This window comes from Triticum urartu, chromosome 6A, assembly GCF_056163025.1.
Source record: "Triticum urartu cultivar PI428250 chromosome 6A, HENAU_Tu73, whole genome shotgun sequence".
Classification (NCBI taxonomy): domain Eukaryota; kingdom Viridiplantae; phylum Streptophyta; class Magnoliopsida; order Poales; family Poaceae; genus Triticum; species Triticum urartu.
Genome location: NC_141878.1, coordinates 165,616,015 through 165,688,103, shown reverse-complemented (window position 1 = coordinate 165,688,103; position 72,089 = coordinate 165,616,015). Strand labels below are relative to the sequence as shown.

Below are 72,089 nucleotides of genomic sequence, written 5' to 3'. Positions count from 1 at the left end.
CAGCGACCGAGGTGGAGGCCCTCAAGAAGGCGCTGGCCGAGGCCCAGAACAAAGCGGAGAAGGAACAAGCCGCCCGCGAAAAATACTAGGCCAGGGTTGATGAGGTCTAGTAGGAGCTCCAGGACGCCGTAAAGAAGTGTGAGTCCTTGGAGCACAATTTTGCAGATCAAGAGTCCGAACTTGCCAAGGCCCGCCAAAGCGCACAAGATGCCTGGGCCGAAACCCAGGGTGCCCTCCAGGAGATCTAGGTGGCCAGGAAAATTGCGGCGGGTACGGTCTTTATTATGTAAAGCAAATATGTGAAGTAAAGGTACGTCTTACTAACCCGGATTTGGAGTACTTCAGGAGCGTTTGTGGATTGGGCGCGCAGTGTTGCTAATCCTGCGGAGTTCTTCCGAGCCGAAGAGGGTATCTCAATGGAGAAGCTGTTCTGGTCGCAATACCTTGCGCCAGAGCATCCGGTGCCCTTTAGTGATCAGCTGAAGCAGCTGACCGAACTGCACAGGGTGGCCGAACTAGCCATGAAGGATTTGATAATCTATCTGTGGCCTGCCAAAGCCATACCAAGCAGCTACTTTGGACTCGTCAAGCGACTGGTCAATGCCTGCCCTCGGCTTGACGCCATCAAGCGGTCGGTCTACATCAAACGTGCACGGATGGCCTATGCCCGTGTCAAGGTGCAGTGGGCGAAGATGAACGCCGGGACCACCCGCGGGCAAGGAGCACCGCACGCCCGAGCGGTATTTTGATGATGTCCTGGAGGAATCCCGCATTGTAGCGGAGCAATGTGCTAAAGACATAATCTCTGAATGAATACATTCATGTTATCCCGTCCTGTATTATGGAGCAAAGTTGATATGTAATACAATGCTCGTTGCTTGGTTTAAAAAATTTACCTCCTGTGCGTCCGTATTAGTAAATCTGAGAGTTGGCCAGTCGTCAGCTTCAGCCCCCACGTAGGTAGTACGAGGGTGTTCTGGATGGAATCTAAACACTCTTGACCCAATAATTTGGTCCTTGAAGGAGGTTTTTAGCGCAACGAATCAGGCAATCGGACTATATGACTTTATCACCCTCACTTAGCCCTAGGAGTTTGACAATAAAAATGTAGGCGGAGCCCCTAGTTTAGTATTTGTTAATCCGGACTAGGGTGCTGTAGACACCTGATCGGGTGAAGGCCGATCTGTCGCATAGTGCGGGAAAAAATCGCAAGAGATTTTAACCTCCGAACAACTGACAAGCTCTCACCGCATCATGACAGTCAGTTTTCGGCTTTCTCTATTGAGGTTCTTTCTCGGATAAACCAGAAACACAACCATAGTAGTTCTCCCTTTACCACCCTAGCCGATAAAGCGGAACGTAAGGTAGTAAGCACAAGAGCCGGGTAACCCAACTATTGACCAAAGACATGATTCAAAGCCAATGCATATAATGCTAAATTCATGGTGCCGAACTGTACTGTAAAAGTGTTCGGACTTTTTTGCCATAGTATGGAACGCAATGAAGGCCCTGGTGAATTAAAGCGTACCAGGGTGTACGGGTGCAATCGATAAGAATAGCGAAATAAAATGAAGTCGTAAACTAGTGCCACATAAGTTGGGCCACAAATTGTTTTCATTATAATTTGATTAATACGTCAAAGCGTATTTGTACAAATGGTGCAATAAGCAACCAGGCTATTTAACATGCCAAGATCAAGGGGGAGCTTGCGTGCGGGTCCTGAAAACAGGTAGAATGATCGTCGAGAAGAACATCTAGAGATTCCCCCACATGTCTGTGCTGCTTGCTGCCTTGGTGTATACATCCTTCGAAAGGACCGATGAGCAGGCCGCCGCGAGGGGCCTGTGGAAAAGAAACCTGAAAAGGATAAAATGAAAAGTGAAAGTATGTGTGTCCAGGGAAGGTCGAGCCGTATTATGGATCACAATCTAGTTATGCCTTCGTCTCTGCCCATGGTATTTTGACTGCCTAATTATGTACGCGTGGTACGTATGCCGCCACTTGATAGGGGCTGAGACAGAGGTCGAATTGCTAGTCTAACTCCTGACGAGCCGGACTGTCATGCTGCGGAGTAGTACAGACTCGTTTGACAGTGTCCAAGATCTTGGCCGCTGAATCGAAATTCTGCCTTAAAAGGCCGCTTCATACTTCCACTGCCAGAGCCGCGGTGTGCTCCTCGGTTTGGAGGGAGCGCTCCGTGCTTCCATTGATTGTTATGACACCGTGTGGTCCGGTCATCTTGAGCTTGAGATAAGGATAGTGTGGCACTACATTGAATCGAGCGAATGCGGTTTGTCCAAGCAGTGCGTGATAGCCACTTCGGAAGGGGACAATATCGAAGATATACTCTTCGCTTCAGAAGTTGTCCGGGGATCCGATGACGACCTCCAATGTGATTGAGCCCGTGCAACCGGCCTCTAAACATAGTATAACTCCTTTCAAGGTAGTTTTTGTGGGCTTGATCCTTGATGGATTGATGCCCATTTTGCGCATTATATCCTGATAGAGCAGGTTGAGGCTGCTGCCACCGTCCATGAGGACTCGCGTGAGGAGGAATCCGCCAATTATTGGGTCGAGGACCAGTGCGGCTAACCGCCATGACAGATATTGGTCGGATGGTCCCTGTGATCAAAGGTGATCGGGCAGGACGACCATGGGTTGAATTTTGGGGCGACTGGCTCTATCGCATAGATGTCCCTCAGCGTGCGTTTGCGCTCCCTCTTGGGGATATGGGTAGCGTATATCATGTTCACCGTTTTAACCTGAGGGGGATACTTCTTCTGTCCCCCTGTGTTCGGTGGACGGGGCTTCTCGTCATCGTCCTCAGTTTGCGACCCCTTCTCCTTGTTCTCGGCATTTAACATGATGGCCTGTTTAAAAACCCAACAGCTTCTATTGCTGTGATTGGCCGGTTTATCCGGGGTGCCGTGTATCTGGCATGGACGATCGAGTATGCGGTCCAAGCTGGATGAGCCCGGAATTTTCCTTTCAAATGGCTTCTTCTGCTGGCCGGACTTGGAGCCATTGAATGTGGCGTTGACTGTCGTGTCATCGGTATTATCGCCATTGCTTCGACGCTTGTGTCTGTTTTGTCGGGGCTTGCCGTTGCTATTTCTTGCTTCAGAGGTGCCAGGTTCGCTTGCATTATTATTCCTACGGGCTAGCCAGCTATCTTCGCCCGCGCAAAAGAGGGTCATGAGTGCCGTGTGGGCTGCCATGGACTTCGGCTTCTCCTGGCCGAGGTGTCGGGCGAGCCATTCGTCAGGGATGCTATGCTTAAAGGCCGCTAGGGCCTCAGCATCCAGACAGTCGATGATCTGCTTCTTTTTAGTTAAGAACCTAGTCCAAAATTTCCTGGCTGACTCTCCGGGCTATTGAACTATGTGACTCAAGTCATCTACATCCGGAGGTCGGACGTATGTACCTTTGAAGTTGTCGAGGAAGGCGTCTTCCAAGTCCTCCCAGCTGCCAATGGAGTTTTCAGGCAGGCTGTTCAACCAGTGCCGTGCTGGTCCCTTGAGTTTTAGCGGGAGGTATTTGATGTCATGAAGATCATCACCGCGGGCCATATAAATATGGAGAAGAAAATCCTCAATCCATACCGCGGGGTCTGTTGTCCCATCATATGATTCGATGTTCATGGGTTTAAACCCTTCTTGGAATTCGTGTTCCATTACTTCATCAGTGAAGCAGAGGGGGTGTGCGGCATCTCTATATTGGGCCAAGTCGCGACGTAGCTCGGAAGGAGTCCATCTGCGGTATTCGGCCCGAGCGCGGTTATGCTTGTCACGTCCAGCTGGATAGCCGTCGTCGCGCGACGAGGTACGCCCCCGCGATCCATAGATCAATCTGGTCTGGCCTGCTCTATTGTCTAGGTCCTGCCGCAGGTCGTATGTGTAACCCCGAGCTGTTATGTCTCTGCCTTTATGGTGAGGTAGTACGGGCTGGTGTTTGGCTTGAGTTGTCGCTTTGTCCCAACCATGTGGTGGTCGGTCAGCTGCATTACGCACTGATGGTACGGGCTCAAGTGCGTCGTCATTGAATTGAGGTAGCAATTTGCGCTTCGGGTAACTTTTGGTTGGGCGCTCGAGGCCGTATTCCTCGGCTGACAGGACATTAGTCCATCTATAATTGAGCAGATCTTGATCAGCTTGAAGCTGTTGCTGCTTCTTTTTCAAGCTCCTTGAAGTGGCGATTAGCCAACGCTTAAAGCGCTCCTACTCCAGAGGTTCCTCGGGTATGATGAAGTCTTCGTCACCGAGGCTCACCTCATCCTCGGAGAGTGGGAGATAATTACTGTCCTCCGAATCTTCGTTTATGGCTTGTTCATCAGGGCTGACCTATCCATCTTATCGATCGTCCTGTTTGGTAGCTGGCTCGTCGGGGTCTTCTCTGTCTTCGGCTTCATCCAGAGTGTTTTTGTCTCCTATGCTAGTATTTCTGTGTTTTCTAAGGCGTGATTTAGAGTGGCGCCGCTGACATCGGTGCTTTGGCTATATCTCAAGAGGTTTATCCTCGACTGGATCTTCTTTGTCATCGTCGTTATCCTCTTTGGGTGTGAGGGAGTCCTGGATTAGGGGGTATCCGGACAGCCGGACTATAACCTTTGGCCGGACTGTTGGACTATGAAGATACAAGATTGAAGACTTCGTCCTGTGTCCGGATGGGACTTTTCCTTGGCGTGGATGTCACGCCCACGATGCGACCCTATCCTAAAGGAACTCGAAGGTCCCACCAAGGGTAGAAGCCCATCTTGAAGATGCTTTTGCAAGGTGGATATTATTACATCAACATTACATAATAGTGGGGATACAACCAAGACATACAATGTCAAATGAATACAACAATACATCATACACAAGATCAACATCCGAGTACGGATGAAACATAAACAGCAACTCAAACAATATCCACCCTGCTAGCCCAAGCTACCAACCAGGACCTAACCCAAGATCGACGACGAAGAAGAAGAACTCCAACACGAATAAACATCGCTCTCGCGTCATGATCATCGCAAAACCTGTACCTGCAGCTGTTGGTGTAGTAATCTGTGAGCGACGAGGACTCAGCAATCCCATTACCATGGGTATCAAGACTAGCAAAGCTTAATGGGTAAGGAGAGGGGTAAAGTGGTGAGGTTGCAGCAGCGACTAAGCATGTATGGTGGCTAACTTACGCAAATCAGAGCGAGAAGAGAAGCAAAGCAAGCGGTCGTCAACTAGTAATGATCAAGAAGTGATCCTGAACTCCTACTTACGTCAAACATAACCCAGAAACCGTGTTCTCCTCTCGATCAACCCCGAAAAGAGACACTCATGGTTACGCACACAGTTGGTGTATTTTAGAAGAGTTTACTTCAAGTTTACTACAACCGGACATTAACAAATTCCCATCTGCCACATAATCGCGGGCATGGCTCTCGAAAGTTCAAACCCTGCAGGGGTGTCCCAACTTAGCCCATGATAAGCTCTCGCGATCAACGAAGGATATTCCTTCTCCCGGGAAGACCCGATCAGCCTTGCAATCCCGTTTACAAGACATTTCGGCAATGGTAAAACAAGTCCAGCAAGACCTCCCAGTGTGCCGACACCCTGATAGTAGCCGCGCGTATCTCGTCTCAGGCCACGACTGGATGAGCACTACGTACAACTAAAACCAAACCTCATGTTTCCCCGAGGGGGCGCTGCAAGTGGCTCTAGTTCGGACCAACACTTAGAGAAGCATTGGCCCGGGGGGGCTAAAATAAAGATGACCCTTGGGTTAATTACTCCCAAGGGAAAGGTATAGGTGGTAGGCAAATGGTAAAACCAATGTTGGGCCTTGCTGGAGGAGTTTTATTCAAAGCGAACTGTCAAGGGGGTCCCATAAATCACCCAACCGCGTTAGGGACGCAAAATCCGGGAACATAATACCGATATGACGGAAACTAGGGCGGCAAGAGTGGAACAAAACGCCAGACATAAGGCCGAGCCTTCCACCCTTTACCAAGTATATAGATGCATTAATAATATAAGAGATATTGTGATATTCCCAACATAAACATAATCCAACATGGTGCAATCTTCATCTTCACCTGCAACTAGCAACGCTATAAGAGGGGCTGAGCAAAAGCGGTAACATAGCCAAACAACGGTTTGCTATGAAGGGTGACAAAGGTTAGAGTTTCATGGCAATTGGGGAGGCTTGATAAGCAAGTGGTAGGTAACGCGGCAAAGCGATAGAACGAAGCAACTAGCATAGCAATGATAGTAATGAGATCCAAGGTGACGGTCATCTTGCCTGAAATCCCACAAGGAAGAAGAACGAGTCCATGAAGAAGATGAAGCCACGAAGACGAACCAAGCATAGACGAACGAATCCTCACGATCGCAACGAAACGGGAACTATCGAGAAGAAGCACACAACACGGTAAACACACCACACATGAACAAGGCATGATGCTCAACCAAGTATGATGCATGACAAGGCTACATGAAGCTACTCATGGCAAGAGATGATGCATACAAGAACAACACATCAAAGCAAGTTTAAATGAGGCAGGAAACAACATTTAACAAATCCGGTAAGTCCCCATATGCAAATTTCGAAATTGGTTCAGATATGAATAAACCTTATGTTCAAGTTGTTTAAACAGCAAGTTAAGATTCACCACGATGATCTACACAAAATTCTAGTCAAGTTACATATAAAGTTCATTAGATTCGGAGCTACGGCCTAGAAGATATGAGCTAAATAAGTTAAACATGGCATTGATGCAAAATGCATTCAAACATCAAACAAACACACTCAAAACATGGATGCAACAAGGTAACACGAAACTACATGAAAAACTAAGCAAATTTCATATAGAGGACACCCAAAACGGAGCAACGGTTCAACACATACACACCATATAAGTTTAAAGGACAAGCTATCCAAAACAGCATCTAGACAATTAGCAAGCATCAAAACAATATGCTAAAGCACCTTAAAATGAAAGCAAAAGGCATGGACATGATGTACAGGTAAAGCATTACAAAACATGAACACTGATCTATCTCTAGAAATCACTAGAACATACTCAAAAGGACATGGCAAGATTGCAAATAATAACAGGTTCACAGACTTAGCAGAATTCACAGGACATGGCAGAATTCACAGGAACTTATCGTGGCAACCGAAGGAATGGCATGAACCTGCTAATAGCATAGAACAAAAGTCCCTTACTGACCATGAGCCAAAAGGGATCAGAAAATACAATTGCAAGCATGTGAACATAGCAAAAACATAAACAGATTCAGACTTAGTGAAAAACTGGAGCATGGCAAAACAGATAACAAGTAGGCATGTTTACGAGCTCGATGCACTCACTACGAGGCATTGCATGACAAACTAAGCATACAACCAGCAACTAGACATGGCATAGAAGCTAGACATGGCAAGAACAACAACATAGTATGCACGGATCGACAACAACAAGCTAGGAAAAATTGCTAAACATGTTAACAATCTGCCAGGAACATTTAATAGCAAAAGTAGAGCTTGATTGACTCAAGCTAGGGTGCTCCAAAAATGCAAACAAAGACATGGATGGATAGAGAAAAACAACATCTACAAGACATCCTTACTGATCATGCTCAAAAGAGGCATGGATCACTCATTACCAACAAGAATACATGGCATAAAAATATAAACAGGGCACTGACTTAGAATATTTCTAAGTCTCTGAAATCAGCAACATTACGAGAGCTACTTAACATGCTTGTGCTAGTCACCACAAAGATCACAAAAATAAATGGCATACACCCCTGTAAAGATGGCATGGCATCCTTCAAAACACATGTAGAGCTCAGGATCATAGCATGCACACATTAATCATGGCAAAAATGACAAAAGTGCATTTGCTGAAACAGATCTGAAACTAACATCACATAGCCCTCTTCCAACAGCATTTCGGGCATCAATATGAGCTCAACTGAAAATGATGCAATGAGATGAAATGATGTACTCGTCGAGTCGCACAATTTGATATGCTACACGCCCAAAACGGAGCCGTATGCAGAGAGTTATGACATGATGAAATGGGGACCAAAATGCAAAAATATCGGGACTTAGGGAAATTTCGGGGGTCAACCTCTATGGTTCTGGATCTGGATCCTGATAGCACGTGAACCGAGGCGAGGCGCGGGCTCGTTGGAGATGGAGGAAGGGGTGGCCGGCGGGGCTCCTCCGGGCCGGATCTCGCCGGATCCGGCCGGCGGCGAGCCGGGGAGGCGACGGCGGGCGTTGAGGAGCGCGGTGGCGCGAGGCGCAGCGGGCAGAGGAGCGGCACGGCAGAGCTCGGGCGGCGCGGGGTCGCCGGAGTCGGGGCGCAAGCGGTGGAGTAGGGCGGCGGAGGCGCGCTGGCGGGTGGGGACGCGGCGGAGGGGCGCGCGGCGGTGCGGGCAAGCGGAGGGGCGCGGGCCGGGGAGGGCCCCGCGCGGGCCTTGCGGGCCGGCGGCGATGTGGGTGCGGGGGCGCCACGTGGCGGCCCCTGGTTCGCCCGGCGGCGGCGGCGGACGTGTCCGGCTGCGGCCGGACGTGTCCGGTGGCGGCGGGGAGGATTGGTCTAGGGTTAGGGTGGATTCATCCGCAAATTTCGGGGGAGAGGGAGTTTATATAGGTAGAGGGAGCTAGGAGTGCCCAAATGAGGAGTGGTTTTCGGCCACGCGATCGTGATCGAACGACCGAGATGATGGAGGGGGTTTAGCTGGGTTATTGGGCCACTTTGGAGGGGTGTTGGGCTGCACACAAAAGAGGCTTTTGCGGTTACCCGGTTAACCGTTGGAGCATCGAAAGACCTCCAAATGGCATGAAACTTGACAGGCGGTCTACCGGTGCTATACCAAGGCCGCTTGGCAAACCTCAGTCCATTCCGAGAAAGTTTAACACCAGCTCACGAAAATAGGTAAAAGGGGGTGCCGGAGGACATAGGAGTGTCGGATTGCAAAAAGGACAATAGGGAAAATGCACGGATGCATGAGACGACACGTATGCAATGCAAATGATGACATGGCAAAATGCAACACACAAGCAAATGACATGGCAACGACGGCGAATAACTGGGAGACACCTGGCGCATCGAATCCAGGGCGTTACAGTGGAAGGCAAGCTTGGCAATACGGATATGTAGATCTCCTCCCATCGTAAGTGACTTTGTGTAACCTTAGCCCCCTCCGTTATCTATATAAACCGGAGGGTTTAGTCCGTACAACAACAACAATCATACCATAGGCTAGCTTCTAGGGTTTAGCCTCTTTGATCTCGTGGTAGATCTACTCTTGTACTACCCATATCATCAATATTAATCAAGCAGGAGTAGGGTTTTACCTCCATCGAGAGGGCCCATACCTGGGTAAAAACATCGTGTCCCTTGTCTCCTGTTACCATCCGCCTAGACACACAGTATGGGACCCCCTACCCAAGATCCGCCGGTTTTCACACCGACATTGGTGCTTTCATTGAGAGTTCCTCTGTGTCGTCATCATCAGGCTTGATGGCTCCTTCGATGATCATTAGCGATGCAGTCCAAGGTGAGACTTTTCTCCCCGGACAGATTTTTGTATTCGGCGGCTTTGCACTGCGGGCCAATTCTCTTGGCCATCTAGAGAAGATTGAAAGCTGTGCCCCTGGCCATCAGGTCAGGTTTGGAAGCTTAAAATACATGACCGATATCTGCGGAGACTTGATCTTCGACGGATTCGAGCCCCTGCCGAGTGCGTCGCACTGTCACGATGGGCATGATTTAACTCTGCCGCCAAACAGTCTCTTGCAGGCCGCACTCGCATCCGCTCCGACCTTTAATTCGGAGCCAACTGCGCTGACCGAAGGCGGGTGGCTAGACCCCGCCGCGGAGGCTGCAGCCTCAACGGCGATCGAGCCGAACACCAACCTTATCCTTCGCGAGGCCTGTGACTCCACATTGCCGGACTCCCCTCCGAACTCTGAACCCTCCGCGCCCCTGCAAATCGAATCCTATTGGGCGCCGATCATGGAGTTCACTACATGGACATCTTTCAGCACTCGCCCTTCGGCGACATACTCAATTCACTAAGCTCTCTCTCTTTGTCAGGAGAGTCCTGGCCGGATTACAACCGGCAGGATTGGGATGCGGACGAAGAAGAAATTCAACGCCCACCCACCACCCACTTCATAGCCACACTGTCGATGACTTGACCGACACGCTCGACTTCGACTCCGAAGACATCGACGGTATGGACGACGATATAGGAGACGAACAGGAACCAACACCTACAGGGCACTGGACAGCCACCTCATCCTACGATGTATACATGGTGGACACACCCAAAGTAAACGACAACAAGGAACGGGAGGACGCAACGAAGGATCGTTCCTTCGAAAAGTAGTCAAAGCAGCGGCGTAAGCGCCACCCCAAACCCCGCCTCGACAGAGACAGTGGTCATACAGATCCAGCCACAGAGCAGGGCGAGCCGGCGGACGATGAACATGGCATCAAGCAACCGTCCGAACAAGGCAACTTGGATAACCAGACCGAACAACCCGTCCCCGGCGAAGACAATAGTCCGGATGACCTCACGCCGGACAAGTTCCAGGAGCAGAAGAACCTCCATAAAAGGCTCGTCGCCACTGCGCATAGCTTGAAAAAGCAGAAGCGGAAGCTCAAGACTACGGAAGATGCACTCAGAATCAGATGGAGCAAAGTACTCAACACCGCAGACAAATATGGCGGCAGTCGCCACAGAAAGAGCTACCCGAAGCGAAAGCTACGACCTGAATTTGATGAGGAGGCGTTAGAGCCCCCGCAATCAAAAAACAAAGCAGCCATCCGGTCGGATAGACGACCTCATGGCCAACATAGAGCGGCAAACGTCGCCGCACACAAGCCAGCACGCGATCCACCCGAGGATTTGCATCAAAAAGATGGCCCAACCAGATCTATCTACAGGCCAAGAAAGCAAGCTCTAGCAAGCAATGCAACACAACAAATATCCAAACACCACGGCACACCCAAATACAGGGGTGCCGCACACCCCCTATGTTTCACCAACGAGGTGCCGGACCATGAATTCCCAGCGGAATTCAAACCCGTAAACATAGAAGCATATGACGGAACTACAGACTCGGGGGTCTGGATTGAGGATTATATCCTCCACATCCACATGGCTTGAGGAGATTACCTCCACGCCATCAAATACTTACCCCTCAAGCTCAAAGGGCCAGCCCGGCATTGGCTTAAAGGCCTTCCCGAAAATACCATTGGAAGTTGGGAAGAGCTCGAGGACGCTTTTCGGGAAAATTTTCAAGGGACCTATGTCCGACCACTGGATGCAGACAATTTAAGTCATATAACTCAACAACCTGGAGAGTCAGCCCGGAAGCTCTGGAACAGATTTCTTACTAAAAAGACCAGATAGTCGACTGTCCGGACGTCGAAGCCTTAGCAGCTTTCAAACATAGCGTTCGAGACGAATGGCTCGCTAGACACCTCGGCCAAGAAAAGCCAAGAACAATGGCCGCATTAACAAGCCTCATGACCCGCTTTTGCGCGGGAGAGGACAGCTAGTTGGCAAGATGCAGCACCAGTGACCCAAGTACATCAGAAGTCAGGGATGGAAACGGGAAGCCACGATGCAGCAAAGTCCAGGGCCGGAATAAGGGAAATAGCCCGAAGAGCACGGCAGTTAACGCCGGATTCAAAAGCTCTCGGCAGGGTCAGCAAAAGCTGCCCCTCAAAGATAACAGGGACGAACTGTCTAACCTAAACAAAATCCTAGACAAGATATGTCAAATCCATAGCACCCCTGGGAAGCCTGCAAATCATACCCACAGAGAATGTTGGGTCTTCAAGCAATCCGGCAAACTCAACGCCGAACACAAGGGGCTGGATACACCAAGTGAAGACGATGATGAACCCCACAAACAAAGCACTGGGGAACAAAAGAAATTCCCACAAGAAGTCAAAATAGTAAACATACTACACGTGACAAAAGGGAGAAACGAAGTGGCGCCCACAGAGATACGTGCCATGAGGCCTATCACAAAGGAGTTTCGCCACTGGTTGTCAAAACCGATCACCTTCGACCATCGGGATTACTCCGGAAGTATCCGGCATGCAGGCTGGGCTGCCTTGGTGTTAGACCCCGATAATTGACGGATTCCACTTTTCACGAGTCCTGATGGACGGCGGCAGTAGTTTAAACCTGTTATATCAGGACACAGTCCGCAAAATGGCGATGGACCCAACAAAAATTAGCCATAGCAATACTTCCTTTAAAGGAGTAACGCCAGGCCCAAAAGCCCATTGCATGGGCTCCCTCCTACTAGAAGTTATGTTCGGCTCCCCCGATAACTTCCGTAGCGAAAAGCTAATTAACCTTCCACATCGCTCCGTTTCAAAGTGGTTATCAAGCACTACTGGGACGCGAAGCTTTCGCCCGCTTTAACACAATACCGCATTATGCGTCTCTCACGCTAAAGATGCCCGGCCCACGAGGCATCATGTCATTAAAGGGAAATATTGAGTGCTCCTCGCATGCGGAAGACTGTGCGGCTGCCTTGGCAGCATTTAACAGGCCGTCAAGACCACGGACACAGCTAGACGAGTCCGGCGTAAACATATAATTGATAAAGGTTTAATAGCCGTATACCCCTATACATGGGGCTCCGTGCATGTAAAACAAGCGACAATAAGGCTCAATTTTACCCATCTTGAATTATACTTTGTTTATTTTGTATAACATACATTTTGCATGACTACTTTTTCAACTAAGTTCCTTTCTTTTACAGATGAACACCGTGCTACACCCATCCAAGACACGGCACAATGGAGACACAGGCGCAGACGTGCAGCGGGGACCCGTTCCAAGGATTCTTTTTAGATTAAGACCCTGTGTAAACATTTTTTACTGTCTCTTGTTGATACACATCCGTCGGATTCTCAAAAGGGGGCTGACGCCTTGGCATGTGGCCACGTCAGAATATTGCACGTACTTGGACACTAGGGGCTTATTACTAAGGGCATTGTTCAGCCCGTTTAAAATCATAAAGACCGAATACCTTAGGGAGTGTTCGGCGTCGCGAGTTTGGCCTTATATGCATCAGCTCCGAATCATATCTTTGGTCAAATGTTGTGTTTGCCCGGCTCCTGTGTTTTGCTGCCTTACGTTCCGCTCTATCGGCTAAGGCGGCACCAAGAGAACTACTGCGATTGTGCCCTAGTTCAGCCCGGCGAGCACCTCTGCAGAGAAAGTCGAAAACTGACTGTCATGATATAGCGTGAGACTGGTCAACCACTCGATGACCTATCGGAATCTTCGGGATTCCTCCACATTAACGAAGGGCCGTTTCCCGGCCAGGCACACACGCACCCCGAATTCGGGTGAGCGCGGCGCCACCAGGGGCTATATAGTAGCCCCACTGTCAAACTCCTATGGCTAAGTGAAAGTGATAAAGCATTATAGTCCGATTGCCTAGTTCGCTGCGCTATCACCTCCTTAATGGACCAAAATGTTGGATCAAGTGTGAAAATGCGTCTTCTGCGAACACCCCTGCATTATGTGCGTGGGGGCTGAAGCCGACGACTGCCATCTTTCAGGTTATATACATATATACATTAACGGCCGCACAGGAGGTATTATAATTCTTGCAGGCACAAGTATAAAAAGCTTCTAGATTTCAGCAAAATATTGTTTTCAACAAGAATACATGTTATTTGAACATAATATCCTTCGAGCACTGCGTCTCAATTGCACAAGCGCCTTCCAGAACTTCATGAAAGTAGTGCTCGGCAGGTACTCGGCTTTCGTGCGAATCTTTGGATGCAACGGCGGTGGCCTCCATCTCCGCCCGATATGTCTTGACACGGGAAAGGGCCATCTGTGCACCCTCCATGCATGCTGACCTCTTCACCGCGTTGATATACGGCACTGCACCAAGGAACTGTTGCACCAAGCTAAAATAACTGTTCGACTTTGGCCTTTCCGGCCACAGATGATCCACGACATACCTCATGGCAAGTCCGGACAACCTATTCAGCTCGGCCCATTTGGCCAAACGATCGGTCAATGGAAGCGGATGCACTGGATTGTCGAACTATGACCAGAATAGCTTTTCCACTTCGCGATCTTTCTGATCTCGGAAGTGTTCGGCCGCATCAGCGGCACTCGCCGCTAAATCCAGATATGCGTCCGCCGAACTCCACATCCGGTCCAACGGAGCATATTTAGGATCTCCGAACTTCATCCGCAGCATAAAGGGCTTCCCAGCCGCGATATCTCCGGCTTGACGCAGCTCCTCCTTCATCGCTCTCATTGCAGAACGAGCGTCCTTGGCCGCCGTAGTGGCCTTCTCTAGGTCTGTCCACTCCACCCAATCTTCCTTTTCAAGAAGCTTACAGCGGTCAGCAGCGTTCTTTAATTTGATAGCCATCTTGGCCATTTCCTCCTTGCTTCGGTAGTGAGCAGCCTGTTCGGCTTTTAGCTCCTCAACCACCTTTAGGGCAGCCACATCGCTTTTTCTGGATTGCTCTTTGGCTCGGGCAAGCTCTGCCCGAAGGTCCTCCACGGCGGCAGCCCCATCTGCATCAAGCGCACACATTGTAAGATACTGGCATCAAGCTCCTCTTATCAGGTGCCTCCAAAGATATTACATGCCTTGTGCCTCGTCAAGCCGCTTGTTGACAAGCGCCTTGTCGGCATCTGCCACGTCAAGTTGCCGCTTTAGCTCGGCAAAATCATCAGTCCGGCCGGCCACCGGACACTTCGCCACCTACATATGACGGCGCTAAAATTATACCTGGGACTATGATCCTCCACATGTCGTCGCCTTCGACAGCTCCTAGAGTCTCAGGGGCTACTATCTACACAGGACGCATCTTAGAGTATGCGGTACTGTCAAAAGGTACATCATTTCACGTACCTCAAAACCTGTCAGTAAACTCATGACAGCTTCATGCAACCCGCTCTCCGTGGACGAAATCCTTTCAATTATCGTGCCCATCAACGCACGGTGCTCCTCTGAGATAGACGCCCGCCCCAGTAGATCCTTCAGTACCTCCGACCATGCACCAGGCGGTGCCGGACTCGTTCAATTGCTTCTTTCAGAAGCCGAACACGGAAGGCTTGGGGTGGCCATGTGACTACCTTCCGGCCTTACCGGATCGGGAGAAACCCTCCGCAACGACACCTCGGGGGCGCCCGCCTCATGAGGCAGGATGGCCGGGGGAGGCGTTCCGCTCTCCATCATCTGTGGAAGAAGATCCCCCGAAGACGAGCTCTGCTGAGAAGGGCTAAGATCCGAACTACAAGGTAATTTTTTTGTTATTTTCCTCAAAAGTGAAGCAAGGATTTCTCTTATTATTAAACGCCCTTTTACTTACGGCTCGGTGGAGGGCTGATCCCCTGGAGGGCATAGTACGGCCGGGATATGCCCTATCACAGGACCCTCTAGTGAAGATTTCTTCCCCCGCTTTGAGACCGTTGTCTCTGGGTCTTCAGAGGCGGTCCTCTTCTTCCCCTGAGGAGAGGAATTTTCGATTCCTCCCTTCCGGACAACCTCCTCTGCGGAGGCAGTAGCTTCCTTGTTCCCCCCTTCATTTTCTTCCGATGGCGCGATCTCCAGCATCCTGGTTAACACGGGATCTGGCGAGGTCTCAGGAAGGGGGGGCGGACACCTGATTAACTTCGCCTTCGCTATCCACTCCTGTTTCAAGAACAGCTCTTTTAAGGGCGATGTTGTGATAAATGAACATATGGCATGTCCGGGCACAGGGCTACTTACTTGTGTATCCGGACGATTGCAGCTCAGACCTGCGTCCTCAGTAGAGTCCGGGCACATTACTTGTGGTCCAAAGAACAATTTGTACATATCCATGGGCGTCATGCCAAGAAAATGTTGGAGAGCTCGCGGTCCCTCCGGATTGAACTCCCACAGGCCGAGGGGGCGACGTTTGCAGGGCAGGACTCGGCGAATTAATATGACCTGCGTCACCACGACCAGACTAATGTCTCTTTCCAGGAGATCTCGGATGCGGCTCTGCAACAAGGGCACATCCTTTGCTGGCCCCCAGTCCAGCCCCTTATTGACCCATGACGCTAGTCGGGGCGGGGGACCCGAGCGAAAAGCAGGCGGTGCCACCCACTTGGTAGCCCTGGGAGCTGTGATATAAAACCACTCTTGTTGCCATAAGCTGGACTCCTCTTTAAAAGAGCCCTCGGGCCACGGAGCATTAGCATCCTTGCTTATTACAACACCTCCGCACTCTGCGTGCTCTCCCTGTATCATCTTCGGCTCCACTTTGAAGGTCTTAAGCCACAGTCCGAAGTGAGGAGTAATACGGAGGAAAGCTTCGCACACGATGATGAACGATGAGATGTGGAGGATAGACTCCGGAGCTAAGTCATGGAATTCCAGTCCATAATAGGACATGAGCCCCCTCACGAAGGGATCCGGTGCGAAGCCTAGCCCTCGGAGGAAGTGAGACATGAACACAACGCTCTCATCAGGCTTGGGAGTGGGGATAACCTGCCCTTGAGCAGGCAACCTATGTGGGATTTCGCCGGTCAAGTACCGGGCCTCCCTTAGCTTTAGTACGTCTTCCTCCGCCATGGAGAAAGGCACCCATCGGCCTCGAAGGTTGTTTCCTGACATCATCGAAGGTCCGAAGCGCCTGAATCTGGAACCTTGGGTGCTGGAACTCGAGGCGGGAGGCGGATTCGACTGAGATCAAAAGAAAGGAGTAAGGCCTTGGTCCCTTTATAAGAGGCTGAATACCAAGAGCCCCCCGTGACCGTTTGGGACTTACCTTTGGTCGGGAGGACATACCAACGGGAACGATTGGGTTACCCACGTCCGTGTTCATGAGAATCCCGTAAATAAAGGGGACACGATCTCTGCTTCGACAAGACGTGCCAAAGAAACCGCCTCGCGAAACGCGCTGAGGTGGGGGTAAAAACGATTCAAATAAAGGCTTCGCTGTGTTGTGACGTCATACCACGGAATACGTCAGCAGGATAGATCTGTGGAAACATAATTCTCTCCGTGGTGGTATGTGGAACTTGTTTTGCAGAGCCGGACATGATCCTCGTGTTCAAAATCTTCTATGAAGTACTCGGAGGAGGAACCCACCTTGCAATGCCGAAGACAATCTGCGCGCCGGACTCGTCGTCATTGAAGCCTGGTTCAGGGGCTACTGAGGGAGTCCTGGATTAGGGGGTGTCCGGACAGCCGGACTATAACCTTTGGCTGGACTGTTGGACTATGAACATAAAAGATTGAAGACTTCGTCCTGTGTCCGGATGGGACTTTTCCTTGGCGTGGAAGGCAAGCTTGGCAATACGGATATGTAGATCTTCTCCCGTTGTAACCGACTCTGTATAACCCTAGCCCCCTCTAGTGTCTATATAAACCGGAGGGTTTAGTCTGTAGAACAACAACAATCATACCATAGGCTAGCTTCTAGGGTTTAGCCTCTTTGATCTCGTGGTAGATCTACTCTTGTACTACCCATATCATCAATATTAATCAAGCAGGAGTAGGGTTTTACCTCCATCGAGAGGACCCGAACCTGGGTAAAAACATCGTGTCCCTTGTCTCCTGTTACCATCCGCCTAGACGCATAGTTCGGGACCCCCTACCCGAGATCCGCCGTTTTTGACACCGACAGGGTGTATCCACCATGTACACATCATACAAAGAGGTGGCCGTCCACTGTCCGATAAATGGCGGGTTTTGGGCCTGCTCTTCTCCGGCATCGTCGTCCATACCGTCGATGTCTTTGGAGCCGTAATCGAGCATACCTTGTGTGCAGTTCTATCTCCAGTGTGGTGTCCTCCATATGATTCAGAGTGACACTGGCGTAGGATTTGTTCATGTTCATGCTCAGGTACATAACGTCTAATAACACCATCTACTCCTTCTTTATAAAGGTGTGGGTCATCCCAGAAGTAATGTCTTAAATCATAAAAGAACTTTTTCTTTTGCTGGTATGTGAAACTAGGTGGTATAAATTTAGCAACAATGTAATTAGCAAAATCAGCATACCAAGGAGCAGTACGAGAAGCATTAACGACCACTAATTGTTCATCAGGAAAGCTATCATTAATAGGAAGTGGGTCATCAAGAACATTCTCTAACCTAGGCAAATTCTCTGCAACGAGGTTCTCAGCTCCCTTTCTATCAATAATATGCAAATCAAATTATTGGAGCAAGAGAACCCATCTAATGAGCCTAGATTTAGCATCTTTCTTTTCCATAAGATATTTAATAGCAGCATGATTAGTGTGAATAGTAACTTTGGAATCAACAATATAAGGTCTAAACTTAACACATGCAAACACAGCTGCTAAAAACTCTTTTTCAGTAGTAGCATAATTTCTCTGGGCAGTATCAAGAGTCTTACTAGCATACTGGATAACATTCAATTTCTTATCAACTCTTTGCCCTAGAATAGCACCTACAGCATAATCACTAGCATCACACATAATTTCAAAGGGTAAATTCCAATCAGGTGGCTGAACAATAGGTGCAGTGATCAAAGCTTTCTTAAGTATTTCAAATGCTTCTACACAATCATCATCAAAGACAAAAGGAATATCTTTTTGCAATAAATTAGTCAGAGGCCTAGAGATTTTAGAGAAGTCCTTAATGAACCTCCTATAAAAACCGGCATGACCAAGGAAACTTCTTATACCTTTTATGTCCTTGGGACATGGCATCATTTCAATAGCATCAACTTTAGCTTTATCAACTTCAGTACCTCTCTTGGAGATCTTGTGCCCCAAGACAATGCCTTCATTAACCATAAAGTGGCACTTTTCCCAATTCAAGACGAGCCTAGTGTCTTTGCATCTCTGCAAAACTCGATCAAGGTTGCTCAAGCAATCATCAAAAGAGGATCCATAGACGGAGAAATCATCCATGAATACCTCACATATCTTTGCACAAAAGATAGAGAATATAGCCATGATGCATCTTTGAAAGGTAGCAGGTGCATTACATAAACCAAAAGGCATACGTCTATAAGCAAAAGTACCGAAAGGGCAAGTAAAAGTAGTTTTAGATTGATCCTTCACTGATACAGGTATTTGAGGGAAACCAGAATAACCATCTAGAAAGCAGAAATGTGTGTGTTTGGATAGTCTTTCTAGCATTTGATCAATGAAAGGTAAAGGGTAATGATCTTTCTTAGTAGCTTTATTTAATTTAGGAAAATCAATTACCATCCTATAACCTGTAATAATTCTATGTGGGATCAATTCATCTTTATCATTAGGGACAACAGTAATACCTCCCTTTTTAGGAACACAATGGACAGGGCTTACCCAATCACTATCAGCAACGGGATAAATTATACCTGCCTCACGGAGCTTTAGTATCTCCTTTCTTACCACTACTTTCATCTTAGGATTCAATCGTCATTGAGGATCTCTAACTGGTTTGGCATCGTCCTCCAAATTAATTTTGTGTTGGCATAACGTGGGACTAATGCCATTAAGATCATCCAGAGTATATCCAATAGCTGCACGGTGCTTCTTCAGAGTTTTCAATAATATTTCTTCTTGTTGTTCTGAAAGGTTAGCACTAATAATAACAGGATATATTTTCTTTTCATCAAGATAAGCATACTTAAGATTATCAGGTAATGGTTTGAGTTCAAACACGGGTTCACCCTTGGGTTGAGGGGGATCCCCTAGAATTTCAACAGGTAGGTTGTGTTTTAGCATAGGTTCCTGTTGAGCGAACACTTCATCTATTTCCCTTCTTTCCTTCATAAATATATCATTTTCATGGTCTAGCAAATATTGTTCTAACGGATCAGTAGGAGGCATGGCAACAGAAGCAAGACCAATAATCTCATCCTTACTAGGTGATTCTCTATCACGAGGTTGTCTATGAAACTTAGCAAAATTAAACTCATGAGACATACCCTCTAAGCCAATTGTAACAGTATCCTTTTCACAATCAATCTTAGCATTAACTGTATTCAAGAAGGGTCTACCAAAAATAATGGGACAAAAGTCATCCTGTGGGGAACTAAGAACAAGAAAATCTGCAGGATATTTAACCTTCCCACACAAGACTTCAACATCTCTAACAATCCCAATTGGTGAAATAGTATCTCTATTGGCAAGCTTGATAGTAACATCAATACCTTCCAATTCAATGGGTGCAATATCATGCATAATTTCTTTATATAAGTCATAGGGTATTGCACTAGCACTAGCACCCATGTCACATAAACCATGATAATAATGATCTCCTATTTTAACAAAAATAATAGGCATGCCTACCATAGGTCTATGTATCTTAGTATCTGGTCTAACAATATTAGCAGTCTCACCATAGAAATAAATAACATGCCCATCTAAACCATCATCCAAGAGATCTTTAGCCATAGCAATACTAGTTCAACTTTGATTTGCTCAGGAGGTGTATAAGTCCTAGTATTACTCTTATGAACAACAGTCGAAGTTTTAGCATGATCCTTTATCCTAACAGGAAAAGGAGGTTTCTCAACATAAGTAGTAGGAACAATAGGATCACTATAAGTGATAGTCTTTTCTTCAACTGTAATAGGTGTAACTAATTTTACTTCAACGGGAGGATTATATTTAAACCACTTCCCCTTCGGGAGATCAACGTGAGTAGCAAAAGATTCACAAAAAGAAGCTACTATCTCAGAGTCAAGTTCATACTTAGCGCTAAATCCACGGAAAGCATCGGTATCCATAAAAGATTTAACACAATCAAACTTAGGTGTCATACCTGACTCCTTACCATCGTCGGAACCCCAATCTTCAGAGTTGCATTTAATTATTTCCAATAAATCCCATTTGAATTCAATACTCTTCAGCATATAAGAACCAGCACAGGAACTATCGAGCATGTTGCGATCATTGGGAGAAAGATGAGCATAAAAATTTTGAATAATCATTTCTCTAGAGAGCTCATGATTGGGGCATGAATATAACATTGACTTAAGCCTCCCCCAAGCTTGAGCGATGATTTCTCCTTCGCGAGGCCAGAAATTATATATGTAATTATGATCACGATGAACAAGATGCATAGGATAGAACTTCTGGTGAAATTCCAACTTCAATCATTTATAATTCCAAGATCCCGTATCATCACATAGCCTATACCATGTCAATGCATCCCCCTTCAAAGATAAAGGGAAGACCTTCCTTTTGACAACATCATCGGGAATACCTGCAAGCTTAATTAATCCACAAACTTCATCCACAAAGATAAGGTGTAAATCGGGGTGCAATGTTCCATCTCCTGCAAAGGGATTAGCTAGCAGTTTCTCTATCATACCCGAAGGAATCTCAAAGTAAATATTTTCAGTAGGTTAAGTAGGTTGAGGAGCAACTCTTTGCTCTTCTGGTCGGGCTGAAGATACCCCGAACAAGCCCCTCAAAGGATTAGTTTCCATAGTAACAAGTGACAGAAAATGTCAGCACACTATAGAAATGTTTCCTTACCGAGATCCACTCACCAAAAGCGCTACGCTACCCGGCAACGGCGCCAGAAAAGAGTCTTGATGACCCACAAGTGTAGGGGATATATCGTATTCCTTTCGATAAGTAAGAATGTCGAACCCAACGAGAAGCAGAAGGAAATGATAAGCGGTTTTCAGTAAGGTTTTCTCTGCAAGCACTGAAATTGTAGGTAACAGATAGTTTTGTCATAAGATAAATTGTAACGGGTAACAAGCAATGAAAGTAAATAAAGTGCAGCAAGGTGGCCCAATCCTTTTTGTAGCAAAGGACAAGCCTGGACAATTTCTTATAATGATAAAAGAGCTCCCGATGACAAATGGGAATTATCGTCAAGCTAGTTTTCATCACGCTCATATGAATCTCGTTTGGTACTTTGATAATTTGACATGTGGGTGGACCGGTGCTTGGGTACTGCCCTTAATTGGACAAGCATCCCACTTATGATTAACCCCTATTACAAGCATCCGCAACTACAAAAGAAGTATTAAGGTAAACCTAACCACAGCATTAGACATATGGATCCAAATCAGCCCCTTACGAAGCAACGCATAAACTAGAGTTTAAGCTTCTGTCACTATAGCAACCCATCATCTACTTATTACTTCCCAATGCCTTCCACTAGGCCCAAATAATGGTGAAGTGTCATGTAGTCGACGTTCATATAACACCACTAGAGGAAAGACAACATGCATCTCATCAAAATATCGAACAAATACCAAATTCACATGACTACAATAGCAAGACTTCAACCATGTCCTCAGGAACAAACGTAACTACTCACAAAGCATATTCATGTTCATAATCAGAGGAGTAATAATATGTATTAAGGATCTGAACATATGATCTTCCACCAAGTAAACCAATTAGCATCAACTACAAGGAGTAATCAACACTACTAGCAACCCACAGGTACCAATTTGTGGTTTTGATACAAGATTGGATACAAGAGATGAACTAGGGTTTTGAGAGGAGATGGTGCTGGGGAAGATGTTGATGGAGATTGACCCCCTCCTGATGAGAGGATCGTTGGTCATGACGATGGTGATGATTTCCCCCTCCCGGAGGGAAGTTTCCCTGGTAGAACAGCTCTGCCGGAGCTCTAGATTGGTTCAGCCAAGGTTCTGCCTCGTGGGGGCGCAGTTTCGTCACGTAAGCTTGCCCACGATTTTTTCCAGGGTAAAATCCTTCATATACCAGAAGATGGACACCGGAGGCCCACCAGGGGGCCCAGGAGACAAGGGGCGCGCCCAGTAGGGGTGGGCGCGCCCCCCACCCTCCTAGCTAGGGTGTGGGCCCCCTCTGGTGTTTCTTTCGCCCAGTAATTCTTATTAATTCCAAAATTGACTTCCGTGGAGTTTCAGGATTTTTGGAGCTGTGCAGAATAGGTTTCCAATATTTGCTCCTTTTCCAGCCAGAATTCCAACTGCCGGCATTCCCCTCTTCATGGTAAACCTTGTAAAATAAGAGAGAATAGCCATAAGTATTGAGATATAATGTGTAATAACAGCCCATAATGCAATAAATATTGATATAAAAGCATGATGCAAAATGGACGTATCAAACTACGACTAGCTAGTTGTGCTTCCTCCACAGGAATAGGTGTACTAACTGGTGGAGTTGGGGTTCGCCGTGGTAGTACTAGCCCTTTGGGCACTGGAGCTGCCTTACTAACTGCTCTTGTTTGGGAGCTCTGTGGTGGAGATGGTGCTATGTCAACAGGAACTGGGTTACTATCTGCTGGGGTTGGGGTTAGATTGGGTGAAGCTGGTTCTCTGTCCATCGCAGTAGGGGTACAATCTGCGAGAGTTTGGGTTATGTGTGATAGGGCTGGTTCTTGTGCATGTACAACCGGGGTTCTATCTCCACCAAGAGGTAGCATTGTTTTATTTTAAGACCGTGTTTTTAGTCTGCTGGATACTGGCATCACCCGCTCCAATTCAAATGGCTGATAAACAGGAAACATAGTTGAATGTATAGACATTGTATGAGAGACAGATGCAATAGATTGTGTGGAAAAAAGGCATGAAATAGTTGACATGTATATTGTTTAACTAAAACGGGTAGCATGACATAATTTCACATATATGATGTCTATCTAAACTGGATAGCATAGCATAACATAATTCAAAGATATGATGAATAACTAAACAGGATCGCATGACATAATTCACCTACATGGTATCTAATGAATCAGGATCGCATCATTTAATTCACATATGTGATTTATATGCTAAACAAAGGGCATTCGATATGATGTCTGAACTAAGAACATGGTGTTGAATATTGTGTATATGAAGTCTAAACTATGCAATGCAAGACACCATATGCATGATATGAGCAATATAACTGTGCCAAGTTTGAGCATACACCTCGGTGGGGGAATAGGACTGGCCATATGTCTCTGAATCCATCTCTGAGGAGCTATCGGGACCCAACAAGAGATCTACTTCGACAGGTAGCACTGTCTTCTCTGAAGGCCTTGTTTTCACTCTAGATTTTTCCATCTCCCACCCAAATGGCTGATTCACAGGAAGAGTAGTTTAATGTACAAACATTTTCGACAAATGGAAATGTAATGAAGAAAAGGATGGGCAAGATATCATTCAAATATATGATGCCTGGTTAAACATGATGGCATTGCACATTTCACATATATTATGGCTGGCTAAAAGACATGAGAATGCATAATTCCCATATATAATATAGAAACTAAACAGGTGGCATTACGGAACATGTCTAAACTAAGAAGATGACATATATGATGTCAAAAGTAGGCACTGCAAGGCAACATATGCATGATATGACTAACATCATCATGCCAAGGTACAGCAAACACCTTGGGGGGTAAATAGGAGTGGTCAGCGGCGTCTGAATCTGCCTCAGAACAGATATCTTCCTCTGGATTATAATCTGGAGAGGGCTGGGGAGGGTTTGCCATTGAACCCGCCATGGAGCGATGTCTGCATGACATTGTATTGCCGCGCAAAACTCTTCTCTTTTTCTCTACATGTTCAGCATGACTATGTACAATATCTGACATGCATAAAAAAATATGGTGAGATTATGTAAGGAGAGCATGCAGAAATTTAGAGTGATGGTAACAACTAGTGGATGGATCCAAAAATAATGATAGCAGGCTGATGATTGCTTTAAATTAATAAAAAGACAGATGATGATTGCTTTACTATTTGTTTCCCACCCAAGATGAACAACATAGGCATACCCTAGGTGAACCAGATATTATACAGACATACTATTCATTGCTGCATTGATATGTGCCCCACAACTAATTTAGAATTCAAGTTTGAACATTAATTTGGAGTCCAAGAGGTGAACAAGACGATAAAGTAGCAGGTAATTTTAAGCAATGCATAACATAAGCAGAAACAAAAGAGTGCGACCTCTCTTGTGGACCCGTGTACTCCTCAGGTTCATCTGCTGAGTCGATGATGGTGATGCCTTTGTGGTGGGTGCCCGCGGCAGGGAAGGAGATCTGAGGCGGCAAAAGACGGTCAGGAGTCATGATGTCTAGTTTGGTGGATGCTTCTGTCGATGGAGCAGCTCAGGTGAGGTGGACGATGTCGCGGCAGGAGCAGGAAAAACCACACAAAGTTCCCTTCGACACCTACCTGTAACTGAAGTAATTCTGTAAGGGCTCATTTGGCTTGCATGATTCTACAAACGCAGGGATAGGAAAAACACCAGAATAGGATAGGAATGCACATGGTAAACAGAGCATTTGTAAACACAGGATTTCTGTCAACTTAGGTGTTTGGTTTACAGGAATTGGAAGAGCAGAGGAATGCAAAGAAACATGGCCAAAATAAAGTGAAACCATATGAAAGCGTGTAAAGTTAGAATGTTATTCTGCCACTAATGCACTTGGTCTTGTTTACATGCATAGGATTTTGAAAAGTAGGTCCAGGTGGATGTTTTGCTTCATTCCTTATTGCTATGAATAATTGAATAGTAGAGTGCCATTGGAAAAATTCCCTATTGCTATGTTTTTCATTGAACCAAAATAGCCCTAATGGATCGACGTGAATGTATAGCAATAAGTGATGCAACAAGTGTACAACCTCTTTGCCGTAGCCGTGTCGACCTCAGCATCATTGGGTTGGTCACTGAAGTAGTTGAAGCAGAGGTGGCTGTCGGAGGTGTGGAGGAAGATCTGAGGAATCTGTAGATGGCGTCCAGGGCACTGCTATGTTGTGATGGATCGTTCTTTCGTTGGAGCAGCTCCGGTGAGCTGTAAGACGTCAAGGCTGAAGGAGCACAAAACAAAAATCGTCAATCTCAAGTGGGATTCTAATAGGATCTCCAATAGATGATGTAAAATAGATGTAAAATTTACATCACCAAAAACTACCTGACTACAACAGATGAGGTAAAAACTGTTGACTCTGAACTTAACTGTTGAAACTGAAATTTACTATGGAATCTGAATGCTACTGTCAAAACTGAACGCAATGGTAGCGGAGAGGCACTTGACATGTAGTTTAGGGAGGGCCTGCAGTTCATCTTCAACCTGCGCCCCCCTGAGCCGCCAGCCACCACCGGCCGAACCGCCAGCCCCAGCGCCGCCTCGCCGCCCCGAAACAACTCCCCACTGCCGCCCCGGCTAGCCCTCTAGGCCCCTCGCCCCCCACCCTGAACCCTAAGATTGATAGTGGGGTACCTCTCCGGCGAGCCCCCGTCCCCGCTGCGGGTGGTTCTTCCTTAACTCCGGCGAGCCCCCCCAACCGCTAAAAATTGACTGACCCAAAATTCGATTCAGTCGACTGAAGTGTGGCTAAATCGGAGCAGATCAGCAGCACGAGCGAGGGGGAGAGCAGCAGCAACAGCTGGGCGAGTGAGCGATCGAGCAAGAGCCGGAGCAGCAGCAGCAGCGCGAGCGAGCTAGAGCCGGAGCAGCAGCAGCAGATCTGGCTGGTATGGATGCCGCCGCCGAAGGGGCCTCGCATTGGGGGAGAGCTGCCGTGGAGATGTTGCCTGCGGCACCGGCTCCATGGGGGTGCAGGATGGAGCACCGTCATCGCCGGAAGGTCGAGTTAAGGAGAAGGTGCGATGCGATGAGTGTACAACCTCTTTGGTGGCGCCGAGTAGGCCTCGGCTTCGTCTGAGGAGTCGGTGAGGATGCTACGGTTCTAGTGGAGCAGGTTAAGGCGGCGCTGTGGGGATGGAGCAGCTGTGATAGACGAGGCGATCGTCGGAGAAGCTCCTTGGAAGGCAGGACAGGGCGGCTGAACCGGCGGGACGACAAGATGGACGACAGATCCTCATCCGGGGAGGTGGACGAGGGACGTCGAGCTGTTGCGATGGACAACGTCATCGGGGAAGAGGCTCCGGCTGGGCAGCTGTGAGGTGGCGGACGGAGGAGGGTGGGGTTTCGTGGCTGGAGCGGAGAGGTTATGGCGGCCTCTGATTTCGAATGGCGAAAAGGGGGCGATGGGAGGGGGTGAAGCATGACTTAGGGATGCGCTTGTCCAAAATGTAGGGTGTGTTACAAAAGTACCCCCCCCCACTGATTTGAACTAGTGGCCCTTTCGACTCAGGGTTAGAAGGGGGATTTCGCATGTCGGGATTTGGCAGCTGGAGGGAGTTTTCGCGCGCATTGTAATTTCGGGATAGCAAGGCGCGGGTTGTGGAGGCGCCAGTTTTGGGAGCACGATATCTGAATTTTCGTGATATAAAATGATGCGGGTTGAATTTTAAGGACAAGTCTAACATGTAGTAATATTGTACTTGTACGTACCAAATCAATTCGCACTTCCCTCAACCAAAAAGAAAACAAAAAAATAAAACTATTCACACCACACAAAGAAAGAGTCTTGCCCCGTTTTACTATACAAATGCTATTCAAAGTTGTATAATGCATGTAACCTACTCATACCAACATTTTAGTGCATTCCAAATGTCTATACTACCGCTGCAATATGAACTAAATTTGAATTCGTTTCTCTATTTCAATAAGAATCTACAATCATGATTGTTGCCAACTTCAACCATCATTCGTGTGTTACCTTAATAACACACCACATGATTACTATAGAGATAGATATGAACTACATGAACTCGAATTCTATTTTTTGAATACACTTGATGTTGATTCCAAATAATAGTACATTGGATGTACTAACTATATATTCATAATCTAAACCATGTTCCATACGTACACCGTGATTATCACACAAAGTATAGTGCCCCGCCCCCTACATTATGATAATCACGGTGTACGTATGGAACATGGTTTAGATTATGAATATATAGTTAGTACATCCAATGTACTATTATTTGGAATCAACATCAAGTGTATTCAAAAAATAGAATTCGAGTTCATGTAGTTCAGGTCTAAATTATAATCAATGTTCTATGTATTATACGTAGTACTAGCAAGATGCCCATGCGTTCCACAGAACATCAACATGATCAAGGGGCCTAATTTGCAAATATGGAGAGGGGTGTGGGTATCTTTTTTCAAACTTGCCATAGTTTCCTTCCTATCCACCAGATATAAATCGGACGACCTATATTGCAGGATGGCAGGCACACCATCATCAACAACTCTGTTTTTTATAAGAGTAGAGATAAAATATATTATATGTAGTATAACATGTTCATAACCACACCATGTGTATCACCGTTATATATATTCACACATGCGTCGGTTTAAAACACTATGATAAATTCTTCAAATATCCAAATTTGCTTTTTATAATGAAGTATGATCTCTATTCGTCTTTTACACCCACACAATCATCTTATCTTTGTAGCTAGCGCTAACTTTCTCTCGTGCATGCACACGCCCGCATCCCTCTCACCCTCCCTCAGCATTCTCTAGCTCCATCGCGCAAATTCGTCTTTTCACTTTAGGTCGTTCACCCACGGTGTGTGTAGGCCCCCTAGCTCCTTTATTGCACACATCGATCGATATGCCTCTCTAGCCAGGTGAGCCTAGCAAAAACACAAGCTTCCCCTCTTCTCTTGTCACTGTCGATGCCTCACTCCCACAACTCTTTTCATCGATCTCGTACTCGCACACTCCTTCCCCCTCGATATAGTATGCCTCTCGTACCACCTCCTAGATGCATCCCTCTCTCTCTATCCTTCTCCTCGTGCCTCATTTCCTTCTAACACACACATGCATGTATACCGATCGATCTCCCAACATATACCTAGATCGACTTTAACTATCCCCCCCATCGATCGACGTACCTCACAAGTTATGTCTCTCCTTTCTCTAACAAAGGGCGATTGATATTCCTATGTAGTTACGTGTGCTTACCACAGCCATATCGTCCCCCTGATCATTCGTGCATGCCTCCTGGCCCGTCTCTCACACACACGTGCACATACAACAAGCAGCCATCTCCTCTCTTATTGATATTGAGGGCGTGCCCTCCGTTTGTCTAGCAAGCCTATCCCACCATTTTTTAGAAGCAACTCCACTACCACCCCCTCCAACACTCTAGCTCTGTCTCTCTCCCAACCTTATTCCTCTCCTGCACATATGCATGGATGCCGATCGATCTCCCTTAATACATGAGGCAGATCGATCTCCCTAATACATGAGGTAGGCCTCTCTCCTCCTCCACACATATACCAGCCATTGTACCTCTATAGTTAATTGGGCCTCTCTCTTCCCCCACCACACACCGATAGTCGAGCGCTGCAGGTAGGTATCCATGCCACAGAGACAAACTGCACATGACCCCTCTCACGTTCCAGTAGGCCAGCCACTATATATCTCTGACGTGGGCACACAAAAATTTGATGGCACTCTTTATCGATCGGGCGCACGCACACACACATCATCCCTCTCTTCGATTCTATGGACACCTCAAGCCGATGATACCTCCACTCTGTTCTCATGGATCGCCCCCTCTATATATATGTTATATCCAGGACTCTATTTCACACACATTGCATATGTTACATTTTTTGATTGACCCCCCAAAAAAAACTCTCACAAACCCACACACTATATCTCTCTAGGTTTTTATCTCTCTCACACAACCCCACGTAGGTGGTGTACGTATACAAGAAGAGAATAGGTGCACCGTGCATGTACTCACGCTTCGTGCCAAGCCACACCCGCGCGGGTACATGGTGGAGCTCATTTCTTTACGAAATGGCAGCCCACGTGCTAATTTGAACGCCTGTAGCGGTTGTTTACCTAGGGAGGTCGTGTACCACGCGTGCACGAAACGAAGTTCGACTTGACGCGTTGCCGCGTTATTTTTAAATAAAGTTATAGTGCTCAATGGCACGTACACAGAATATAAAACAATTTTTATGGAGAAAAAGGTAGTCCGCTCCACTATATACAATGGAGCCTGCCTGCCTAGTTTGTCGCTCTTCAGAGTATCTCACACAAGGCTGCGGTGGCCTCTATCTCTCTCTCACCATTGGTCACTGATCCGGCCGCATCCCGTCCGCCGGGGGAAAGGGAGTGCGGTGGCCTCCCTCTCTCTCTCTCTCTCATTGTTGGTCACTAATCCGGCTGCATCGGGGAAAGGAAGGAAGTGCATCGTTTCTCTGTTTGACGGCGAGGCAGCACATCCCGATCTGCGGTACACGTCGTTCTCTCTGACCAACCTCCGGTGCGGCAGGGCCTATGCCACCTACTCGCTGTCATGGTATGGGCAGATTCCGCCCGCCGCCGCTCACCTAGTTACATCCCGACGACCTCCAGGTATCCCCTCCGGCCTTCCTCCACTGCCCGTCTTCCCATGTCGCTGCATGTGGATCTTCCATAGTTCTTTGCCCAAAACGTAGCTCGTCCGGTGTACTTTCCATATTGCAATCTCATCCTCACACCGTTTTAGACAAACACAACCGTGTTGTTATCTTCCCTTAGGACAAGGAATATTCTTCTTTTTTGTCATCGCATGTTTCATCAACTGTTATTGGCCAGTAATTGTTTCCTTTCTACCTCTTTTTTGCAAACAGGGCTATCCATTTCACCTCGTTGCTATTGCGACCTTTTGGTGAACTGCCCAAATCACTTTTTTCTTAAGAATGTTTTCTGCAGTTGTACTAAAATGTCACACAAGCAACGTCTCTACATTTCAGTGCGACTGCACAAAGGGAGACTGGTTTTTCTCTATCCTCCTCATCCAACTTCGAGCCTAATCTTCTCCAACTAGTTAGTCTTAAGAGAGACTGCAAAGGTGATCGGCATCAGCAGTCCTCTATTATCGTAATCACACTTAATATCTTTGGAACAGGGACGCTCAGCTCTACTTTAGTGGAACTGCACAAAATGATCGGAATGTTGCATGCTCCGGACAGCTACTTTTTTGCCAACATGCCTTGTTGATTTAGACAGAGCTGGAGGGACGTTGCTGCCAATGAAAGCATGGATCAATTTTAATTTAACACCTTCTCACAACTCTGTCTTCAGTTGTGATGTAAATATTAGCTCTGATCTGCTAATAATTGACATGCATTAGCAAGGAAGTTAGTTTATTATTGTTTCTGAAAGAGCATCGATGGCAAGACACACGAAACAAAAGCTGAAAGCTCACACCATTGTACAATTTCATGTCACTGGAAAATTATTTGTATAGTACGTCAATTATGTAAACAAATGATGGAAGCTTGATAGCATTGCCAGAAGCCTCTTCACCATCCGGGTCCATGTGCCATGCACAAAATTATACTCCTTCGTTCCTAAATATTTGTCTTTTTACAAATTTCAAATGGGCATATTTTAGAGTGTAGATTCACTCATTTTGCTTCATATGTGTACTCCCTCCATTCCTAAATACTCTATTTGTCTTTCTAGAGATTTCAACAAGTGACTACATACGGAGCAAAATGAGTGAATCTACAGTCTAAAATATGTCTATATACATCCGTATGTAGTAGTCCATTTGAATCTCTAAAAAGACAAATATTTGAGTAGTCACTTGTTGAAATCTCTAGAAAGACAAATACTCCAGAGTATATTTAAGAACCGAGGGGGTAGTGCACAACCGCATGGGAGACTCAGCCTGGTCGTTGCGCCGCATTAATAGTGAGTAATGAGCAGTCAAATCATAAGCCCCACCTTTCCCACTGTAAGTTGCTCGGAAGAAGCAACCATCAATACGCTCTTCTTTGAATCCGCTCATACTACTCCATCTGTCACTGTTTATAGAGCGCGCTTCAAAAAAAGAAAAAATTATGTGGGACCAAGGCGACTAGTGATCGGCCTGAAAAATAGCATTGGTAGTTATAGCACGACGACTATTACTAGAGGGAATAATGCGTACACACATGTATGCAATACTTCCACCCCGGGTACACACATGGACTTGATTGCGGTTACCACGCCCTAGTTAATTGAGCATTAAAACAAACGCGTCTAAAGTCTCTCTGGTGGTGGAAATGCATTGAGAGAAATGCATCATAATGAAGCGCGCCCTATAAACTGTGACGGAGGGAGGAGTAGTATGAAGGTGCAAAATCAAGTACGCGTATGGCCAATTGGTCAACCCACCTCCTCTTGGCATATCACTGACATGTGGGACAGGAGTGTGAGCAAACCGATCTCAATTGATGGCAAAGAGCCAACCCGCCGTTCCTTCAGAGAGACGAGGAGCGAGAACACACAGACGGGCTCGCACGGAGGCCAAGATATATTCAAGCATGGTTGGTTGATCGATATCATCATTACATGTTGGGCTGCCGTTTTCCGCCCTTCTCCGGAATAAACATGTACTTTATCAGAGATAAAAATAAGAGTACAGACGCTCCACCATGCGGTTCTAGTAGTAGTACTACTCGTACTACTGTGCTTGGCTCTTCGCCTCTTCGTGAAGTCGAACAATGATGGTAATCCGCATGTTGGGTACTACAGTGTATGCCTCTGACAATCTGACACCGAATGGACTGATGCATGTCCACCGAGGGTAGGTTGAATTAGTCGATAGGCGTAAGCGAGCTTCACCTTGTCCTGCAAGCTTCTCCTCGTTCTGCGAGTTGACGGGACACACCAAAAAGTAGTGCTAGTCCATACTCCCTCCTTTCCGGTTAATATGGCTTAATCTTTTTTGCAAGTAAATGAGGGAGCTTTATTCATATATCTTAGGACGATCAACCAAGACACTGGTCACTAGGAAGCGAGGTACCCCGCAAAAAAAGAAGTACGAAGCGAGGTGTTTCATCAAGCCAGCTCTCGGCCACATTCAAAGTGCAGCAAGCACGGTTCGCACGAAGATGCGCTGCAAGGTTTGTTGACCTGTTTACATGCTGAATAACAAAAAAATAGGAAATATAACCGAGCGCTCCTATTTGTAACAGGATATGAGCCAGAATTAAGCGAGAATTGTGGCGAGTGTTCCATGCAATCAACTTCCATTATCACATGCGAGAACCCTTGAAGAGAACCAAATGTGTTGAAGATTGCTTTATCACATTTTAAAATAATAATAAGAGTGCAGACGCTCCTCCATCCGGTTCCTAGTACATACCTCTATAGGCTATAGTAGTAGTACTAGTACTACTAGTAAATTTTGCGCTTGGCTGTTCGCCTATTTGGGAAGTTGAACAATAATAGTACTAGTAGTATAGTGTATGCTTCTCGCAATCTGACACCGAATTAACTGTTGCACGTCCACCGCCTGAGCGAGGGAGAGCTTGTATTAGTCAAAAGTTTCTCCTTGTCCTGCGAGCCACCGCGCGCAAGCTTCTCCCGTCCTGCAACCTTCTCCTCGTTCGGCAAGTTGACGGGACACAACAAAGTAATGCTAGTCCATACTGCCTCCTCTCCAGTTAATATGGCTTAATTTCAAACGAGATAAATACACTGTCTGTCACTGTATATTTGTAAAAATACAGTCAGTGGACTTCATAATATGCTCATTGCGCTCAGTATATATATTCCGGTGTTTATACGGTCACTAGCTCACCCTGACTGAGTATGTGTGTGCATGCACGTGTAGGTTGAGCACTTAAGCGTGACTGTGTGTGTTCCGTCGTGTGCTCGGACATGCATGCATTAGGGCGTCGCACGCGTTTTTGCGTCCATGTGTACATGTGACTGTTGCATACACGTAGGGGGAGTACGTGTAGGGGCCACTACAGAGCAGTCAAATCACACAGTAAGTTAGTCGGAAGAAGCAACCATCATTTCACTCTTCAATGACACGTACGCAATATAAAATGGTTGATATGGAGAGAAAAAGAAAACCACTATATATACACTAGCAGGAGCCTAAGCTACAAGCCTGCTTTCTTAGGTTGCTCTCTTCACAAGCATAGAACGACGGGCCTGATCCCGCAGCTGGGGGAAGGGAACAATGTTCTGCGTAGACGCGGTTGACATCGGCAAGGGAGAAAACCCACAGTCGGTGCGTCCCAATCGGGGGTCACTGCGGTATGGGACGACGTCGCATCCCAACCGCCCTTCTAGCTACATCTCGACGTCCCAGGTAGTCCATCTTCCTTTTGGAGCTGGCTTGCTCCACTGCCGTAGCTCCATCTCCATGTCGATCTTTCTCCACTTCTATCGGCTTCTACTTGTGATGAGTTTATGTCTCTTGAACTAGTGTCAGTACTATTATTCTAATCACACTTCTTCAATATATTTGCCATCAGGGATGCTCAGGTCGATTTTAGTTGAACTGCACAAAAGCATCGTATGATCCGAGGGTGCCAGCCATCTGAACTTCGACAGGTTCTACCTGGCCAGGAAATTAAATCATGTTTATGGTTTAGGGTTTAAGTCGTAGTGACCCCATCAGTAGTTTTTCTTTCATACACGCTCTCACAACTTTTGTCTTTAGTTGTGAAGTAAATATTGGCTTTGATCTGCGAATCATTGAGATGCATCAGCATGTGTGTTAGTTTTCCTTTGTATTTGATGGAATGTTGTCATGGGGCAACCTTGGAATAGGAATGAAAATGGAGTGGAAAGTTTCCGTTTTTCCGGAGAAAAAATGGAAACGGAGAGAAACCAATGTTCCGTTTCGTTGGATCGTGCCATCGAGCAAAACCAACATTTAAATCACGTCTGTCGTGTTCGTGTCTCACCCTCCTCCATGGCTCGACCCCACACGGTTGCTCGGCATGCCACTCACCGCAATCCGATTATACGATAACTTACCCGCCTGCTTGTCGATGGATCGCGCCATGGAGTACTAGCACTACTGGAAGAGATTGACGAGTTGGGGGAGGACAGCTAGCCGTAGCACGGACTCCAAAGAACTTTTTACATGCATGTTGTAGCCGGCTATTGCGACCTTTGAACGCGGAGCAGTCGCGTGCACCCAGAAGTGGCACGGGCGACGCTCTCTCGGCCGGCGCGCCGCTTCAATGCCGGCACCAGTGAGAGGTCGCGTCCACTCTGGCCGGGCATGAATGTGGCACTGACCGTTTCAGGCGGGAAGCACGCGCGGGTGATGAAGAGGGTTTGGGTTGGTCAGGACCGGCTGTGGCAGCGGTCCAGACGTCCGCAAATAAGAGATGTTGTACATTAATATTGCTGCGTATATAATTAACAACATAAATAATGTGCCAGTTGGACAAATATGATTGGAGATGGAGATGGAAATGGAATTTTACGTAAACATGGATATGCATGTCTATGTCTATGTGTGTGTGCGCGACGACTCTCGCGACCTGGAACCGGGGGCGTGTTTTTGATCAAGTTTTCTTTCTTGGTACGTTAAAAAATTGTCCGCCAGTTTTCGTTTCTTTTTTCCAGGAACGCACGTATTCTATTTAAAACCACTGCTATGGAAAGATTTTTTTACTCCACTATAGCCTCTTGTTTGATAGAGTTTCTCGTGTCTCGCTCTCTCACCCTCTCCATATGAAAACAAGATGACAATGTCCACTCCATCTCTCTCCTCACCGGTGGTCACAGATCCGGCCGAATCCCGTCCGCTGCGGGAGGTGCGCAGGTGCAGTGTTGACATTGTCGCCGTCAGCGACGGAGGAAGCCGATGCGCACCGTCCTCTCGGAGCCGGCACTGGCGCGGACAAAGATCCTCCGCGCCCTTGTCCGCTGCCGTCGTGTGGGCAGATCTCGCCCGCCCGCCTAAACGACATCTCGCCCACCTGAGGTATAACTTCTTGTACTGGTCCAGCTCCCCAGGTCGCTACGTGCGGGTTTTCTTCTATGCAACTACTCCCCAGCTCCCAATGTATAGTAGCTAGGGTTCGTCGGCTTGTCCAACATCACCTACTAGTACTATTATAGAGGAAATGCCACTCGAAAACTTGTCCTGATTTATGCCTCGGATGAGGTATACATGTTGTTTCGACAAAAAGTACAAGGTGATTGTGCGGTCATTGTCCATATGGTGGTAGTACTATCACTGGTTAAATGAAGAAATGCTTTTTTTCTCGGGTATCCTGGTTTAGTTCCCATCAAGATAATTATGATGCTTCTGTTTTTGGTGTACTCTTCATTAATTCTTTTTGACAATTGATATGTCGTTTCTAATCTTGTAAAACAAAGTAACAACACTATATCCCTTTTTTATATTTATGGAAACAGCGATGCGTATCTCCATACCCGGGCATGTGTTCCTCAATTTTAGTGGAACTGCACAAAATTGGATGGCCATTGTTGTTCCGCCTCACTGTCCTCTGCCACGTGGTTCTTCCTTCCTCGAGCTTGATTACTGAGAAGAAACAGACCACAGTGAGGATTTATCGAACTTCATAGGTGCCTCACCCAAACTTGATGCCAAATGGATGATGCATCACCACGATGACCTATCGATGCTCATGGTTGCACCTCATGGTTGCGTCGGCTGGTTAAGATGATCGATTTTCAATGAAAAACAAGTTGTCTTCCATCAGTGCTCTTTGCTTGTTATGCACAAAGATGATATCCTTCATTAGTTCACCTTGGTTGCGTTGGAGACGCAGTCGTCTTTCACGTTGGTGCAATTTTATCACACAATTGTCTATGAACCAAATGTTTCCTTGAAGAAGGATCGACGTTGGTACTAAGAGCATAAGTTTGGTATTGATTTCTAAGCCTTCTCACAACTTTGTCTCCAGCTCCCCTGTAATTTTATTTGTCCAGCAATTAACTTTGATTTAAAAAATGGTGTGGACTAAAAACCCGGATGGATGTACTAGCCCTCCATTTTTATTTACTCCGCATATTAGATTTAACTGAAGTCAAACTTTGTAATACTCTCAAACCTTTCCGATAATTGAAATTAAAATTCATTATTTGTACACACATTTCCGATAATTTGGCGCATGTGTGGTTGTTCACTTAAGGGAGGTTAGTGTACCGCACGTGAAGGACAGGAAGTGCGTCCAGGACGCGTGGGCGTGGATTGTTAGTTCATCGGAAGTAGTAGTAGTTTTCTTCACTATATGTTAAATAAAGAGTTTTGTTTCATACTTACACAATTTAAAACGATTTTATGGAGAGAATAAGAAAACCACTCCACTATATATTAGTCGTATACACGAGAGTACTATATGGATGCAGCTTCATTGACTTAGTGCACATGCCTTTGGGTTTATGACAGGTGGGCCCAAAATGTGGCTGGCTCACCTGTCATATAGCCAAAAGCAGGTGCAGTGAAGGCACCATACTCAGTCCGTACTACAGTAGTATATTGTAACGCCCTCGATGCGGCTATATCTCCCACGTGTTGAGGCACGACTTAGAGGCATAACCGCATTGAAAGCAATGTCGCAAGTCAGAAATCATCACACATCCCATGTACATAAATAATATAAAGGGGAGGTACATAGTTGGCTTACACTCGCCACGTCACATCGAAGTACATAAATAACAACCATCAAGCAACCACTCATGGCCCGACTACGGCGCCAAAATGGAAAAGAACCCAACATGCGACAAGGCCCTGAATCAATAACCCCAACTAGGCACCACTACTGATCGTCGGGAAAGGAAACATAATAATGCTGAGAGTCTTCGTCGAACTCCCACTTGAGCTCGTACTCGTCACCTGGAGCGGAATCACCTGGACCTGCATCTGGAATTATAGTATCTGTGAGCCACAGGGACTCAGCAATCTCGCACTCTCGCGATCAAAACTATTTAAGCTTATAGGAAGGATAAGGCAAGTATGTGGAGCTGCAGCAAGCGACTAGCATATGTGGTGGCTAACTTATCCGCAAAAGAGAGCGAGAAGAGGAGGCAAGGCGCGAGCGAGAAACTAGAGGAACAACCTGCCCAAGCATAACTCCAACACCGTGTCCACTTCCCGGACTCTGCCGAGAAGAGGCCATCACGGCAACACACGCAGTTGATTCGTTTTAATTAATTAAGGTTTAAGTTATCTACAACCGGACATTAACAAATTCCCATCTGCCCATAACCGCGGGCACGGCTTTCGAATGTTCAATCCCTGCAGGGGAGTCCCAACTTAGCCCATGACAAGCTCTCACGGTCAACGAAGGAAAAGACCTCCTCCCAAGACGTTCCGATCAGACTCGGTATCTCGGTAATTCAAGACACTTCGACAGGTTAAAACAAAACCAGCAACACCGCCCGAATGTGCCGACAAATCCCGATAGGAGCTGCACATATCTCTTTCTCAGGGCACACTCAGATTGTCCTAGGTACGGGTAGGCCAGCCCAGAGTTGCCCCTGGTGGCCACCGGTAGCTGACAGGTGGACCAACACTCAGAGGAGCACTGGCCTGGGGGGGTTAAAATAAGATGACCCTTGAGTCTGCAGAACCCAAGGGAAAGAAAAGGCTAGGTGGCAAATGGTAAAACCAAGGTTGGGCATTGCTGGAAAAGCTTTAATCAAGGCGAAATATCAAGGGGTTCCCATTATAACCCAACCGCGTAAGGAACGCAAAAATCCGGGAACATAACACTGATATGACGGAAACTAGGGCGGCAAGAGTGGAACAAAACACTAGGCGAGAGGCCGAGCCTTCCACCCTTTACCAAGTATATAGATGCATTAAGGTAACATAGCAATATAGTGATATCCCAACAAGCAAATAAAAGATGTTCCAATAGGAACGGCTCCAATCTTCACCTGCAACTAGCAACGCTATAAGAGGGGCTGAGCAAAGCGGTAACATAGCCAATCAACGGTTTGCTAGGACAAGGGTAGGTTAGAGGTTCAATCATGCAATTGGGAGGCTGACAAGCAAGTGGTAGGCATCGTAGCAGTGGCAAAGCAAAAGAGCGAGCAAACCAGCATAGCAAAGATAGTAGTGATTTCGAGGGTATGATCATCTTGCCTGCACAGTTGTCAAAGCTGACTGGATCCTCACAAGCAAACTCAACGGGCTCCTCGGTAGCGAACTCGTCTCCCGGCTCTACCCAGCAATACAAACAAGCAACAAGGATACAATCAACCACGTGCAAGACCAAGCAATATGATGAAATGATGATATGCTATGCGGGATGCGATGCGGGACGCAAAATGCAAGATATGACAGGAAATGCATGAACCTGGCCTCAACTTGGAAAACCAAGTGTGCCACTGGATAGAGGGGATGAAATCGCTTGAAAACGATATAAAGATCATTGGAATCGGAGTTACGGTTTGGAAATGGCAAGCGTTTTAAGATATGTCACCGGTCTGCGATTTACAGCAAGTAGGCATCTAAGCGCAACGAAATGAACATGCTACATCCACCAAACATGAAAACAAAATGCATGGCAGTGATGTACAAAAGATCGTTAACAAAACACTATAACTGAGCCATAGGCAAATTCATCCAATAAGAGGTTCAAACAAGCATGGCAAAAACGCAAATGCAAAACAGATTCCAGACTTAGTGAAATTAACACTAGCCTGAAATTTCAGATCACGATGCTCTCTTTGGAGCAGCAAAACAACATGATAAATAACCTGAACATGACAAGTAAGAACATGGCACGGAGCTACTCAACAAGCTTAACAAAACACCCAAAGTGACCTGGGGCCAAAAGGGTTCACAAAATACTCTACCGAGCTCACGAACATAGCTCGAACACAATCAGTTTTCAGACTTAGTGAAAACTGAGACATGCTGAAATTATAACTCACGAAGGCATGTAAACGAGCTCGATGCACTCACTACGTTGCAAGTCATGGCAAGGCAAGCATATAACCAGCAAGAAGGCACAATATTCTAGCTACACATGGCAAGAACAAAGGCATAGCATGCACGGAACACTAACGGTAGCATCGGCAAAATCGCAAACAAGTTGACGATCTGCCCAGATTAACAACGAAGCAAAAGTTGAGCTCGATTGAGTCAACCTAGAGCACTCCACATATGCAAACAAAGACATGGATGGATAGAGCATAACATAAATATCAAAACTCCCTTACTGATCATCCTCAAAAGAGGCACGGATCACTAGGAAACAAGCTGGACATATAGCATCACGTACTAAAATATCCCAGACTTGGTGAAAATCACTAAGTCCCTGAAATCAGCAATCTCAGGTACCTCTCTTCGCAAGCTTGCACAAGACAACACACACATCCTAAAAATGCATGTGTGGCACCACTGGAAAGAAGACAAAATGCTTAACAATCCATCCCAAAGGGGCACAGACATAACATGCACGGATTAAACATGGCAAAAATGACAAAAGTGCATGATGAACTAACGGATCTGCAATTTAACTCACGAAGCCTCTTTCTAAAAGCATTTTGGGCATCAAGATGAACTCAAATGCAAATGATGCAATGGACTGAAATGTTGTACATGTCGAGGCGAAGATTTTGATATATTATACGCCTAAAACGGAGCTACGGTTGCGGAGATACAAGCAGTCAAAGTAGGCATAAAGATCTGGGAGTTAGGGTTTCGGGGGAGAGGGGGTCAACCCAGATCCAGATCCAGCGCACGAAAACCGAGGCACCGCCCGAGTTACTGTAGCAGCCGGAGGAGCTCGCCGGAGCCGGAGCTTGGGGAGGAGGCCGGCGAGGCGGGGCGAGGCCGGGGCGGCGGCGGCGGTCGGCGGCGCCGGCGGGGGCGGCGTCCCGCGGCGGCGCGGCGAAGAGGCGGCGGGGCCGGCTCGGGCGTCGGCGGCGCGGAAGTCGAGGTGGAGCGGCGCGGCTCGCCGGAGTCGCGGTCGCCGGAGACGGCGGCGCGGTGGCCGGAGACAAGGGAGGCGGCGGATCCGGGCGGGAGGCGAGACCCGGGCGACGGCGGGGCTCACCGGGCCGCGGGGGCCGGACGCGTGCTCCCGGGCCGCGGTGGGAGGCGGCGGCGGCGGGGTGACGTGGCGGCCCCTGAGTGGCTGGGCGCGGCGGCGGGATGACGGGCGGACAATGTCTGTCGGCGGTGGTTGTGTCCGGCGGTGGCGGGAGGAGTTGGATCTAGGGTTAGGGGAGGGAGACCCGCGAATTTCGGAATGGGGGGTGTATATATAGGCATAAGTGGAGCTAGGAGAGTCCAAATGAGGTGCGGTTTTCGCCCAAGCGATCGTGATCGAACGCTCTAGGACATGGAGCAGAGTTTGGATGGTTTCGGGCCAAATTTGGGGGGTGTTGGGCTGCAACACACACGAGGCCTTTTCGGTCCCTCGGTTAACCGTTGGAGTATCAAACGAAGTCCAAATGACCCGAAACTTGACAGGCGGTCTACCGGTAGTAAACCAAGGCCGCATGAAAAGTCTCGGTCCAATCCGGAAATGTTTAATCCCCACACACGAAAGAAAGATAGAAATGGCCACCGGAGGAGAACGAAGCGCCGGAATGCAAAACGGACAACGGGGAAAATGCTCGAATGCATGAGATGAACATGTATGCAAATGCAATGCACGTGATGACATGATAAGAGATGCACGGAAAAGAAAAACAACACACAGAGACCAAGACCCGAACCCGAAAAATAAATATAACTTAACACCGGAAACGGCAAGAGTTGGATACAAATATGGAAAGTTACATCCGGGGTGTTACATATATATATAAGATGGAGCCTCAGTGCTTGTTCGCTAGGGTTAGCACTCACGCCGCACTAGATATATGTATACACGCTAGAGGCTCAGCGTTCATTTGCTAGGGTTTGCTATATTCACAGTTTCTCACCCTCTCTTCACCAGATCTAAACAAGACTACGTTGGCCTCTTGTCTCTCTCTCCTCCCTCACAGCTGGTGAAGGAGGCGTCCGTATCCCGTCGCACCGGGAAGGGGAGGAGGTGCAGCGTTCACTCTATCGCCTTCGGCAAGGGAGGCAATCCACGGCTGGCTGTGATGTTCTCTTTCACCCAGAGCCTGTGCAGGAGGGCCACCGACCCCTTCTTCCTCACTGCCGTACGTAGTGTGGGAAGATCCGGCCTCCCACCGCACGCCTTGCCACATCCCGATGACCCTAAGGTATAAGTTTCTTTGAAACCGTCATTGCTCTAGCTGCATGTGGATCTTTTTCGATCTGTAGTCGAATCTAGGTCTTGGTTCAAAGAGGAAAGAAGGGTGCGGTGGGCTGGAGCAAGAATCTAGGACGTTGTTCAATGAGGAAAGGAGGGACGGAAAGTAGTATAGACTGGCTATCCAGCCACTTTGTTGGTCGAAAAGGGAAAAAGGGGTAACCCAGTACACACATCTGTAAGGAACCGATCTCTTTGTTGAAAAGGGAAAGAAACTGGGGGTCGAGTAGTTTGTGCAGGACTAGATTTGCTGCCCTCACATAGGAAAAAGGTTCAAAGAGAACAAATATGGGACCAACGCATATATGCTGCTTGGCTACATACTCTGCATCACCCATTTATATGTGTGGACTCACATGGTGTTGGCATGTCCCATACAGCTATTTTGCTATTGTTAATCTAAGAATGACGCCGGAAAATTGAAGCAGTGCCACTGTTAAAAGTAAATTACATTTTTTAACGAATGTTGTTTTAAGAGAATGTCTCTGTTAATATGAATCAATGCAACCATTTTAGAAATGCTACTATCCTACTTTGTTTTCCATCCAAGATAAGTTAGGTGCTTCTTTCTGTCACCGTTTGTTTCATCCTCCTTTATCGGCAAGTAATTGTTTCCTTTTTTGCCTCTGTTAAACAGGGGTATCTATTCAACTTGTTGCTATTGCGACATTTTGCTTCGCTACTCGAAACACTTTGCTTGATTTCAGTGCAACTGCACAAAATGAGATTGGATTTCCTATTCATGTTGGCAGATTCGTACGTGATCTTGTCTGCGTCATGACATGTTGGTACTTGCCTTCATCCACATAATCGTGTAGTGTGTTTTGAGATGCTGTGCTACTTGTATTGGTACTGTTTTAAATAAATGTTGAATTGAAGCTATTGTATTGCTCTCTTTTCCCATTAAGTAGTGAACAAAAATGGTACCAACCCAGACATGATGCTTGTTGCTTTGTTACAACAAACTCTGCATCACCCCCTTTATAAGTAGATGGAAGCACATGGTGCTGTTGCGCCCACTCTCCCTTGGAACTGTTTATGCTTTTTATTAATCTAATGCCGCTGGTAAAATTAAGCAATGCCACTCTCAGAATTAACTACTGAATCCTATTTTAAAATTGCAACACTTGTTAGGGATTGGCGGGATTACCATTTTTGTGGCCGCATGTTTCATCCTCCTTTATTAGCCAGTAATTGATTCCTTTTTTGCCTCTGTTTAAACAGGGATATCTATTCAACTTGTTGCTATTGCGACATTTTGCTTCGCTACGCAAAACACTTTGCTTGATTTCAGTGCAACTGCACAAAACGAGATTGGATTTCCTATTTGTGATGGCAGATTCGTAGGTGATCTTGTGTCCATCATGACTGGTTGGTACTTGCCTTCATCCACATGATCGTGCAGTGTGTTTTGATATGTTGTGCTACCTGTATTGGTACTGTTTTAAATAAATGTTGAATTGAAGCTATTGTATTGCTCTCTTTTCCCATTAAGTAGTGAACAAAAATGGTACCAACCCAGACATGATGCTTGTTGCTTTGTTACAACAAGCTCTGGATCACCCCCTTTATAAGTAGATGGAGGCACATGGTGTTGTTGCGCCCGCTCTCCCCTGGAATTGTTTATGCTTTTTGTTAATCTAATGCCGCTGGTAAAATTAAGCAATGCCACTCTCAGAATTAATTAACTACTGAATCTTAGTTCAAAACTGCAACACTTGTTAGGAATGGTACTATCCTGCTTTGTAGTTCTATCTACATGTTTAACCAAGAATGTCTCTGTTAAAATGAAACAGTTGCATTGTTTTAGGAATGGTACTTTTCTGCTTTGTCGTTTTTTATACATGTTGAAACAAGGCATTGTTAAGATAATGTCTTAGTGAATATGAATGAATCACACTGATGGAGAATTGCTACTCTCCTGCTTTGTTTCCCATTAAGATAAGGTAGATCAGTAGATGCTTTTCTTCTGGGAGTACAAGTCATCAATCGTTATTTCTCAGTAATTGTTTCCCTTGTACCTATTGTTGCTTACAGGGATATTAGAATTAAAGCTCAGTTTTATTCCGACTTCGATTTTAGTTGAACTACACAAAAGGAGCCAATGTGTCCAAGGCAAACTGCTGCATTACTGGGTCCAGTTGGTCGTTCCACTTTGCAGAAAGAAGCAATCACTGTTTGCGCTACATTACAGAAGGAATGACTAAGAAGCTTTACAGAGTATTATTAGACGCTGGTGACATGACTAGTCTGCAGAGAGCATTGGCAATTCTACCAACACGTGGAGTGCACTGGGCAAAAAGTGCCCAAACAAGTACAAGAATCTACGACAGGACTCCATGATCATAGGCATTACATATTTTGAATGGGAAAAGCTTGTCCAAGTTTAATCATTGATGTTAGCAAGAAGACGTTAGTTTAATATATTGGAATTGGAAAACCATGTCAAAATTTGCTCATTGATGTTAGCCAGAAGACATGCATTTGATATTTTTGAGTGGGACGTCCTTGCTGTGAGCAGCGTCGATTGTTTTTTCCTATTCCTGTGTTTAGTTTAGAAGTAAATAGTTACTCTACTGAGGTATTCCTATGTTAAGAGTTTGTTCTGAATATTGTCTATGTAATGCCAGGCCTTGTGTTTGATTGCAAAGTTGAGCTTGGAATGTTGTGGCATGCGCCATCACGAGTTGTTCACCGTGCCTCCTGAGAATAATGCTTCGTATTGTTTTGCATGTCGATCTAATGCTAGTGATTTGCTTGTTAAGAAGATCATCCTATTCTGTTGTTTCCGTGCTTAAGAAGTTCATCGTCTTATGTTTCATTCATTGCCTATATGACAAGTCGGGTAGGTTAGACGTGAAACCATATGATCTTCCGACCAACTCATGATATTAGGCCGTGATTGGATTGTCGTTTTCCAACCAAAACCGCTTGTAAAACCGATGCTTGTAAATAAAAGCAGATGGTCTCAGGCAAAGCGCTTGGTTTGTCGATTTCGACTAGTAAAATATCGGAAGTACTTCACACACGATAAAAACGATGAATGACAGTCAGACGATTACTAATCCAGCCGTTAGCTGCTGTTTCAGCCTTGCCCATGGATGGCATGATACGCACGTCGTGCATGTATCGTCTGGTAATGTCTTCCATACAGTAGTGCTCACAAAATATACACTGGTCTCTCAAATTACACGCGTAACCCGCCGGTTTTACTTATAGCCCTCGGGCCCTCGGTTTCATTATGCCTGTATTTTACGTGTTGTTTCTGATGACGAGTAAATTACACTTGTATGTTAATACAGGTTTGAAATAAACCAGAGCTCCCAAGCGTGGCATTACCGTTTCATGCCGTCTCTGTTTCTCAAAGGTGCTCATAGGTGTCTGATGATCCTGGCTTCCTGAATGAGCAGCGGGCACTGTATCAGACCATTCGTAGGGCCCGTGAGGCCCTCTCTGTCGTCCTTCGAGTTGTTGTGCTCGCCGTGGGCGTCGAGCATTTTTAACATCGTCAACGAACATGAGGATTCAGGACATGACCCTATTTTGACTAGATGACACTAGGGACCCACTAGGGCCATAGCCGTACGTACGCAAGTGCCTCCTTATTATGTACAACTATATTTTTTTTGCTTCCTCCTGGTTTCCTGACATCACGGTCCCACACCATTGTCAACCTATGTAGTCAATATAAATGAGAGAATTGCACAAGGTGCAGCCGACAGCTGGGACCAAGCAGCTCGAGCAGTATTTGTGTTTTTGAGGGGTGAGCACTGCAGAGTTTTTCTTGGTGATGATTTCATTGTTGTTCAGAGGAGAGCAGGGTATTAACTGGGCGGGATGTGGACCGTCTAGCCCAGGCCAGATATCCAGCCCAGATATTCATTTTTTTCAAGGTGAAAATTGCTAGCCCAGCTATACGTTTTTTTGAGGAATACCCAGGCAAGGTCAACTTGTTATTCTCCGCCCCGCTGGGCTGCAAATCTTTCCTAGGAGGGATGCATTAGGCTTAACAGGAAAATGGGCTTTAAAAAATAATAAATGGGATGTAATTATAAAAGCTGGGCAGTAACTATAAAAAAATGCACCAAACACGAAATTAGTTTATAAAATATTATTTATGGATTTTGAAAATCTTATATTTTCATTGTTCCGCTCGCATTGTTTCATTGGATTTTTACGTAATACAAATTTATATTTAATCTAACTAGAAATTTTGGGATAAAAATATTTCGGACCATCAAAATGTGGGAAATTTTATTGAATTCTGTCTTCAACGGTTGGTTGAAATTATTAATCGTTGTCCTAGCTAGAAAATGGGCTGTACTTTTAACAAACTGTAAATGGGTTGTAGTAAATTCCATTAGAATTCAAAAATGGGTTGTACATCCTTACAAATCGCAAATGGACTATAAGTTCTCTGCCACACACTTGTGGGCCTACTAAGTTGCTGTGTCCCCTAAAAAAATAAGTTGACGCGTATGCAAGGCTTTGTCAACTTATTATAGTCAACACACGGTTCTGGCAGCAGTGGCTGTTGGATGTCTATCCAACGAATGTCGTGCTTCTTCTTCAATCTCGGATATTCTTAGCTTCGGCAGCCCAAAAAATGATTCCTCCCCCTGACATCTGGGGCGCACCATTTCGGAGGCTGACTTGTGGGCCTACTAAGTTGGCGCAAGGCTTTATCAACTTAGTCAGTATAAACGATTCTAGCTTTAGTGACCATACATTGTCCATCCAACGGCCGTAGTGCTTCTACAACCTCTGGTCTTCTTGCTCCAGCTGCCCAAAGCAGCGCCGGTCGTGCTGCATGCTCCTGCCTCCCGTGGCCGGCTGTGCTGCCGCAGAGGCCTCACCGTCCCCATACTACTCCCACCGCTGGCCAGGCCATCCCTGCACTCACCCACACCCCCTATTATTCTGCGGCGATGGCAGCCTCACACCGCAGCCGAACCAGTGAACCCTCGTACTCCTCTCCGCGCGGGCTTCCACTGCTGCGTCTTCCCCGGCTCCGTGTCGTCCCCTTCCTAGGCCTCGCCGTCGTCCACCGCCCTGGTGCTCTCGGCGCGGCGTGGTCAACGTGGTCAACGACCGACTTCCATCGGAAGAGTACTGTACGTGGAGAGGCTGACAGCTGGGTCCACAGCGGCCGCAAGGAAGTGCCTCCTTATTACGCGCAAAATAATTATTCCTCCACCTGATAGCAGGGACCCACCGGACGGCCACCTTATTTTACGAAAAAAATGTTTCCCCCCTGACTGTTGGGATCCACTGGACGGGCCACCGTATTTCGTGAAAAAATGTTCCCCCTGCTGTCAGCTGGACCCACCGGAAGTGCCTCCTTATTACGCACAAAAAATGAATACTCCCCCTGCTAGTTGGGACCCACCTTGGTGGGAGGCTGACTTGTGGGCCTACTAAATTGACGGGGACGGAGGGCTTTGTAAACTTAGTCAATATGAACGATTCTAGCTCCAGTGACCGTATGATGTCCATCCAACGGTCGTAGTGCTTCTTCAACCTCTGGTCTTCTTGCTCCAGCCGCCCAAAGTAGTGTCGGTCGTGCTGCATGCTCCTGCCTCCCATGGCCGGCTGTGCTGCCGCGGAGGCCTCACTGCCCCCTACTATTCCCACCGTTGGCTAGGCCCTGCGGCGACGGCAGCCTCACACTGCAGTCGAACCAGTGAACCCTCGTACTCCTCTCCGCACGGGCTTCCACTGCCACGTCTTCCCCGGCTCCGTGTCGTCCCCTTCCTAGGCCTCGCCGTCGTCCACTACCCTGGTGCTCTCGGCGCAGCGTGGTCAACGTGGTCAAGGAACGACTTCCATCGGACGTGCACTGTACGTGGAGAGGCTGACAGCTGGGTCCACGGCCACAGTAAGGAAGTGCCTCCTTATTACGCGGAAAATAATGCTACCTCCACCTGACAGCAGGGACCCACCGGACGGGCTACTGTTTTTCGTGAAAAAATGTTTCCCCCTGACTGCTGGGACCCACCAGCTACATCTTCGCACGCCAGGAAGTGCGTCCGAGCAAAGAAACGATTCGCCCCCCTGACTGTTGGGACCCACCAGCTACATCTTCGCACGCAAGGAAGTGCCTGACAGTCGGGACCCACCTGGTCGAAGCGTACGTAGCGTTTTCATTCTGGTCGCGAATGTGTATGTACATACTCGTCGATGTAGAGGCATGCACGTGTCATAGTAGAGGCGCGCACGTGTCGTAGTAGAGGCGCGCACATAGCATGTACACGTACAACGGCCAGGGTGCAAGAAAGAAAATACGGCCATGTACGTACATACGGGTGAGGTCTCGAACGCCTACTCACGCATACGTATGGCCAGGGCTCGTGTACATTGCTTGGTAGGAACAGAGAAACTGCGTCGTCATCGTGTTCATGGGGAGGCAACGGAATGCGTCGTGTTCATCGGGAGGCAACGGAACGCGTGGGAGCCAACCGGCTTGGACGGAACAGGCGATGGAAACGAGGCCTGGCATACCGCAGAACGGAGGAAACGGCCTTGTGCTTGACTGGCCACGTTCGAAATGGGATCCTGTTCATCGGGAGGGGTCTAGCGTACCGCAAAATGGAGGAAACGGACCTCATACGGTCGAAACGGGGGTCCTGTTGATCGGGAGGGGTGTGGTGTACCGCAAAACGGATGAAACGGACTTGTGTTGGAGCGCTATGGTCGAAACGGGGGTCTTGTTCATTGGGAGGGGTGTGGCGTACCGCAAAACGGGACTCCACGGGATACTGTTCATCTCCACCATCGACCTCCTCCAGCCTCCACGGACTACTGTCGACCTCCTCCAGCGTCCATGGGCTCCTGTTCATCCAGCCTCCACCGCGCGCTACTCCACCGGCTACTATTCAACCACCCCTCCACGGGCACCCCTCCACTGTCTACTATTCATCCAGCCCTCCACGGGGTCGTCCTGTTCATCCAGCCCTCCACGGGGTCCTGTTCATCCAGCCCCAACCGGCTCGATCGATCGGGGTCCTGTTCATCCAGAGGCAATGCCACGGGGTCCTGCATCCACCCCCATTGCTCACTGTTAATCCACCCCCCCCAACACTCACTGTTCATCCAGAGGCAGCATCGATCGGCTTCACTTAGTAGTAGTAGCGAAGGAATCGCTCGATCGGGTTCAGTTAAAAGCCATCGATCGATCGCTCGGGTTCAGTAACGCGTAGCCTGCAGTGCAATTGCTCGGGTTCAGTTAGAGCACAATGCCTCGCTCGGGTTCAGTTAGAGCCAACGCCTCGCACACATGCGCGTACATGTACGAGAGGAATGCGCATCGCTTGGCCCCCGACCACCCACCGTAACCGAGAACTCCCCGAAATTTTCCTCGCCCTCGCTTCTACCACGGTTTTTTCCGTCATGGACGGCCCAAAGAATGTCATGCAGATGCCTCTCCAGCCCGCCCAAGACGAAAAGCCCATTTCCTGTCATGATTTTTTGTCATAGAAGTAGGAGCCCACCACATTTATGATGATACCGGGTTTTGTCACAATTATCGTCGTAGAAGTGTCATAAGTATGACAGAAAAAATTTATTTCGGCCCAAAATGTCACGGATGTGTCTTTTTTTGTAGTGCGCCACGCGGTTGTCTACTTTAAAATACAGTTCGTGTTGTTTTCTCAAGGCCACCGCCAGTGCCTTCTAGTGATTTGTCCTCTGTAATGTTAATATGCAATCTGATGTTCAGTTAATAGTTTGGTCCTCTGAAATGTAATTTTCAGTTAACACTTTGGTCCAACAATTGCTACATTTCGTAGTACTGTTCTCAAGCATTCTTTGTTTTGTTTACTGTCTTATCTTGTAGTACATGTTTCTATTCTGCAATGTCGTGCTCAGTTAACTATTTTGGTTCATTTGGTCTGCTGTCCATTTAACTGGTTGGTTCAGTTCTGCAATTTGATTTTCATTTGCTGTGGGTACAATTTTGTATTGTTATGCATGTGAAATAAATCAAATTTGGCTTTACTCAATACATATTCTACTGATAGTATGACAACTCCTAGTTAACCTGATCAAGATCTTCCTTTGGCTAATAGCACATTATTGTGCAGTTGCAGGAATCATTCTAATATTTAGGTTTCTTACAATTTGGTCTTGCACATGTAGGTCCTGCTGTTAGAGGCTTAGACCCACTGTTCGACCCATTTTACATATGGGGAAACGAGATGTCCATGAATATCAGTCAAGTCAAGAAACTCAAAAAGATTGTTAGGATGAAGAAACTTGCGATGAATAACAGCAAGATCTTTTTTTGCACAATGAAGAAGACACTAGTTAACTATAGGATGGTACTAACTCTTTTACCTTGTTTTTACCCCTTGCGCCATTTCAAAATTTATAACAGCGATTTATGCATATCTTTGTTTTTAGTACTTTTCAAAGCAGTTCACCGATGATTACCTCTCAAACCACCTGCATGGTCAAGAGGTGAGGAAGGTATTCATTCAATACCCATGGTACAATATTGAAGTCTTGATGAAGAGAACGAAGGTTGGGTGGGCAATTATCCATAGCCACTGGCCTAAAGTTAAAAGGACATTCAACATCACTGAAGGCTCAAAATTTGCCTTCCGCTTCTGCAGTTTCCCAGATGGGATTCATCTGTCTATTTACCATGTATGGTGCTACTTTCCAAAGGTTTTTGATGTTGCATGTGAAACTTGTTGCTATTGTGTAATGACGTAACTGAGTGCCTCAAGTGTCTAGAGGGGATCGTAGATTTCTGCTTTTGAAGGTCAGGGTGATTCACCTCAAGTTTGTTCCTAAAAGTATGGTGCTGCATCAGCTTGGGGGCGCCCGTTAGAGCTGGACTGTGGCCGTCACTATGCTGCGGAGCAGCGATTGGAATGCCCACATTCCAGATGTTCCGCCGGCCACTGAGGATCCTCCACCAGAGGATGGAATTCCTCATCCACTTCATGGCGACAACCTAACAGCAGAATAGATTTATTGAATGCAGCTTCATAATTGGATTGCTCAGAACATTGCTGCCAATGCAAATGCACAACCAGGTAATGACAATGCAGAGCAGGAAGTCGATGATGAGGTTCAGTTTCAGCCACAATGGGGAGTCTGGCCCCCTTCCCCACCACACACATCGCCTGCAGTGTTCAATTTTCAGGCCTGGCTTGCTGGAGAAGGATTGCAGGTGCACCATGGTATCCCTCCCATCAACAACCTGCAACATAGCCCGGCTGCTGCCTGAAATGACTCAATCTCCATCTTCAGCAGCTCGGACTCAAGTGCTACTCTGTCTGATGGGTATGTTGTGGTTCCTCTAAACATTTTCAACCAACTCATCTCTGCCAGTGGTTCTGCAATTGGTGTTTTGTCTGTGGATACAGCTCAGTCCAGTGACTCTGTTCAGGGCCTGATTGCTGCTACTCCTGAGGTAAACAACATTGAACTGTCCTTGACTATATCCAATGCTGGTTTGCAATTCTCCATTTTATCAGATCAGAACATCTATGCCTCTCTTCTTCTGAATGATTGTGTGCCCATGTTGAGGCTGAACACCTACCTCATAGCTGCTATCAAGCCCATCTTTGCAGCTTTTGGCCCTTGGAGTTCAGGGTTTGGCTTTCGCGATAGTTCAGGGCAGTTCAATGTCCATGTTGCAGAAGCAAATGGGCAATTCTCTGTTCTGTCAGCATCAAAAACTGCCCAACACTCTATAGATTCAGTTTCATGCACTGACCTGATCCCCGGACACACTTCTTGGGCCCTGTCCCCGGTGGCTGACGAGCTCTCGCCACTTGTGGACACTGTCAATGTCTCCAGGGCTCCTCCTTCCAGTCTAGTAATTTCTGAGATTGCTGATGACCTCAATCAGGCAGCGCAGTTGGATGCAGTCACTCCTAACAACACTCATGCTCTGAACCTGACAGCCTCTGATGATGTAGTGCTTCCTCAACTCCCCGTTGTTAATGCTGCAGCGACATGTGCACTGACTGCTTCTCCTGCTGATGATATGAGCTCGAGCACCTGGATGACCAGGAAGGGCAAAGCTAAAGCTCCTGCATCTGTGGTTGAGGTTCGTTGCAGCACTTGTTCCAACAAGTATGATGGCTTCAAGATACCATATGTCTCTGATACTAAGCCCAAAATATCCAAAGTTAAGCCCCGAATTATGCCTTCTGCTGCTGCTACCCAAGTGGATACAGCTGCTCCAACAGTCACTCAGGGGGACTACATTCCTCCGCCCACTCCCATTCAGGTGCTGTAGCACATTGGAATTACCAAGTGTGCCATTCCGCCAGCTGAAGTCACTGATGACGCTCTCATGATGGAACCTGAAGAAGGCCCGTCCCAAGCTTGAAGTTTCTGAAGGCGCCTACACCACTGCTTTCATATTTTGCTTTATCCTATCATGTCATTTATGTTGAACTGGAATATTCTATGTTGGAATGTACGTGGCTTAAACTCTGAACCTAAACTTTTGGCTCTATCTAATGCTATCGCTTCAAGTGGTTGTGCTATAATTTGTCTGCAAGAAACAAAAAACCTACCATTGATAATATGTTCATTAAGTCTTGCTGCCCAAAGAGATTTGACAAATTTGCTTACATACCTTCTCATGGTGCATCGGGAGGGATGGTCACAATTTGGAATAGTTCCATCTTTACTGGCTCTGTTATCATGGAAGAAGATTTCGCTTTGGCCATTAAATTTCGTTCCACACAGTCTGCCCAGGAATGGACACTAGTGAATATATATGGCCCCTGTCAAGGTGATTCCAGAGTGACCTACACCGACTGGCTTCAAAATCTTAATGTACCAACTAATGATGGTTGGGTCTTACTGGGAGATTTTAATTACATACGAGGCCCCGACAACAGAAACAAACCTGGAGGTAATCCGAATGACATGATTGCTTTCAATCACATCATACGATCTCATCAGTTAATTGATCTGCCAATCAAAGGCAGGGCCTACACATGGAGTAATATGCAGATTGACCCACTCCTTGAACAGTTGGACTGGCTCCTCACATCAAACAACTGGACATCTTCCTACCCCAACACCATAGTCATGCCCTTGGGAAAACCAGTTTCAGATCATATCCCGTGGGTTGTCAAAATTGAAACATCCATTCCACACAGTAAAATTTTCAGGTTCGAGTCTTGTTGGACTGAGCATCCTGGTTTCTTTGAGTTGGTGCAGTCGGTCTGGTCAAGAACTTTCAAAAATACAACAAATGCAGCCACTTTATTAGCCAGAAAGTTCAAGGCACTTAGGTATGAGTTGAAACGATGGAGCAAAAGAATCTCTAAACTGTCAGTGGCAATTGATAACTCCGACCTTGCGTTGGTCAACCTTGATGCTCTTGAAAACCTTAGAACCCTATCCACTCCAGAGCAAAACATCAGGAAAATTCTGAAGAAACACCTCCTACGGCTGCTGAGTTACCAATGAAAATATTGGCAAAAGAGATGCACTATCTGTTGGGTCAAATTTGGTGATGAGGACCCTAAATTTCTAAAAGCTTTGGCTTTTGAGAGATACAGGCGAAACACAATTCCAACATTTAAATTCCTGATGGGACGGTGGTGCAAGATCACGTCGGCAAGGAGGTAGTCATATACCAAACCTTTAAAGAGCGGCTGGGAAAATCACGAGAATTCCAAATGAAATTTAACCTGCATGACATCATCAAAAAAGTAGAGGGACTGGATCAACTTACCGTTCCCTTCACCAAGGAGGAGATTGATGTGATCATCAAAGAAATGCCGGCCGATCGTGCTCCAGGACCGGATGGTTTTTCTGGTATCTTCATTAAAAAAATCCTGGCATATTATTAAGGAAGACTTCTATGAGCTGTGCAACCAGTTCTATGAGTGGAAACTCAATCTCGAAAGCATTAATGAGGGGCTTATTACACTCATTCCTAAGGTTCGATCCCCGGAGGTTGTCTCTGATTTCATACCAATCACATTGTTAAACTGTTGTCTTAAGATTCTCACCAAACTACTTGCCAACAGACTCCAAAAGCTCATACTGAAAATTGTTCATCGAAATCAATATGGATTCCTGAAAGGCCGATCATTACAAGACTGTTTAGCCTGGGCGTTCAAGTATATCCATCAGTGTCAAGCCTCCAAGGAAAAGATCATCCTCCTAAAACTAGATTTCGCCAAGGCATTTGACACGATCGAACATGATGCTATGCTTATGATTATGGAGCACATGGGCTTTGATGATAGGTGGCTCAATTGGGTTAAATGCATTTTCTCCTCTGGCAAGTCAGCGGTGCTTTTAAATGGTGTCTCGGGTCGACAATTCCTCTGTAAATGCAGGGTTTGCCAAGGAGACCCCTTCTCTCCATTGACTTTTGTGCTGGCGGCTGACCTCTTACAAGCTGCAATCAATGATGCCTTCAGACAAGGGAGAATCCATTTACCGTTCCCCAGACAGAATCAACATGATTACCCTGTGATACAGTACGCGGACGACATGATAATCATTCTTCCCGCCTGCCCTGACCAAGCCAAAACTATTAAAAACATTCTTTCTGACTACACTGTCTCCATTGGGCTGAAGATAAACTTCCACAAGTCCACACTAATCCCAATCAACTGTGAGGCCAACTGTTACAATGAGCTCTCTACTATCTTTGGATGCAAAGTAGGATCCATGTCATTCACTTACGTAGGGTTACCTCTTGGGACAACCAAGCCCTCGGTCCATGATCTAATGCCGCTTGTTTGCATGATGGAAAGACGGATGACAAGCACACTGGCCTTGATGTCCTATGGAGCCAAACTCTCTCTACTCGATACCATGATCACGTCCCTAGTTATCTTTGCTCTGTGCACTCTCAAACTGCCACCAAAGATCCTGGAACTGCTTGACAAACTGAGAAGGAAATGTCTGTGGACAAAGAAGACAAAACAAGGGGACAAATGTAATTCGCTTGCGGCCTGGAGCATGGTGTGCCGACCAAAACAGTGCGGTGGTCTTGGTATAATAAATCTGCATATACAAAGTGATGCCCTCCTCCTCAAGTACCTTCATAAATTCTATAACAGACACGACGTAGAATGGGTGGAGCTCATATGGTCGACATACTACACAAACAAAATCCCCCATATCATGGAACCATGCGGATCTTTCTGGTGGCGAGATGTTCTCAAGCTCACCCCGATTTATAGAGGTATATCAAAAGCAATTGTGCATGATGGCGCCACAGTACTTACGTGGAAAGACTTGTGGTTGGACGCCACTCTGGATGAGACGTACCCTCGCGCTTTTTCCTTTGCAAAAAATGAGGATATTTCGGTTCAAGATTCCCTAGGATCCACATCCCTGCATGAAACGTTTCACCTACCACTCTCAGTTCAAGCAATGCAAGAAGTCTGTGAGCTACAACAAAAGGTGAGCCATGTTGGCAACAATACTTGCCCGACCTCCCATGAAAACTGGACATATTGCTGGGGTTCAAGGCAATTTAGAGCAATCAGGTATTACAAGTTCTATTTTAGGGATGTGCATGCACACCAATCGTACCAATGGCTTTGGGTAGCCAAAGCGACATTGAAAATTAAGGTGTTTGGGGGGCTACTGCTCTCAGACTGCCTAAACACACGTAATATGCTCAAGAGGAGGCATTATAACATTGGAGACGATTACAACTGCCTTCTTTGTGACCAGTAAATTGAAGAGACTATCGAGCACATGATCTTCCAGTGTCATTTCAGCCAACATTGTTGGTCCATCCTAGGGATCACTTGGCAACACACTAGTTCAAGGCTTCGATGGATCAGTCTGGAAGCACACGATTGGAACAAACCCATGTTTAATGATGTATTCCTACAGGCGGCTTGGAGTATTTGGAAAGAGAGGAATAACAAGCACTTCAGAAGCATCACACCAACTTTACTCTCTGTGCTTGAGCGCTTTAAACATGATTTTAGCCTACTACAGCATAGATCTAAGGATGATAAGAGAGACTTTATTCTCTCCTTTGTACACAGTTTAGAACCCCCTTGACTTCTCCTTCATCAGATAGTAGTTGCGAAAAACCCTCCAAAAGTGGAGGTCAGGCACCATGTAATTACCCCATGTACATTGTATTCTACTTTTGAGTAATACAAACACAGTGGGAGCCTCTCCCACTGTCTAATTTCTCAAAAAAGACGTAACTGAGTGCCGAAGCTATCTGATGAAATTTGATTATGAAATCCTGGTTGCTGTTATACGGATATGAAATATCTGGTGTGTTTTATAAGAAATATCAATTTGATTAGTACATGGATTATCAATAATAGGCTAATTACCCTGCTTATTGGGGTTTTTTATTGCAGACGGTTACTCGGACAGCACCGTGGGTGATGAACTCAAACAACCCGCATGATTTCTAGAAAGTAGGCATGTTCGATCAACTAACAATCACACACGGCTTCCGGCAGATAACTATTTGCGTTAGGCCACCTTGCACAAACGTTTCCACACAAAAAACTGTGTGTGATATGCATACGAACGGAAATGATTTTCTGGGATTCACCGTGTGGGATGTACATACGAACGGAAACAATTGGGTTTCGATGCCCCGCCAGATTGCACACAAGCTCATTTTGTGTGCCAGGAGGGCCTATCCCCGACGGTTTCTGGGTCGTGTGGGAATGACCCCCCTATCGCCCACACTCACTTGGCGACGGTTCCAAATGTCATCATGGAAAGGGGTTAAAAACCGTTTGTATAGCACGTCGTTGTACCGGTGAGTGGATATGATGTCATCCGGAGTCATTTCCTTGAATCCATGGTGTTGTTTTATGTACCGCACCATTTGGTGATGATACGGAGCAAGAGCATGAAGCAAATTGTCCACGAGAAATAGCTTGGTCAAGTTGAATCCATCTTGTGTCTTGTCACAATCACAAGACTCGATGTCGGCGGTGAGAATCATGAGACGCTCAAGGAGCTGCTTGGGGGATTCACCTTTCTCCATACAAAAGTTTTTCAATTGACCCTTGGCAATTTCATATTGAGAAAGCCGAAGAGTGGAGGTACCGGTCTTGGTCCTCACAATGATATCCCACAATTCATTAGCACTTGTGATGTGTATGTAAGGTCTCCTTTGCTTATCATTCATTCCTTTTCTTACGCACATGATTACGGTGTTGTTGAGATGCTTGTCATAAGTTTCGCTTGGAGTGAGATTCTTTGGGTTAACAGGGTTGTAGCCATGCTCCAGAATGTCCAACATTTCATCATTGGCGTACCTAAGATGGTCCTGCATACTAACTCTCCACAAAGCAAAATCGGAACTGTCATCCAGCAAAGGAGGTTTTCCTCCAGGATTATACTTAGGTTCCTCAACTTGAGGTCTAGCATACAGCCATGGAACACTAGTTTGATCATTGCTAGGAGGTTGTTGGCCATGTGAAGGAGTAGGAATAGTTGGCCTTGAGGCCGCACCACCTGAAAGTGGCGGGAGCATCATGGTTAATGTGGCTAGCCTCATTTGGACCAAGGCCTCAAGAGAAGCATCATGCTCCTCCTTTCTCTTAGCAAGGGCCCGTTCCAGATCCTCAGAAGTGAAGGACTTGACTTCTGAAGAAGCATTGTCCTTCTCCTTCGGATCTGCAACAAGGGGAGTCCCATCGGGGTTCATCTCGCACTAGGGCGGTTAAGCCACAAGAATAGAGCATGAGGCTCTGATACCAATTGAAAGAATTGAGATGGACCTAGAGGGGGTGAATAGGTACAATTACAAATTTTAATTGTTACTTAGGAATTTTAGGCAATAATGCGGAATATGAAGTTTAGCCTAACAATTGCAAATATGATGCTAAGAGCTAAGAAAGGTAAACAAGTAACACAAGTAAGTGTGAGAGCGATCACAATATGATATAAGTAAAGACTAAGAGACAAGTAACCATAAGTAGAGACTTAGGGTTAGGAATAACCACAACTCCAAGAGACGAGGATGTATGCCGACGTTCACTTCCTTGGAGGGAAGCTACGTCACCATTAGAGAGGTGGATGTTACCACGAAGGCACACCAACGCCACGAAGGCTCACCCTATTCTCCCTTTGAGATAACACCACGAAGGCGTTTCTCAACCACTAGTGGTAGACCTTGGGGTGGTCTCCAAACCCTCACAAACTTTCCAGGGGTAATCACAATGGTCGATTCCTCTTCGAAAGACTCCTACCCCTAGGAGTCTCCAACCTCCAAGAGTAACAAGATCAATGGGGAAAAGCTCAAGACTTGCTCAAATCACGAATTCCTTTGGTGCAAAGAAGGGGAAGGAGTGGATCTATCACTTGGATGGACAACTTCCCTCAAATGCTCTCAAATCCCTTGGGGATCTAAGATTTGGTGTAGGAGAGTGAGAGAGAGAGTGAAATGTGTTCTAGGGTTTGCTCAAAGTGAATGGTCAACCCTCTCCCGTGGGGGAAGAGGGCTATATATAGTGTGGGTGCAAATATGGTCATTGTAGTGTAAGTGACAGGGTAAGCCGGACATCCGGGACAGGGGCCGGACACCCGGCCTAGCGTAGCACTAGTGACGTGAAGCATAAAACAAAGGACAAAGCAGATGGGCTGGACATCCAGGGCAAATCCCGGACATCCGGTGAGACACGAAGACCCAGACATCCGGCAAGATGGTCGGACATCCGGTGATATCGCAGCACCCAACCGCTCCCTTGATAGCACAAGCCGGACATCTGGCTTGGGCCCAAAAATCTGGGGAGCATGGAGAGCTCGGACATTCGGCATGGAGGCCGGACATCCAGAAGTAAGACCCAGCACAAAGTGCTTTCGGATAGTAGGGTTCGGATATCCGGCGTGCAGGCCGGACATCCGGCTGGCAGCCCGGACATCCGGTAAACCCAGAGGTTGAACATAAGAAAGGAATATTTTGATAGATCCAAAAGATTTTAGGAAAGGGTTTAGTGGCATGAGCAAGTCTTTTACTAACCCTACTGATCCCCTCTTAATAGTGCAGGATCCTATACTCAAGAAAACAAATATGCAATCTTTTTGATACTTCTTCCTTGAGTAAAATCAACTCCGTATGTTCATGATCCGCACACTTTTGATGAACCAGGGACTAACACCTGAGATTCACTTGACGAACATAGTTAGTCCCCTACATGTATATTGTCATCAACATCAAAACTTGATGTAAGGGCATGATTGCACTTTCAGTCGCCGGTGACCAGCAGATGAGCCCATGCGACCACCTTCTCCTTCGTTTTCCTCCTCTCTGTCTCTCATCTCTCTCTCATTTTCGCTCTGTCCAGGAGCAGACCAAGCCGCCGCTGCATGGATCTCCGCCATCGGCAGCCTCTACCTCTCCCTTCAGATCCAGCCGCCACACTCTCCATTCCTAAATCTGGATCTCGACCCGCAGCCATCCACCTCCCCGTTGATCCATCCATCGACTTGAGCTAGCAGCCAAGCCGTCCATCCTTGCCAAGTTGCCACGGAGCTCCCTCCACCGGAAGTAGCAACTGTACCCAATGCCTGAGCAACCCTCTTGTAGCCTCCCCGCTCCCCCTCGAATCCCACTGCCCGAGCAGCTCTTCAGGATCCCACAGCCGCCTTGACGGACCTCGCCGGAGTTCCACCGACTACCACTGATGGATTATGGATGGGCTTAGGCCCAAATAAGACAATAATCACTGGTTTATCTCTAAGGCCCATTAATGTGTATGGCAAGTGGTGGGAAGTGTGGGAAGTTTAGCCCCATACTGCTACAGTAAGAAGAGTGAGATCTGTTTATAAGGGCTGCTCAATCACTTGCTATTGGGAGCTTGGGAATAGGAGTTGTACACGTGCGCTCCTCCTCCTCCGGTGCCTACCTCGCCTCGCCTCGCCTCGTCATGACGCGCGTGCGCCGCGGGTTGCGGGAATGAGCTGAGCCGAAGCTTATTTTTGCTGGTCAGGAATGGTTAATTAATCTCGAATTAATTAACGAGTCGCTTACGGAGGTGCCATTGTCTGAGAAGTTGGACCATGGGTTGTCCGCGGACTCGGTCGTGGGCCTGAGCCCAGGCCCATCTACCTGATGGCCTATATAAGAAGGCGCTAGCCAGTGGAGTGAACCACAACTCAGTTCACTCACTCCCTCTCGCACAACCCTAGCCTTCATCTACTGTTCCTCTCATTGTGCTGCTTGCGGCGATCCCATCCCGACGACCGTGTGCATGGTTGGTCGGGAGAGCAGGTGCCTTCGGAACCCTGTCGTTCAAGATCCTTCCCAGGAGAATGGCAATAAATTTTTTGGGGAGCGTCTCGATGCGACTATGATGTCTACTATGCAACTTTATTCTTGTAGACACGTATTGGGCCTCCAAGCGCAGAGTTTTGTAGGACAGTAGCAATTTTCCCTCAAGTGGATGACCTAAGGTTTATCAATCCGTGAGAGGTGTAGCATGAAGATGGTCTCTCTCAAACGACCCTGCAACCAAATACAAGAAATCTCTTGTGTCCCCAACACACCCAATACAATGATAAATTGTATAGGTGCACTAGTTCGGTGAAGAGATGGTGATAAAAGTATAATATGGATGGTAGAAATATATTTTTATAATATGAATAAATAAAAGCAGCAAGGTAGCAAAGAGTAAACAGGCACAAAAACGGTATTCCAATGCTTGAAAACAAGGCCTAGGGTCCGTACTTTTGCTAGTGCAAACTCTCAACAATGCTAACATAGTTGGATCATATGATTATCCCTCAAAGTGTAATAAAGAATCACTCCCAAGTTCCTATTGGCGGAGAACAAAAGATAGGAATTGTTTGTGGGGTACGAAACCAACTCAAAGCTATTCTTTCTGTTCGATCTATCCTAGAGTTCGTACTAGAATAAGACAAACTATTCTTTCTGATCGATCTAATCAAGAGTTCGTACTAAGATGACACCAAAGCAAATTCATATTCATAATACTCAATCCACACAAAGAACTACAAAGAGACCCTGAAGTTCTACCAGAGAAAAACATGCATCAACCCCTATGCATAGATTACCCCAATATTACCGAGGGAATCCGCGAGTTGAATGCCATAACATATGTCAAGTGAATCAATAAGATACCCCAATTGTCACCTCAAGTATTCGGACCGCAAAACATATATCATGTGTTCTCATCTCTGAATATTCAATCCGACAAGACAAAAGTTCAAAGGGTAAAGATTCAATTCATCATAACAAGAGTATAGAGGGTAGAAACATCATATGATTCGACTATATTAACAAAGCCCATGATATAGATTACGAGAGAGAGAGAGAGAGAGAGAGATATTAAACACATAGCTACTGGTACAAACCCTCAACCTCGAGGGTGGACTACTCCCTCCTCATCCTGGTGGCCGCCGGGATGATGAAGATGGCCACTAGTGATGATTCCCCCCTCCTGCAGGGTGCCGTGACGGGGTCTAGATTGGTTTTCGCGGATACAGAGACCTTGCAGCGGCGGAACTTCTGATCTAGGTTAACCCCAATGGGTTTTGGAATATTTGGGAATTTATAGTGCAAAGAAGGGGTACGGGAGGCCACCGCGGTGGGCACAACCCACTTGGGCGCGCCAGGGGGGCCTGGCGCGCCCTGGTGGGTTGTGCCCCCCTCGGGGCACCCTCCCCCCAGGTGCTTCTTTGGCCCATTGGGTTCCTTCTGGTCCATAAAAAATCCCCGTGGAGTTTCGTTGCATTTGGACTCCATTTGGTATTGATTTCCTGCGATGTAAAAAACATCATCTGGCACTGGGCACTGGGTCAATAGGTTAGTCCTAAAAAATGATATAAAGCTGCTATAAAATGATTGTAAAACATCCAAGAATGATAAAATAACAGCATGAATACTTCATAAATTATAGATACGTTGGAGACGTATCAGCATCCCCAAGCTTAATTCCTGCTCGTCCTCGAGTAGGTACATGATAAAAGAAATAATTTATGAAGTGTGAATGCTAGCAAAGTGCATAAGTTTGATCAATGACAATTTCAATCACTTTTCTTAGCATCATAACAGCAATTCTTTCTTATGAAACTTCTCATGTTATAGTGGCAACCAATTCACATGTTAAGGTTCAAACAATGAACTCTCTTGAAACTCAACAACCTATGTTCTTAGTCATCAAGCAATTGCAATTCAACTTATTCAACAGAGTTTAAGTAAGAGCTCCACATACTCAACCATCATATGTCTTTTATGATTGCTAATACTCACCGCATACTCCTGAGCAAAACGTTTCAACCGGACACATAGAAAGATAGGGGCTTATTTCTTTGCCTCCCAACGCATTCACCTCAAGGGTGATGTCAACAATAATAACTCAAGCTACCCATATTCAACTGGACATATGTGCCTAGATCTTTCCTCACCACATGATGCTTGCCAAAAAGAGAAAAATAAAAAGGAATAGAGATAATAACTTTGACTCTTTGCATAAAAATCAATACTGAAAATTAAAAGATAGGCCCTTCCAAGAGGGAAGTAGAGGTTGCCATGCGCTTATTTGTTTGTATGCTCAATCCCTTAGTGCAAAAGAGCGTCACGTTATATTGCCCCTTATGATAGTAACCTTTATTATGCAGTCCGTCGCTTTTATTGCTTTGCCATCATAAGTTCATACAACACTCAATTTTCTCTTACACTAAATGATCTAACACTTTTAGAAGCAATTTTTATTGTCTTATTTCATCGATGAGAACTTACTTGAAGGATCTTGCTCAACCCTTAGGTAGGTATGGTGGACTCTTGAAAATAATATTTGGGTTTAAGGTTTTTGGATGCACAAGTAGTATCTCTACTTGGTGCGAAATTTTTGGCTAGAAAAGATGGGGGAAAAGCACCACATGTTGAAGGATCTATGACAATATGACTTCTATGTGAATATGAATAAACATAAATCATTACGTTGTCTTCCCTGTCCAATGTTAACAATTTTGGCATATAATATTTTGATGGGGGCTCACAATCACAAAAGATTTCTAGGATAGTGTATTTGCATGTGAAAATTCTCTTCCTTATACTAATTATTCGTGAATTGCTTGTATGACCAATATTGTGATTGTCAAGCCTCAAAAGGTTTCACTTTCTAAACCCAAATGTGAAGCTACCACTAGGCATGATATGATTTCAGCTTCATGATATTCAATTCATTCAACATTTTTACTCATAGGATATAAGTTAAGCACAAGAGTAAATGACAAACTACTCCAAAAAGATATAAGTGAAGATCAATCAAGTAGTTAGTAAATAGATAGCTATGTGATGGCTCTCTCTTACTTAAAACTTTCAGATCTAAGAATTTTATTAAAACAGGAAGCAAAACAAAACAAAATGACATTTCAAGGATAGCACACATCATGTGAAGAAGCAAAAACTTAGGATCAACCGATACTAACCGATAATTGTTGATGAAGAAAGGTGGGATGCCTACTGGGCATCCCCAAGCTTATATGCTTCAGACTTCTTGAACTATTATCTTGGGATGCCTTGGGCATTCCCAAGCTTGAACTTTTGTGTCTCCTTAAGTTTTCTCGTATCACGGTTTTCCTAAATCTCAAAAGCATCATCCACACAAAACTCAACAAGAACTCATGAGATAAGTTAATATAAACCAATGCAAAAACCTTATCATTCTCTACTGTAGAAAATCACTAAAATTATTATTAAACATTTAATACTAAATTCCTCTGCATATTTAATACTCCTATCCTCAAATAGAATCATTAAACAAGCAAACATATGCAAACAATGCAAACATAACAGCAATCTGCCAAAACAGTACAGTCTGTAAAGAATACAAGAGTATCAATACTACCATAACTCCAAACATTATGAAATTCTACCACACTGTAGAAAATTTATTAGATATTATTATTCAAAAACCTTCAACATTTTATCACATTCTGACTTTCCTCGGGAATTTTTGCAACATCAATAAACTTTCTGTTTTCAAATAGTAACATGTATACTTGCAAGATAAGCATGGCAAAGGCTATCAATGCCACTTTTATTGAAATAAAATATGCAAAACATTATTCTAAATAAGAACAAGCAAATCCTAACAAAATAAATTGACGCTCCAAGCAAAACTCATATCATGTGACGAATGAAAACATAGCTCCAAGTGAGGTTACCGATAATGTTGGAGACGAAAGAGGGGATGCCTTCCGGGGCATCCCCAAGCTTAATTGCTTGGATGTTCCTTGAATATTACCTTGGGGTGCCTTGGGCATCCCCAAGCTTAGGGTCTTGTCACTCCTTATTCACCTCATATCGACATCTCACCCAAAACTTGAAAACTTCAACCACACAAAACTTAACGGAACTTCGTGAGATGGGTTAGTATGATAAAGACAAACCATTCACTTTGGTACTGTCAAAGACAAGATTCATAATTGTTTCCACACAATGCCTACTGTAGCATATGATTTCCAAAATTTATGTTGAGGAATATAAGCCATAGAAACTAGAAAATAGCAAACTATGCATTGAAAACAGAATCTGTCAAAAACAGAACAGTACGTAAAGATCTGGATATTAGTCATACTTCTGCATCCCCAAAAATTCTGAAAAACTACGACCACGTAGAAAATTTGTATATCAATCATGTGTAAAAAATTCAGAATTTTAAATGCTACAATGAATATAAAAAATTCTATTTTTGGAGGCAGAATTTTCTGTTTTTGCACAGATTCAAGTCAACTATCATCCACACTATCCCAAGAGCTTTACTTGGCACTTTATTGAAACAAAACCTATAAAACACGATTACTACAGTAACTTAATCATGTGAACACACAAAAACAGTAAGTAAAAGTGTTGGGTTGTCTCCCAACAAGAGCTTTTCTTTAATGCCTTTTAGCTAGGCATGATGATTTCAATGAAGCTCGCATAAAAGATAAGAATTGAAACACAAAGAGAACATCATGCATCATAAGTTCCTCTCTCATAATAATTTTCAGTAGCATCATGAATAGATTCATCAATATAACCACTACGTAAAGCATTCTTTTCATGATCCATAAGCATAGAAAATTTATTACTCTCTATGTCATACATGTCATCATAATAATCATCATAGAAAGCAACTTCATTGCCATATTCAGTTGAAATCTCTTCCAAAATAGTGGGTGTATCACTAAATAAAGTCATGACCTCTCCAATTCCACTTTCATAAATATTGTAATGAGATTCAACTCCCTCCAAAATAGTGGGATCACTACTACCTAGAGTTGACACTCTTCCAAACCCACTTTTATCAATGTAATAATCATAAATAGGAGGCATGCTATCATCAAAATAAGTTTGATCAAACAAAGTAGGGGGGCTCAAAAGATCATCTTGATTAAACATAGCCTCCCCAATCTTGGGACAAACATTAATTTCAGCAAATAAATTCTCAAACATGTCATTCTCATCAAACATAGCATCCCCAAGCTTGTGTCTTGGCATATCATAAGCATAATCACTCTCATCATTAATAGTATGAATAGCACCAACGGTATAACAATTGCTATCATCATAATTTCCCAAGTTGGTGCCAAAAAGATTTCCAATATTATAAGAAGTATCATTATTTTCCCAATCATAATAATCATAGCAAGCAATAAGCATAGCAAAATCATCATCAAGTGCATCATCTTCCACAACTATTTTTGATTCATTTTTATGAGGCACAACAATAATAGGAGCAACATTATTTGGGAGAGATACCTTTTTACCTCTCTTCTTTCTTCTTTTCTCCTTCTTCACCACATCATGTGTGGGTTCATTAAATCTTTTCAAGCTTCTTATTGATGAGATTGGTTGGATAGGAAGCTCCTCCTCGTTACCTGATTCATCATAATAAACACTAGGAGGGTTTGGGGAAACATTTTCCTTTTCCCTTTCATTAGTAATCTCTTCATATTCTATTTGTTTTCTTGACTTTAGATAGTTGGCAATATAAGGATTATCAATGCAATTTACCGCACAAAATATATAAATTTCTTCCAGAACAAAATCAAGATATCTCTCGAGATTAAATTTTGGAATACCTTTAGTTATACATTTCATTTCTTCATACCCCAAAAGAAGACTAAGCTCTTTATAATGCTCAAGGGTAATAAAGTTATCACAACTTTTGGACATGAATTGATCATGAAAGAAATTACATTGGAGATTTAAATGACTGTCACTGCCCTAGAATTTGATTGCAATTAGTTTCGTAAGCATCCATGCATCATGTCTTTATTGTTTGAAATTTGAAATGGGGATGACAAACCCTAGCACTAAATGAAATGCAATTAGGATCAAAATAAAAATATTTTCAATGAACCCAGAATGCCCTTTTGAAAAGTTCATTATTTTTGATGAAGGTGAAAACCTCTGCCAAAAATGATGCACATATTTTTAGGCCATTCTGGATTTTTAAATTAACTCATATTGTATTTGAATTGGGGCCTTTACATGCTATATATATATTTTAGATGCTCCAAAAATGTTGGAAATTGTTAAGGGTCACTGAAATAATTCAGAAAGCACCCATAATTGTTTCCAGGATTTTATGAAATGGTTTGGTATTATTACTAAATCAAAACAAATAGCAAAAAAATAGAAACCAGAAATAAAATAGAGAAAACCAGAGAGAGGAAAAACCCACCTGGCACTTACCTAGCGCAGCCCAGCCAGCGCCCAACCGGCCCAGCTGTGTGACAGCCCAACCGGCCCGACTGGCCCAGTGGCCATTCATCGTTCTCCTATTGCCAGGAGGACGCAGCGCGTGTGGCCGCCACTCGCGAGCACGCGCCTCGCCAGCTCCTGCTTGCCGCCGACGCCCTGGACGACTCTGGCATCGCCACGTGACCCCTGGACCCTCTCTCACTCTCCCTCGTCCCCATCTCCTCCTCTGTCTCTCTTTCCCGCGATCGCTGTGACCGCTCGAGAATGCCGACGAGCACCCCCGTGACCACCGGCCACCCCTCGCCCTGCCGTTGAGCCCAGAGGCTCCGCCGCAACCTCTTCTCCCTCCTCGTCGAGCTACACGAGCCAGGACGGCCCCAAGACGACGCCTCTGGCCTTCTTCCCCAACCACGGCCGCCGGATGCCGCCGTCCGATTCGCCGTCCCCGCCGCCTCCCCGAGTCTGCTGAGCTCCGCTTCGACCCCGCTGTGAGCCCCGCCGTATTTCCCCTTCTCCCTTAGCTTTTCCTCGTTGCCTAGCCGCTCTAGACGTCGGAGCCGAGAGCTCCTCGCCGCCGTTCATGAAGCCACCATGGCTAGAGCGGGCGCCGCTCGCGTCTGAGCATCCCATCGTGCTCAGCACGTCTCTAGAACCTCGTAGACACCAACACCTCCCGCTACCGTGCACCGTAGCGCCGGTTCCGTTGTTGTCCGAGCTCCGGCCGCCGCCTCACTCGCCGCCGTTGCCGTTTCCGGCCGCCCAAGCACCACCCACCACCACCGATCTACGCGCCTCATCGCGCTGCGTCCGCAGGACCCAGCCGCGCGAGCTATCATCGCCAAAATCAGCCGGACAGGCAACCCCGCCGTGTTCCATTTAGCGCCGGCGGCTAACCGCCGTTCTGGATTAGTGGACACGTCATTAGGGGCTAATGGACCACTAATTAAGCCCCACAGTCACTGACACCTGGGCCCCATGTTTTAGTTAACCGCAGTTTATTTCTCTGTTTAGCTTAAACTAATCACAGTGGCCCCACGCGTCAGCGTTGACATGCTGACGTGGCCGTTAACCAGGCCCCACACGTCAGTGACCCAATCAACAGTGTGTCACTGACTAGTGGGCCCCACTGGTAAGGTTTGACTTGGACCCCGTCTGTTGACCTGCTGACGTCACCCAGATGCACTGCTGATGCAATAAGCATTTTCTGGAATTTTAAATAAATCAAAAATGATTTATTAATTTCAGAAAATGTCTAAAACTTCTAAAAATCATAGAAATTAATTTATAACTCAGGATGAAATAATTTATATATGAAAAATTATCAGAAAAATTCAAGGAATCCATCTGTACCATTTTCATGCATATTTGAACAATGTTTGTCCTCTGTTTTGGACAAAACAAATAAAATGCATTTAAATAATCATATATGGAGTTGGAATTTGAATCATGTATTCAAACCAACTTCATTTAAATCATAGCTAGATGCATTAGCTCAAATCACAGCATATTGCCATGTCATGATCATGCATCATATTGTGGCATTGCATTGATTGTGTTTCTTTGTCTGTTGCTGGTATTTGTCCCCTCTCGATAGACGTGGTTTCGACGATGAGCTCGGTGACACCGGTGAAGAACTATATTATCTTTAGAAGTGCCAGGCAAGCAAAACCCCCTTGTTCATTTTGATACAATCCCACTCTCTTGCTCCTGCTCTCTTTTACTGCATTAGGACAACAGCGATTCAACTGTTACATGTTGCGGTAGTTGAACCCCTTTCCTCTGCATGACCTATCATTGCCACAGTAAATAGATGAAACCCACTAGCATGAATAGGAGTTGTTTGAGCCCTGATGTGCCTACTCATTCATGCTTGCCTGTCATGCCTGCTACTCCTTAGAGTTGAGTCAGGTCTGATTCATCGGGGATGAATTAGAATGTGGTGAACATGTCCTATTGTTGAGAGCTAAGTGTGTGAACACGATTTGGTAAAGATAGCGGTGAGAGGCCATGTAGGAGTACATGGTCGGTTGTATCATTGCAGCCGTCCTCAGGAATTGAGTTCTGTGTTTGTGATCCATGAACAGTTACTACCACACATTGGAATGCTTAAGTGCCCCTCTCGACTTATTAATCAACTTGATCTCTGTCTAGGAGTTGCAACTAGTTTCTGGTGTTTGTAGGTAGTGTTAGTAGTCTACCAAGTGGCACCCGGTACAGGTGGGCTTGGGACAGACTAGGCACCATGGCACGGTGTACCAAGCATAGATCCATCCGTCGAGGTGCGCTTGGGAACCCTGCACACATCGTTTGGGGCTGTGAGCGACACCCCGGACGGATCTCCTTGCGGATGGAACCCGAATAGGCGATAAACCTGGACTAGAGACTTGTGTGGTTAGTCAGGTCGTGGCCGACTCCCTCGCCAGGCTTCCGCTTGAAGGTTGCCGAGATACACGACGTGTACATGGTGGTAAGTGGCGAGAGCGTGTGTGAAGAAGTACACCCCTGTAGGGTTAACATGATCTATTCGAATATCCGTGTCCACGGTGAAGGATTTCTGGGTTGCCTGTACAGTTCATAGACAAGTGAAAGTGGATACTCTAAAATGCGCAAGATAAGCGTGAGTGCTATGGATGGCGTTCTCGTAGGGAGACAGGAGCAGATCCATAGTGGTGTATTGATATGGTGAATATGTGGACTCATGTGCGCCACCTCAAAAGAGTTACTTGCAGTCATAGTTTAGGATAGCCACTGAGTCAAAGTTGGCTTGCTGCAGTCAAACTCCACCACCCCCTTGTTGATACTGATGCATATGTAGCTAGTTCTGATGTAAGTCTTATTGGGTACATTTGTACTCACGTTTGCCTATTTTATGTTTTGCAGAGAGACGTCAGTCTCGCTAGTAGTTCCGTGTGGACTTCGACGTTTAGCTTGAGACCTCAGCTACGATCTTGTGCCCTCGGTAGGGTCTTGTAGATAGTCAGGCTTCTCAGCCTTCTTTATTTGTAGTTGTCTATACTCAGACAATTTAAGCTTCCGCATGTGCTTGTTTCTTGTATGCTCTGTATGTTGGGGTCATGAGACCCATGTTTGTAGCTGTGATGCCATGTTGTATTTACACATATCGAGCATATTGTGTGTATGATTGAAATGCTTGGTATGTGTGGGATCCGACAACCTAGTTGTTTATCCTTGGTAGCCTCTCTTATGGGGAAATGTAGTCTTGTGCTTCCATGAGCCATAGTAGTCCGCTACAGCCCGGTTCACCAGAGTCCTGCTAGCCCAGCACTACTTCTCCGGAACACTTGACTGGCCGGCATGTGATTCACTTCGTTCCTGTGTCTGTCCCTTTGGGGAAATGTCACGCGATGACATCCGGAGTCCTGCCTAGCCTGCTACAGCCCGGGTTCCCGGAGTCCTGTTAGCCCAGTGCTACAGCCCGGATTCACACGCTGCTGACCGACATGCTCGATGTTGATTCATGTATGCATGTCCCCGTAAGTTAGTGCCACTTTGGGTTCACGACTAGTCATGTTGGCCCGGGTTCTCTGTCATATGGATGCTAGCGACACTATCATATACGTGAGCCAAAAGGCGCAAACGGTCCCAGGCCATGGTAAGGCGACACCCGTGGGAATACCGTGCGTGAGGTCACAAAGTGATATGAGGTGTTACCGGCTAGATCGATATGACTTGGAATTGGGGTCCTGACAATGACCACGTTCATTGCAAAGTTCACAAGGATGGCCAAAAAAATTACATCTTTCAGCACAATCATCTAGCCTCTCTTGCAACTTTTTTGTTTCTCAATATTTATGCTTCTTACAAAATCTATCTCCCCTTTTTGGTGTGCGAAGGCACTCCGAATTCACCGCAAAAAGTGACATGCTTACAAGAAACATTTTTCTCATGACTAGTGCAATCATCATTAGCATTTTGGATATTCAAAGAATTCACATTAACAACATTGCAATCATGCTCATCATTCATATATTTTGTGCCAAGCATTGTATTGACTTCTTCTTCTAACAATTGAGAACAATTTTCCGAAACATCATTTTCAAGAAAGATATTATAAAGATGATCAATAATATGATGCAACCTAATTCCATTTTTTGTAGTTTCCTTTTATAAACCAAACTAGTGATAAAACACGAAACTAAAAGATTCAATTGCAAGATCAAAAGATATACCTTCAAGCACTCACCTCCGCGGCAACGGTGCCAGAAAAGAGCTTGATGTCTACTACGCAACTTTATTCTTGTAGACACGTGTTGGGCCTCCAAGCGCAGAATTTTGTAGGACAGTAGCAATTTTCCCTCAAGTGGATGACCTAAGGTTTATCAATCCATGAGAGGTGTAGGATGAAGATGGTCTCTCTCAAACGACCCTGAAACCAAATACAAGAAATCTCTTGTGTCCCGAACACACCCAATACAATGGAAAATTGTATAGGTGCACTAGTCCGGCGAAGAGATGGTGATAAAAGTGTAATATGGATGGTAGAAATATATTTTTATAATCTGAATACATAAAAACAGCAAGGTAGAAAATAGTAAACGGGCACAAAAACGGTATTCCAATGCTTGAAAACAAGGCCTAGGGTCCGTACTCTCGCTAGTGCAAACTCTCAACAATGCTAACATAGTTGGATCATATGATTATCCCTCAACGTGTAATAAAGAATCACTCTCAAGTTCCTATTAGCGGAGAACAAAAATTAGGAATTGTTTGTAGGGTACGAAACCAACTCAAAGCTATTATTTCTGTTCGACCTATCCTAGAGTTCGTACTAGAATAATGCAAGCTATTCTTTCCGATCGATCTAATCAAGAGTTCGTACTAAGATGACACCAAAGCAAATTCATATTCATAGTACTCAATCCACATAAAGAACTACAAAGAGACCCTGAAGTTTCTACTGGAGAAAAACGTGCATCAACCCCTATGCATAGATTACCCCAATATCACCGAGGGAATCCGCGAGTTGAATGCCATAACATATGTCAAGTGAATCAATAAGATACCCCAATTGTCACCTTAAGTATTCATGCCACAGGACATACATCATGTGTTCTCATCTCTAAATATTCAATCCGACAAGAGAAAACTTCAAAGGGTAAAGATTCAATTCATCATAACAAGAGTATAGAGGGTAGAAACATCATTTGATCCGACTATATTAACAAAGCTCTTGATATAGATCACGAGAGAGAGGGGGATTAAACACATACCTACTGGTACAAACCCTCAACCTCGAGGATGGACTACTCCCTCCTCATCGTGGTGGCCGCCGGGATGATGAAGATGGCTGAGGGAGTCCTGGATTAGGGGGTGTCCGGATAGCCGGACTATATCTTCAGCTGGACTCCTGGACTATGAAGATACAAGATTGAAGACTTCGTCCCGTGTCCGGAAGGGACTTTCCTTGGCGTGGAAGGCAAGCTTGGCGATGCGAATATGTAGATATCCTCCCATTGTAACCGACTCTGCGTAACCCTAACCCTCTCCGGTGTCTATATAAACCGAAGGGTTTTAGTCCGTAGGACAGAACAATCATACCATAGGCTAGCTTCTAGGGTTTAGCCTCCTTGATCTCGTGGTAGATCTACTCT

General features: G+C 46.0%; 1 pseudogene; it reads right to left on the bottom strand.

Moving 5' to 3' along the window:
• Positions 1-22,373: 22,373 nt before the first annotated feature.
• Positions 22,374-51,009, bottom strand: LOC125517345 (uncharacterized; annotated as a pseudogene).
• Positions 51,010-72,089: the final 21,080 nt, after the last annotated feature.